Source organism: Physeter macrocephalus, chromosome 1, assembly GCF_002837175.3.
Source record: "Physeter macrocephalus isolate SW-GA chromosome 1, ASM283717v5, whole genome shotgun sequence".
In the NCBI taxonomy this organism is placed as follows: domain Eukaryota; kingdom Metazoa; phylum Chordata; class Mammalia; order Artiodactyla; family Physeteridae; genus Physeter; species Physeter macrocephalus.
This window is the reverse complement of record NC_041214.2, coordinates 92,408,784-92,480,872: the sequence shown is the minus strand read 5'-3', so window position 1 is coordinate 92,480,872 and position 72,089 is coordinate 92,408,784. Positions and strand designations below refer to the sequence as shown.

The window sequence follows — 72,089 nt, the reverse complement described above, 5'->3', positions numbered from 1 at the left end:
AAAATGAAACATGGCTTATTATAGCAATTTCAAGTAATGTAGAAAAGAACAAATATTAAAAGATTTTTATAAACACTTGAAAGTTCATCATTAATATTTGGTGAACATTATTACAGGCATTTCTCTGTGTTTCCCATTCTTTTGAATATCTTCAGTTTTGGCAAAGTTTCCACCTTTGAAGGAGGATTTGATTTTCAGAAATAGGTCCAAGTTGCCAGGAGCCAGCTAAGTCTGGTGAAGGTAATGATTAAGCTAAGTAACAAGATTTTGTTGCCAAGTCAGGTGTAATTGATTTTCTTGGACAACTCAGAAACTGGCTCTAAGAGGGGCACTCATATCAGAAGTGTTCTGAGCATCAACCAGAGCTGCTCTCTGAGGGGCTGTCTCTGAAGGACATGTGCATGGGGTGGCAGAAGCCTAGGGAACCATAAACTCTGGAACCGAGCCAGGCTTGGGCCCTAACTTGAGGGCTGTGGCTTCGATCAGGTCCTTACCCTCGCAGAGCTCATGTTTGCTCATATTTAATGGGATGTTCATAATGTCCACTTTTCATGAGCTGTTATGAGAATCAAATTAGGTCATGGACATGAAAGCTCTTTTGCAAACTGTCAAGCCCTATACAAATGTAAGGCACTATTATTTAAGTATGTTTGTCAAATTAATCTTGTTTCTTCGTAGGTGCACCTCCTACAAACACAGTCACTCCATGGCCACATCATCAAAGCATAAGTGGGTAGGACCATTCTCTTACCTTTTGCTCTCCTCGGGCTGCAGGTTTATTATCCCTTCGAGGCTGCTTTGCCCTTGACCTTATGATCATTTTACCTGATTTTTCCAATACCCAAGCGTGGGCAAGGGAAATCAGAGAAGGCCAGTGGGACACAGTTTGACTCATCACCACTGGCATTTCTAGCTTTCAGCAGCCTGGGGTGGGGGTCAGGTGTGAATATCTCAGTTTGGGGTGTCTATCTTGGAATTTTAAAAGGATCTGATCGATTTACTATTTACCTGAAAGTTCTTTTGACATTTGAAACTCATCAAATCATCTTTCAGAGAACAAGGGAATCTGAGTTCCCATGATGCATTTAAAAAGGGAAGAAAGATTTAAAACTACAGTTATCTCATCTAGAAAAATGGGAGTAAAACTGTACCATCCTAATAGGTGGTTGGGTGGGCTAAATTTCAGGTACTAGTACAGTCTGGCACATAAAGAGTGTTCAATAGGGCTTCGCTGGTGGCGCAGTGATTGAGAATCCGCCTGCCGATGCAGGGGACACGGGTTCGTGCCCCGGTCCGGGAAGATCCCACATGCGCTGAGCGGCTGGGCCCGTGAGCCATGGCCTCTGAGCCTGCGCGTCCGGAGCCCGTGCCCCGCAACAGGAGAGGCCACAACAGTGAGAGGCCCACGTACCACAAAAAAAAAAAAAAAAAAAAAAAAAAAAGAGTGCTCAATAAATGTTAGCTATTATTTTTGGTGTTATTATTAACACGAAGATTGGAATCTGTAAGTTAGAAAGATGTCAGTGTATATGTTATCAGTGACTTTTGACGCATGAAAGAGTACCTCAGCAATAATGAGCTACTACTATTCATACATAATTTATAGATATAATTTCACCATTTGGAATGTCTGCTTTTTAATTTTTATTCATCATATATTTATTGAGTGTTTACTACATCTAAGGCATTGTGTGTCCACTGGAGATACAACAGAGAACCAAACAGCCCTCATCCCCATGAAGCTTACTGTATAGTGAAGGAGACAAGCAGCAAACAATTATGGAAATGAATATTCTATTAGAACTTAAGTGCAATGATGGGAAAGTATAATTCTATGATGTCATGTAGCTGAGTAGACCCAATCTTGTGTGGATGAATGGGGAATGGGTAGGGAAGATTCAGGGGAATTTTCCTTAAGTACATGACAGGTGTGCTGAGATCCAAATAATGAGCAGGACAAATGTAGCAGAGAGTGAGGAGAAGCAGATTCCCAGTGAAAGGAATGACAGATGCAAAGGCCCAGAGGCTGGAAAGAACAGGACATAGTCACATCTTGGAGTAGTGAGAATGATGGGTGTGGAGCAGAAAATGAGGTTGGGGGCAGGCGGTGAACGAAAAAGGCAGGGCTTTGTAGTCCATGATAACAATTGTGGTCTTGACCCTCACAGCAAAGGAAGCCATTGAAGCGACTTAAGCAAGAACATGAAATGACCAAATTCCTGTATTCAAAGATCACTCCCACTGCAAAAAGAAGCATGGATTGGAGGGGAGGGGAGCCCAAGTTAATGCACGGAGACAGTGTGAGAGGCCATCACAGCATGCCACATGAGGGCTGATGGTAGCTTGACCTAGGTGATAGTGGTGAAGCTGGAAAGAAGTGGGAAGAATCAAGCATTATTTAAGAAGCAAAAGTCTATAGGATCTCCTGATGAATTGGATGGTAGGAAAGGGGAGGGTGAATAGTCTGTTCATTCAGCAAATATTTATTGCACCCGTATTAAATTCCAACATAGACTAAGTACTGAAGATTCAGCTATGAACAAGACAGGCAGGTCCCTGCCCCCAGGGGGTTACAATCTAGGTTTGGAGCTTAGAGAGTTGATAATAAGTAAGTAAACAGATAAACAATTACATGCTTGCCTTTGCAAATTACAATTCCGTGTTATGGAGTGTGTGACTATAGATAAGTGCTACAAATTTAAAATATACAGGAATGTCAGAGACTAGGTGAGGGCAACTTTTGATATATTAGTCAGGAAAGACATTTGAGGTCAGACCTGAAGGATGAGAAGGAGGCAGACAGAAGAAGAGCATTTCAGGTAGAGGTAACAGCAAGGCCAAAGAGCTTGGTGTGTTCCAGGAACAGGTAAGAATCTAGGATGGCTGAATATAATAAGCAAAGGGAGAATTGTACAAAATGGAGCTGGAGAAGCAGATCATTTAGATTTAGATCATTTAGGAGAGGCAGATCAGTCGGTATTTAAAAGATGACTCTAATTGCTATGTGAAAAATGGGGGGTGAGGTGGGGAATGGATTACTTAGAAGGAAGCGTGAGAGTAGGGATACCAGTTAGGAACCTGTCATTCAGGAGATGGAAGATGATGGCTTGGACTAGGTGGGGTGTTGGTGAATCAGAGAGAGGTAGACAGATATGAGCTGGATATCTGTGTTTCGTAGATAAATCTAACTGGCTTCACTTAAGATCCAAATGGCCCCTAAAGCAGTGGTGACATGATTCATTTGCAGATTTGCAGAGGTTGACAGCCTGGTGTAACCTACCTATAGAAACAATATAGGGCTCATTTCCTGAGTCCAGGAAAGGATGAGGCTGCCACAGTCCAAGCTCCAGAAGAGCAGGTTGTTGGCATTAGGGAAACCCAGCCTGGATCAGGGATCAGAGACTCAAACCTGGCACCAGGGTTACTGGGGTCAGAGTTCACCAAGACTGGGGTCGCCAAAGTCACAGAGTGAAGGGGAAATCTGTTGAGCTAGGTCTCAACAGGAAGAGCTGCCTTCCTGGCACTAGAAGTGGGAACTGGTTCAAAACCTGGGTCAGGGCTGGGCCAACCATGGAGGTTAGAGTGGCAAAGCTGCCAGTTAAAGGTTAGAAGGATGGAGACGTGCCGCCTATCACACCAGTTTGATGAGACATTTGGAGGATGAGTCAGACATTTGAGATCTATTGTAGAATAGCAACTAGTGTGATCTCAATGTTGTTTATTTCTTTGCGATTTAGACAGGAGGAGTCCCTGCCTCCCAGTCTTGGTTTGATCTAGAGCATAAGGCCTTTTGGTACCCTTGCTGGGAACATGATTGGCTTCATGATTCCATTCTGTTTCTCTGCCATTTCAACAGCATTTTGCACATAAGGTAAAATATTCAGAATTCTGTGACAAGTTTCATTCCAGTGCTCCCATGCTGGTATATCTGCACGCACATAGGTGTATACACACATTGTGTCAACCATGATGAACACATGTGGCAGCTGGGGTGTGAGTAATGGCTACACTAAGGTGCATTAACCTGCAGGGTAACAAGCATCGCCATGCTCTGAGTTACATATGAAGTTAAAGATAAGCAAAACTAATCTCAAGTAACAGAAATCAGAACAGTAATTGGGGGTGTAATTGACTAGGAGGGGGGATGAGGGAGTCTTCCTGGGCTGCTGGGAATGCTCTATGTCTTAATCTGATTGGCGGTTACATGGATGTTATACATTTGTAAAAGTTCATCAAGTTGTACTTCTGTGATTTGTGAACTTTGTTGTATGTTAGTTTTACTTCAGTAAAAATGCTTTTATAAAAGCGAGAAAGAAAAGTGACACCTGATTCCAAGGCAGACGACAAATAAGGATGGTCCCTTCTGATGTCAATCACAAGGAGCAGCAATTTACCTCCTCCCAGAGCTTGCCAGCATCTGACCACTCCTTCCTGTTCTTCTCCCAATCTCAATCCCAGCCGATGCTAAATACCAAACAACACACAGACAGTTTGGCAACTTATGACAATAAGCCAGAAGCCAGTGTCAGATAGTACTGATTATTTCCAACTAATCCAGTGTGACATAGACTGAAAATTTCTAGAGAAACACAGGGCAGCATCCCTGTTCATCATCATCAGGGAATCACAGTTAACCCCAAATGAATTAAATAAATCATAGAACATCAAGGACTTACAGCACTTTGAACTTGAGATCCAGGGAAGAGAAAAAATAAGAAGAAAATTAACAAAATGACATTATTTTGTCTTAACTTTCAACTTTATTTACTATGTCCTTTTCTTGGAAATTATACGATGCACATTAGACTGTGTATAAATCCTGCAGTCAAGAGACATGTTTACTTTTATTTGACACTGTGTTTCTATATATATTTGACCAAGAACACTTTGTGAAATTCCACCTTAAGGCTATTATTCATTTTCTTTTCCCCTTACTGCCTTCCTTGGAGAATCATCACTCCTCACCATTTGGTGCTAAAGTCTTTCATGTCCCAGCCCCAGCCCCAGCCTCTCCCTGCCCATAGCAGATCTTCACCTGGATGGTCCACAATGGGGTAGAGTAAGGATCTACAGAGCTTTGGAGGAAGCTCTGAATTTATTAATCTTTCATTCAACAGATATTAAGAATGAACCTAATTGGTATGGAAGAGGCTCTAATTCTGCAGTTTTTATTAAGCCATTTAAACTCAAATCTTTTATTAAAGATGTAGACTCTTTACTGATCTATTACAGCTAGAAAGACTGTAACAATAAAAACAACAACAAAAATCTCCAGTACACCAGTGAAGTCTTCTGGGAACAATCCACCCTAGGTTTAAATTCTTTCTCCATCATTTATTACAGTGTGACTTGGCCACATTGCTTCACATTTCTGAGTGTCACAAAATTCATCCTGTGAGCGGGGAGAACATCTGTGGAGATCGTTGGGAGGGTTTAATGAACAGCTATGGCAGATACCTTTTACCTTTTACTCACGTCTCTCTTATTTGTCTATTAACTCTCATCTTCTCCTACTTCCTTTGAGATCCCATTAAGCTAGCACATTCTCCACACGAAATACCTTCATCCACATCTATTAAGCCCCTTCCTCCTGACCCAGGCACATCAACTAAGAATTCTACCAGAAAAGGAGAACTGCCGGCCCCTTTCTTTCAGGTTTTAGGTGGGGTTGGTCTTCTTCTGGGATAGCCTCTAAAAGACAACAGCATTATTTCAGAGTAGATTCTACAAAGTGAAATAATGGGGACTGGAAGAGGCCCTTAGGAGTGTCCATTCCCAGCTGGGCATAAAGACAATTCACTTTGTCTTGACCCTTCATTTTCTCATTTGCTAAGTATTTCCCAGGGTCCCCTCCAGCTCTGATAGCGTAGGTGCAGAGAGTGTGTGCATAAAGTGCCTGGCAGCTTGCCCACACGACTTGCCGATGAGATTCAGGAAGCAGGGAGGATGTCTTTCTAAAGGCATCTAAATGACCCTGTGGCCATGTCAGTATGGCTACGTTAAAGTAACATGTCCTTCCTGAAATGTTATACCTATGAGGGACACCAGCAATCTGGAGAAGGAGTGGCTTAAAATGGTCCAGTGGAAGAACATTGAATCAGGAATGTGAAATCTGGTTCCAGCTGAGGCTTTGTCAGTTACCAGTTATATAATATTGGGCAAGTAAGTTGCTTAATCCCCGTGAATCTCAAGTAATTTTGTTTTTGCTGTTGTTTGTTTTCAGCATCATGGGACTAACACTAGTAACCTCTTCCCTATTTAGCTCACAAGGATGTTAACATGCCCCCATCTTTTCTTCCTTTGTCTATTCATATTTTCAGAACAAATTAGTTTCACTGTACATTCTGTTCTGTAAATTTGTTTTTTAAATTTATTTAACAGCATATCATAAGTATTGTTCCACGTCTTTAGGTAGTTTTACTGTGTGTTTTTTAGGACTGCACAGTCTTCTGTTGTGAGACTGTACCATCTTTGCATGCCAGTCCTCACCTGTTGGGCATGGAATTCCATTATTTGCTGTTATGAATAGTGTTGCCAGATGCAGAGAAAAGGAAGGAATCTGAGCTCCTCAGATTGAGGTCACACCTCTTGTGCTCTACTTACATAGGACCCATCTGTCTCTGGCTGGAATCAAGACCCTGAAAACCCGAGGGACTGAAGGGCTGGTAACTTTGAAGAGGGGAAGGGTCTGAGTAGAACAGAGCCAGAGCTGTGTCTGTTTGTTGAGGACTAACACTTTTACATGTGCTAAAACAACAACACTGTGAGGTAAAGGTTATCCCCTAAGAACAGAACCACCACTGTGCCACCCCCTCCTGTGCCTCCTGTCCCCACCTTCTATCCCCCAACACCCCACTCCTTTCAAATACATCCCTCAGATACTCGCTGATTTATCTTTTCTGCGATTCTCAACCGCATATTTAGCATTTTCTTATGAATGACTTAACCCTCAGATTCTTAGGGTTACCACAATTGATTTACACAGCCCTGCCTGTGTGCAATCACGTCCCTACAAGATAGACAAACTCCTTGAGCTTAAATTTTAGTGATCCCACAACACTATAAAGACACTCTATACTAAGTGTATATTTTATGGTAAACAGTCTTAAATTTTAAGTGTACATTTTTAAGTCTGCTAAACACTTTTTACCAGCCTCCATATTTTTCCCTCCCACTCCACCCTACCCTCAAAATCAGGACACACACTAGAAGCAAAATTTTTTACTTTCTTACTGGATTGTGTGTACGGATTTTATTTGCATTTCTATTAAGGTGAGTTTCCTTATTTAATAACAGCTGGAGCAGTGGCAGGGTCTGTGGGAGTCTCTGCTCTTCTCTGCCACTAAGCAGTCCATGACTGAAGTGAGGGAGTGAGCCAGAAGATCTCTAATATCCTTTCCAAATTTAAAATTCCGTATCATTTGGACATAATATGTAAATGTTACAGTGGGATGGATCTTTCTGTTGACAAAAACAAATTAGCCAATAGTCAATCTAAGAAAGAAATAGAAAATTTTATTCAAGCCAAACTGAGGATTATAACCTGGGAGTCAGTCTCTCAGAGAGCTCTGAGAACTGTTCTGAAGAAGTAAGGGGGGAGGTCAGAATATATGTGCTTTTGATGAAGAGGGTATGTGCAACCAAGCATACATCTTGGTAGAAGGTTGCTGCCGGTCATGAGGAAAAGACATCTTAGTTAGCGGTTTTAGTGCTTTTCTAAGTATGGGAAGATGCAAGAATCCAGAGTCATAAAAAATTTCTCCTGAAAATACCTATCTGAGGGCCAGTTCTGTCAGTTTTCCCAGGGCAGAGTCCCTCATCCTGATCTTTTGCTCTGAGTTCCTTTTAGGATGTATTGTAGGTCAGCGACTGCAGTGGCGAATGACTTGATTCATATAGAACAAGAGGTCAGGCAACATTATTTTATAATCCCTTCCCTTTCAGTCTTAATTTCGACCAAGATTTGGGAGGCATTTCGCGACCAATTTGTTCCAGGACACTAGGAATGCTCATTCCCAGGTCAGGTGAGGATTTTGTTGATAGGCCACTCAATGTGCTGTTATTGGACTAGGCCCTGTTAACAGTAGCCAAAAGCCTCTGGATTGCCTGTCTTACTAGTCTCTTATGGTCCAGGAAATGCTTCCCTCTTATTGCTTCTTCCCATATCGGGAGTTACACTGTTAAAATCATTGATCTTATAGGACTGTATATTTGGTCAGTTGTTTCAAGTCACCTAGTTGTTAATTTTATTGGAGGCTCAGTCACACATTTGGTAATGCAAGAAACAGTAATCTTATAAAATAGGCAGAATACAAGTAATATAGCTAGTAACATTAATAAGGTCATAACTAAGTATTTAAGCTAAGAACTTCCATTAGGTGCGGCCCAGTATCTTCCCAGGTCAGCTGACCAGTCTGCACCAATTGATATCTTTAAGGAGATAATATGTTGGCATTTGTACATAACGTTCACCAAAGATGTCTGCACATGCAAGTCATTGTGACATTACATTGTGACCTGTAAGGTCATCCTTACGGGATTGAGAAAGGAATGTTATCTTCTGGGGAGCTACAGGGCTGGCACCAGGAGAAGAAAACTTAACTTTTATAGCTGAGCAGGTATTTCTGCCATTGGGGAGGTCTAATTAAGACATAATGCACATAGCACAGGGAGATCACCTCTGTGCTTTGTGACCATGAGAGGGGTGGGATAGGGAGGGTGGGAGGGAGGGAGACACAAGAGGGAAGAGATATGGGAACATATGTATATGTATAACTGATTCACTTTGTTGTAAAGGAGAAACTAACACACTATTGTAAAACAGTTATACTCCAATAAAGATGTTAAAAAAAAAAAAAAAAGACATAATGCACAATAGAGAGGAGGGGGGAGGCCAAAATGGGCAGAGAAAATTTTTATGTTTAAATTTTTCTTGTCATGCCTTAAAATATGAATTATTTCATCATTTCCATTGTTTTATTTTCTTTTGTAAAAAGTTTGTACACTAAAAAATTTTTGAAAATCTTCCGTTCCTTACCTAAGTAAGCTCTATGGAGTGAGAGACATTCACATCCTACTCCTAGCACTGCTAGAGGCTGGCCATGTGACCTTGGCAAGCTGCTTCCTCTCTCTGAGCCTCAGTTTACCCTTTTGTAAATGGGAGATTTAAGCTAAAAGTATTCCAAGATGCCTTCTGGCCCAGGCATTACTGGATTCTAATTACATATTCATTCTGCTTAGAGTATGTCGCTGGTCTTAAGTTATCAATAACCTCTGGAGGAGCTAGGACCCTGGGCCGGGATGCTCCGAGCCCAGCAGAGGCGCGCAGGAGCGGCCCTTCGGAGGAATGGCCCGCCTGGACCAGGAAGGCTCAAAGGCAGCATCCCCGCGCCGTGGAGCCGGCGCCCAAGGCCAGAGGGCCCCTCCTCTAGCCCCATGCATCACAAGTCAAAACAATCTCTCTTCCCTGCTGACGCCACGGCCGGTTGGGGCTGAAAATCGATCTTCAATCTTTCTGCTCCAGCACAGCCAGCCCCGCGGCGGATGTGGGCATGGACACGCAAGCGGAAAGGCCGGCTGGCTGCTGACGGCGGAGAAAGGAGACCGCGTCCGGGGAGACCCCTTCTCTCCCCGCACGGCGCCCCTGGCCGCAGGACGATGGCTGAGCCCCCAGGAGACGGGCGGTGGCTAGGAAGGAGGAAGGAGACCCTCTCACCCACGAGCCGAGGGGAGGGGACAGAAAGAGTGACCACTTCTAAGCCCAGCAGTCACTGAGGCTCCACCTGCATAGATAGGTCCTCGCAGGACCCAGGAAACACGCGCTGCTCAACTCCGGCCCACTTACAGATGAAACGACCAACGCCCAGAAAAGTGCAGCAGCTGGTCCCAAGGGGCAGTGGCAAAGCCAAGCCTAGAACCATGGTCTCCTCCACCAGGTTTCTTCAGCCTGAGGGCTTTCTCTTGGTTTCTTCACTAGCAGGCTTCCAAGTTGTTGCATTGACCTGTCAGATTGTTGGGTTTGCACATTTGGAGCCTGAAACCCATCCCTCCCTGTGGAATCTACAGCAGAATTTCCTTGCTTGTTCTGCTTGCCATCAGTTCAGACTTTTTGCAGCTTTCTGAATGTCACCATCTGGCCTGTGTCACCTTAGAGATATCAGCAAATGTTTTGATCATGATCCCATGTAAGTGTCACACAGCTAATCTCATCCACCCTGTGGACAGGATGCTAACTGCATCTGGGAGGGTTCCATTTCTCTAATCTAGCTGTCGGGTGACTTGCCTGGCTTTCTGAAGCAGTCCTGTCTCATCATCATACACTTGCTGTTTGAAGGCAGCCATGCTGCAGGTGAACTAAACCAGGTGTGTTCTAGGACCAGAGGGAGATGGCAAACTGACAGTTCTGCTCAATTCAAGTGGGGCGTCACTAGCCTCATCATATTAAGAACTAAGTTTCTTGAGCATTTACTATGTGCTAGGCTCTATGCCAAGTTCTTACAAGTAGTTTAATATAAGCAAACCTGCTATTGTTATTCCTGTATTGTTATACAGATGAGGAAACAGTCACAGAAATTAAACAACTTGCCCCAAGTCACCAACTAGTGGTTGTCGAAGCAGAGATTTGAGCCCCAGGTTCATCCAGAGCCTGTACCTTCAAAGGTTATGCCCTGTTGTCGCTCATGATGGAATAAACATTTTGTTGTAAGGGAAAGGATACTACATGAGGAATGAGGAAACAAGCCTTCTATTCTAGCTCTACCTCTGTGGGCAAGTCACATAACCTTGTTTTTCAGGTACATGAAACCCCTGAGACATTTAGAATCATGTGCAGATGTGCATTTTTCTGAGACGAGCAGCCATAGTTTTCATCAGCTGAATCTCAGCTAGATTCATATACCCTCTCTGCCTGCCCCCCGCCCCAGAATACTATATATGTATAAGAACTCTCTGAACTATCTTAGCTTTATACACTTTTTCATGTCAGTCTTCTCTATATTCTCTTCTAACATTTTAGATAATGATGCAATAGCAGCTTCAGACTCCAGGACCTTTCTCTGGTTTAAGGGTGTGAAGGGCTCCTGGCTGCACGCTGCCCTTTCAAGCACACCCGCATGTCCAGATAGCGATCGCAGGAAAGACGACGTTGGAATAAGATCATCAAATTAATCCTCCACCTCCTTGCAACACCTCAGCATTTTTACTTTAGCCCGTTGTACTCTTTACTTGCAATCAGACTGTACGTTTATATAGAGGCCCCAAGATTTCAGAATCCTTTTTTTACTCTACTATAAAAAAATTCTAGTGGTAGAGCCTCCAGCAGGCATGGGATAAAGCGTCCATTCATTAGTGAGCATCTGCTGTGTCCTGAGCATACATCAGTGAACAAGATAGACCAGACCTCTGACTGCATGGAGACTCAGAGGGACTCTGGCAGGGAAGTGTTAGAAAGATGCACAGAGCACAGGAGAGTGGGGCCTGGGGAATCAGGAGGGGTCTGCTTAAGAACTGGTGTTTAAGCCAATCCCTAAGGATGAGGAGGAATGGATTGAGCAAGAGGTGGAGATCCTAGGGGTGGAAGAGCATTCCAAGCAGAGGGAACAGCTTGTGGGAAGGGCCTAAAACAATAAAGAACCTGACCTGTTGGAGGAACTGAAGGAATGGGCAGGCTGGAGCACAGAAAGAGGGAGAGCAAGGGAGGCTCTCCCTGCACCTATGGATGAGGCTGCTGAGGAGGTAGAGCCAGTGTATGCAGGGCTTTCAGAGTCAAGAAACATGGGTCCTAGTGCCAGCTGTGACATGCCACCTGTGATGCTTACTGGCTGTGTGATATTGGCAAGGCAGGTAACATCTCTGAGCTTTCATCTCCTAAACTTAAACATGAGAGCTTTGAACTAGGTGGTTTTTAAAGTCCTCTCTGTTTCCACTATCCTGTGATTTTGTGACTTTGAAAAAAGTGAAGTGGTTAGTGAAAAAGAGAAAAATGTCCCCTGATAGCCAGGAGCAGGGTTGTACTGTCATTGAGGCCCTGATGTTCTCCTGTTGAACATAAGCAATTTCATAGAATATCACTATCAAACATGGCCACTCTTTGACCATGATAAATAAAGACAAAAATAAGGCCACTCCACAATCACATCCGAACATGGACAAAAACACATTAACATTGTCACCACTCCACAGTCACACCTGAACACACACACACACACACACACACAAAATTAACACTGTCCAAACCTCAAAAATGACCAAACATCCCCTTATCCTGGGTCAGATGACTGCTGCTTCTTTACCAATTACAGCTTCTGCATCACTCTAGTCTTCCTTCCTTCTAGACAAGATTTACTAAGATACCCAATCATAGAATGACCCCTGCTTCCTGACAGCATGCAAAGCTCTGCTTCCTTAAACTCTCCCCAGAATCACCGTGCACAAGCCCCAACCCCGTAAGTCCTTTCTAACAGTCTACTTCTCTGCAGTGAGTAACAAACCCTCTTGTCCAATCACAGGGGTGTTCCTCAAGCAGGGTGGGACTAGGGCCACTATAGCAAGCAGCGCCTTTTGCATTTTGCACCCTCGCTGTCTGTCTCTCCTTCCTCACCCTAGTTCCAGCCCCGTGCTAGTGTTCCTTGGCCAAAGGGCATCCGCTGCTGATGTTCACCCAGCTCTGGGCCTCAGGGTATTAGGGAGTGGATCCTTGAAGTGGTGGGGCGGGGAGTGAGGAAGGGAAATGCAAGATGACGACTTCACGAGGGAATTTGCTCCCATCCATCGATGAGGGAGCGGAATTAAGACTACCTCCAGAGTGAACGTTTCTCCCCTCACTTGAAGCCCTGGGCTTTTTCCTTCAGGCCTACACCCCACCCAGATTATGCCTGGGCTACTTGGGAGGTAGCCGTACTTCTGTTTCCCAACCACAGCACATCAATCATACCCTCCCTCAGAGTCGTCTTCACAGGAAGGTAACTGGCTCCCAGAGAACTGACTCATTTGCCAGTGTTGAATGGGCAGAAAGTGCTGCTGCTGGTGATTCAGCTTCTCAGCTTGGACTTCCCATTCTTAGCTACAGTTTATTCACTGGCGGGAGAGTCTCACCCGCCAGTGAATAAACTGTATTTTGTTCATGTGAACAAATGGTAAACAGACACCACGCCTGGTGCCTTCTGAATCAGATGGCAACCAAGGGGAAGAAGTGACCTGTTTGGCCACAAAACAGACTGTTGGACTTACTCCTCTGAGAAAGCTAGTGGAGTCAGCTCCTTCTTACCTGCAGAAACCAGTGCTCTCACCGGCACATAACTACTTCCAAAGCTGTCAGTATACAGTCATGGCAAAAGCAGAGTTTTCTCTGTGTTCGGTTTAATGCAGGGGTCAACAAACTTTCTCTGTAAAGGACCAAACAGTTAACATTTTAGGCTTTGTGGGCCAAACAGTCTCTGTTATCACTACTCAAATCTGCCCTTCTAGCCTGAAAGTAACCATAGATAATATGCAAATAAATAGGCATGCCTGTATTTCAGTAAAACTATCTACAGAAACAGGTGGACCAGATTCAGCCCACTGGCTTGGTTTGCTGACCCCTGGTCAAATGTAATCCACACATGGGCACAGCTGAATAAGAAAGGAATAGTGTATCCTTACATGTAACTTTTTTTTTTTTTTTAATTTTTTTTTTTTGTGTGTGTGTGGTACGTGGGCCTCTCACTGTTGTGGCCTCTCCCATTGCGGAGCACAGGCTCCGGACACGCAGGCTCAGCGGCCATGGCTCACGGGCCCAGCCGCTCCGTGGCATGTGGGATCTTCCCGGACCGGGGCACGAACCCGTGTCCCCTGCATCGGCAGGCGGATTCTCAACCACTGCGCCACCAGGGAAGCCCTACATGTAACTTTTAAAAGAGCCTTATTTTTCATCAGAAAGATTGGAAGAAGACTTTTTTTTAAGTTTAGAAACTTCCAGAAGACAAAGGAAAGAAAAGAGGGAGAGAAGCAAAAATAAGAGAATAGGATTTTATTTCAAAAAAGGAATGGGGACCTGAGATGGGGAAAGCTTTGTAAGGACTCTGGTGGCTGCTTCTTAACCCCGGCCAGCTCTGCAGGAGCCCCTCACTGGCTCAGGGGCAGGCAGAGAGGCACTGAGAATGCACTGGATGGCCAGGGATTGCAGAGTATTCAGGACTGTTCCAGCTCCTGAGGAAGAGGCCTTTCTGAGCCCTTGGAAGGACTCCCAGAGAGCAGAAGAGACTGGTGGTGCTGAACAGAGGGGATTCGTGAAGGTGACTTCTAATGGCCCCATGTAAACAGGGTCCCGGACCTTCCCGGGCTTCTGGGGCTAACTCACTGGCTGTGAGGAATATTCCCTCAAATTTTGCAAATCTGAAAATGGTTAATAATGAAAGATTTAAGTTTAAAAGTAGAGGTCCCAAGATTCTGCCAGGGAGAGGTAGAAGAGAATGGTAACCAGATAGGTAAATCCCCTCCATTTCTCTGGGAGAAAAGGCAAGAAGTGGCTGGTCTATGGTAAATGGGCATTTTCTGTAGTTCACAGAACATGCATACTGATTATAGATTCAGAAAGTTACCCTAGCAATGGAGCAATGATTTCTGAACTGTGTTTCCTGGAAAACTAGTGTCATAAAATGTTAGCAATTATTGCATGAGAAAAATTTCAAGGAATCTGAAGAATGAATTGACATTGACAGGAAACTGTTGTGTTCCTGTGCATTTCTGTTTTGCTAGGTTATGCTCAGGGGTGGGGGGGAGGGAGAGTCATAGTATTAGGGAAAAAAAAAAAACACTTTCATTTTGAAGATCATTTTTAGGAAACAGATTTTTCAGGGCAAAGACCAGACTACTAACCCGAGCTAGTGGGTCTCAAAATTGAGTGTACATTAGATTCATCCAGAGGGCTTGTTAAAACACAGGTTGCTTGGTCCCACCCCCAGAATTTCTAAATCAGTAGGTTGGGGTAGGACCAAGAACTCGCATTTCTAACAAGTTCCCAGGTACTGCTGCTGATCCAGGGACCTCACTTTGCCCTGTACCCAGCCTGACAGATATGAGGCTCTTTATACCGTCACATTTCTATTTGCCACATTACAGAAAATCAATTGGTTGGGTTTCCACCATGTGTGAGGGTGTGTTGGATAATCCAGCTTCAAAGTCAGGCTTATAGAAACATACATGGGATTTATTTGGGGAAGGCTTATTACTTTGAGACAGGCTTCCTCCAGAACAGCTGCAGATGTCATTAGCAATGGAGCATCTTCTCACAGGGGCAATGGAAGGTGGCATATTGCAGGATTTATTTTTTAAATGATGGCTCACGATTCTCCTGTGCCAAGCTGGAGAGGCCAGTTGATAAATCCTTAAATTTTTTACTGACATTTTCTGACAGGGAGACATGGTCCTTCAAAAATGGGAAAAAAATCCAAATGAATTTAACAGGGGGCTATAGTTCTTCAGTAATAAAATGCAAATTCAACAATTGTACTGTGATATATTGGGGGATTTAAAAAATACAAATATAAGTTCGGATAGGACTGTTAAAGCAAATGTATATTAGAGAAATGAAGAGAACCTAAATGGCCAGAATATGGATGTGAGTCAGCCAAATTATGGAGTTATGGGCAAAAGGCAACAAAACACAGTCATGGAAGGGTTGGGACATGATGCCTCCCAACCTTAGGTCAGTCTCAAACATGGTACCAATTTTTGTTAGCATACTCTAAAAAATGACATAAAGGAGTTAGAGAAAGTCCATGGGATATTAGCGTATATCTCTAGAAAATATGAAATAGCCCTAAGCAGAAACATTTGAAAGAAATTTTGGTTGTTAAGCCTGGAAAAAAATGAAGACCACTCTATTCTACCTTTAAATGAATGAGAGTTTTCTGCCTCTGGTCTTTCATTGCAGTGGTAAAGTAAGCAAGAGGAAATGGCCCTAATTTTTAAAATATTGGGTTGGCCAAAAAGTTCATTCAGGTTTTTCTGTAAGATGTTATGGAAAAACCTGAAAGAACTTTTTGGCCAACCCAGTATATGTGATTTTTCATTAACTTTGAGGAAAAAAATCTTCTTTAAAACAGCATGATTAAAACACTGGGGCATGTCATTTTGGCCTTGCAAATGTGCAAGAAGTTAATAGCAGTTATCCATTTTAAGTGCCTTTAGAAGTTCATAGAGCTCTTGCATGATTCCCGAACAGTCCTGGAGCAAACTTGAAGGAAAGAATTGCCATGTCATTGAAACAGGCCAAATGCCCATCAGTGGGAAAGTGCATGCATAAAGTGTGATATATTCACACAGTGGACTATTATACAGCAATCAAATGATGAACTATAGTAAAACAGAGTAACATAGGCAGATCTTATTAATATAATATTAAGTGAAAAAAAGTCTCAAAAGATTACAGCATGATACACTTGTATAAAGTTTAAAACAACTAAAAATTTTTTAAATACTTTTTAGGAATACAGGTAGATATAATATATCTATATAAAAGGAAAGCAAGAGATGACTACAATCAAAAAGTCTGGCAATACCAAGGGTGGGCAAGGATGGATTAATGGAAATTCTTATATACTGCTGATGGGAAGATAAACTAGTTACAACCATGTAAAAAACTTTTTGGCAGTAGCTACTGGAGCTAAACATACACAAACTCTATGACCCAGCATTTCCACTTCGAGGTATGTACTCAACATATTTCACCAAAAGACATGTTCAAGAATGTTCATAGAAGCACCATTCATTAAAACCCCAAACAGCTCATTAACAGGGAGGTGGATAATGTTTGATATAATCATATAAAATTCTATATAACAGTGAGAAAAACAAACTATGGTTACACACAACAATACAGATGAATCTTGCAACATAATGTTGGACAAAAGAAGGTGGACACAAAAAAGTATATATTATGTAATTCCATTTATCCAAAGTTTGAAAACATGGGACACTGATTCGTAATGATAGAGTTCAGGCTGCTGGTTACCTTGGGTGAAGGGTAGTGACTGGGAGGAGTCATGAGTGAGGCCTCAGGGATTCTGGTTCTTTTCTGGATCTGGATGCTGCCTACATGGATGTGTTTACATTGTGAAAATTCTCTTATGATTTGTGCACATGTCTGATGTCTTATATGTCAATTAAAAGTTTATTTTAAGAGAGAGAGAGATAGAAAAGGTGAGGTAAAAATAAGGGGAAAAAAAGGATGGAGGATATGAAGAAGTAAGAAGCATCCATAAGCATATTTTTCAATATATATTTCAGAGTATCTATAGTATGAGTAGACAGTAATATCTTAGTAAAATCTCTTTTTTTACAATTTTTCCTTCTTGTTTAATGTTTATGTCTATTTATATTGCCATCATTTTAAATAACATTTTACAATAACATCTTCTGATTTTAAAATAATACATTTTTTTTCAAAGAACAAAACAAGGAAGAAATGCATAATTCCATCACTGAGATCTAATCACTCTTATCATTTTGATGTGTATCCTCTGAGTCTTCATTACAATTAAAAAAATTTTTTTAAGCAGGTGTTATGGGAGGTGGGGAGGAAGCAAAGAAATGATGAACATGCGGTTCAGGATGATGGCTTCTTTGGTGGGAGGGAGGCAGGAGAACAGAATGCAAGAGGGGAACATAGGGTACTACTGACGTTCTTTGTTTTGCATGATAGATGCACAGGTGCTTAATTCATTATTAAAAATAACTTAGAGAAATAAAAGTGGGCGAAGTTGGTCAAAAGTTACAATCTTCCAGTTATAAAATAAATAAGTCATGGGGATGTCATGTACAGCATGGTGACTATAGTTAATTATACTGTATTGTATATTTGAAAGTTGCTAAAAAAGTAGATCTTAAAAGTTTCATCACAAGAAAAAAAAGCTTGTGACTATGTACGGTGTTAACTAAACTTATTGTGTGATCATTTCACAATATATACAAATGTCAAATAATTATGTTGTAAACCTGAAACTAATATAATGTTATATGTCAATTATATCTCAATTAAAAAAGAAATAATATTTCTAGAAAATACTAGAGAATCAATGAACAATAAAGCTAATTTAAATGATAAAAGAACTCAGTAAGTTATCAGGATATATAATTAACATACAAAACTCAATAGCTTTCATAGACACAAACAATGACCAGCTAGAGGAGATAATGGTAAGAAAGCCCCATTTATAATAATAACAAAGGTGATTAAATACTTAGGAATAAACTTGACAAAAATGTGCAAAACCTAAAAGATGAAACACTCTTGAAAGACACAAAATTAGACTTGAACAAAAGGAAAGGCATTTCTGTTCTTAGGAAGATTCCTCATCATAAAGATGTAACACAATTCCAATAAAAATATCTAGGGACCTAGACAAGTTCATGCTCAAGTTCATAAGGAAAAAGAAACCTGCAGGAATAGCCAGGAACACACTAAGAAATAAAAGCTACAAAGGTGGACTAGTCCACCAGGTATTAAACCATACTATAAGTTCCCATAATGAAAATGGGGTACTACTGCCACAAGAATAGATGTACAGACCAGTAGAATAGAATAGAAAGACCTGAACTAGATCTGAGTAAATATGGAAATAATAAACGTGGCATCTTAAATCATGGAAGCAAAGATGGGCTTTTTAATAAACGTTGCTGGCACAACGAGGCAGCCACTTGGAAAAAAGATAAAATTAGATCCATACCTCACACCATACACAAAAATAAACTCCACACTGATTAGGAAACTAAATGTAAAAAAAAAAAAAAAGATAGAAAATAATTTAATAAACTAGAAAATATGGTGAATTCCTCTATAAACTCAGTGTAAAGAAAAGCTTTCTAACACTGACTCAAAATCCAGTGGCAATAAAAGAAATAATTCATAAATTTGACTACATAATAATGTTTTTAAAAATTGCATAGTAAGGTAAAGTCAAAGAAGAGTCGCCAAATTAGAAGAAAACGTTTACAGCATGTATCACAAAGGGCTAATCCATAATATATAAAGAACTCGTAAATTTGAGGGGAAAAGGACCAAAACTCTGATGAAAAAATGGGAAAAACATAAGAACAGAAAAAATTTAAATAATAATAATAATAAAGAAATAAAAAAGGACCAGGCATGGGCCAATGATAAGGATATGTCACCAACCAAGGATTATGATTAATCCAATTTTGTGCACCTGAGGTCCATTAAAACAACGAGCATTCCCATAATAGATTTTAGGCTATAATTGAAAGTAAGTTTAATCTTCTGAAGACCTAAAATAATACTAAAACACACTAGGGTGCTCTGACAAATCAGAAAAAAAAAGAAAAAAGAAAATGACTTCCTTTTCATCACTAAACCTCAAAGTTTTTTCAATGAGTTCTGAGTTCCAATTCCTACTATGATAAAATTGGCCACCACAGTCCAAACATCAATGTGTCAGAAGCCTTCAGTGTGAACCAGATAAACTTCCCAGGTCCCTTTTACCCCTAAAATTCTGTATTTTAAACTAATGACCTGGTGTCCCAAATGGTCTGTTTAAATCCACCCACTCAGTTAATGAGGCAAAAGTGACTTTCCCAGGCCCCTTCCTCCTAATTACACAGGGAGTTTCACGTGGGGACACAATTGTCTGCAGCAAAACTCTAGATTTATGCATATGTTTGTTTGTGTGTGTGTTTATATCCCTATCACTGTTTATAAAAATGAAAGATTTAACATGCTGAGGAAATTGGAGTGAAATAAGAGCAGTAAGAAATAAAAAGTAATACTATAAGTAATATTAGAACACAAAAATGCACACTTTTGGTTTCTATCTTAGCTAGAGCTGGGCCACAAATTTGGCTTGCAGCTTCCTAACAGTTGGAGCAGAGATGGAAACAGGAGGAGATAAAATATTCACAATGCCTATAAAGTAATTTGGGCAGTTTTTCCAAAGACCAGGATTCCACTTACTTAGAGTTGTGTCCCAGTGGTATGCTGCAATAGATTCTACCGGTTCACAAGAGCCAATGGTTAAATATCAAGGATTTTTGCAAGTTGTCTGTTAAACCATTGGTAGCTTGAAATTAGCCATGGTGGGAGTATTCAGCAAACACTACAAATCAGGGCATTTGGGGGTTTGTTTTTTCTTTTTGCCTTCAGAGAGCTGGTTTGCCAGTGCTCCACCGCATGTTCCGATGGTCCTTGTAGGGGGACACAATGCGAGGCCAGAAGAGCTGCAAGTAGGAGAGAGAAGGGCTCAGTGTGCAAACTTATTATTGAGTATAGCAGAAACTCCCTCAGGAGAAGAGAGAGGGCATAAATGCCTGAGACCAGAGAATGATGGCAGAATACATCAGCATTCACCTAACCCACCTCAGTCCTTCCTTCTTTCTGGTACTACCCTTTGGAATTTCATAGCTGGGGTTACAAAAAATGTTAGGTCCAGTGAGAGGCAGACATACCTCTCCATTCAAAAATGCATCCAGAGAGACTGGGAGAGGCTCAGGTGAAGGGTTTTATGCTTTCCACTAGGTGAGCACTTCCCAAGCCTGTATTTCACAGCATTGTAACAAGTGTCCTGCAGGGAGAAAAGTGTCCCAGGCTGAAATAAATTTGGGAATGAATGGGTTAAAGTTAAGTAGTTTTCTTTACTGCAGGACTTATAAGAGCCTTTGGGAGGTGAATGTGCCCTTTGGCACAGAGTACACATCAATTCCCAAAGTTATCTTACACGAGAATACCTTGTGGTATTCTTGGGACACCAGGTGGCACATCTTGGGACACGAGGCTGAAAAACGCCAGCCTGGGTAGTCAGGGTTCCTTGCGATTTTGAAAGGCAATACTGAGGATGTTATTCCACAGAAACATTACTTTCACGTAGGACTTGAGCTCTGGCATTTTTCTTTATAAAAACATGACTTGCATGTCTTTGCTTTTCACCTGAACTGTTTCATTAAGTCTGTGGGTATCCACATATCCATCAGCAGAGCTTACTTAAGGGAAATGTTTCAGGCCAAGGAATTTCGTAATTCGTGTCCCATGTCCCAGGAACTCACTCAGTCCTGGACCATCCTGCATTAGTAATGTTAACGCCCAAAGCCAGTGTCCACTTACTTTCAACTCACAAGATTCTGGACCGGAGAAATGAGCGAGCATTTCTTGTCATTTTTTTTTTTTTTTTTTTTTTTTTTTGGTGGTATGCGGGCCTCCCTCTGTTGCGGCCTCTCCCGTTGCGGAGCACAGGCTCCGGACGCGCAGGCTCAGCGGCCATGGCTCACGGGCCCAGCCGCTCCGCGGCATGTGGGATCTTCCCAGACCGGGGCGCGAACCCGTGTCCCCTGCATCGGCAGGCGGACTCGCAACCACTGCGCCACCAGGGAAGCCCCTTCTTGTCATTTTTTAACCTTAATTGTTCACCTCCCTCAACGCCCATTCTATTTCTTTTTTCTTCTTCTGTCACTTTCTTTCTTCTTGCAATAGTTTCATAAACTTCTAAGACAGTGTATCAGGCCATGGGCACTCCACACATATTCAGTCCTTTACGGAGCCCCTCCAGGTCCCAGGCCACGAAAGGGACAGACCAGGCCCTGCGTCAAGGAGCTCATAGTACAACATTAATGAATGTTCGTTTCCTCTCCTATTTGTCTTCTTTATTTGCTTTGCCCCCCCTTTGCTCGGCGCCGCCCGTGCTGCTCCTCCCCATTCTCGTTCATCCCTTCACCTCCCTTCCCTGATAGCTTTTTCCAATGACTAACGGGGACCCAACTCAGCTGGTTTTTATCACGCTCCTGTCCTTGCATTTTTCCGACTCAGTTAAGCCATTACCAGAGCTAAATGAGGCATGGACTCTCCAAAAGTCACACCTGTCGTCAGGGAGGTGGAGGGTAAGACCCTGTGCAGCTGGCGGGCAGGCAGCAAGCAGGGCTGGAGGGAGGCAGCCGAGTGTGACCTGGCAGTTTGTGCTCCCCCAGTGCTGAAAGGGGGCCCTCATTGTAAAACAAGATGCCCCTTGCTTTAATATAGAAAGAATGAAGTCTGACACAGAACTGAGGACGGTCCCGTTTGTGATGACAGATGAGATGTCCCTAATTCTTTGGCAAATGTGTACCAGGTGCATAGAATAACCCACGTTGTGGATGTGACCTCAGCAAGAGGTAGAGAAAGCTGTAACCAGAGCCAGCTACGCGGGGTTTTGTGATCATCGGTTGAACTTTCTCAGGTTTTTCCCTGTTCACCCTCATTAAAACATACACGTTTCACCTTTCTGCAGTGGTGGCTTCACGCCTTACTGTTAGTATTCTTTATGATCAGAGTGACGAAAGAGGGCAAAGATCATAGTACAGTAAACCAGAGACAAATCAGTGTACACACCCTACGAAGATAAATGATAAATGATCTCTACTGGAAATCAATTTTGGTTTCCACCTTTTTTCTAGGCAACCTAGAATTTTTATTTCTGCAGCCTAGGAATTGAGAAATTGTAGCTTCTGAGCTTGCTGTGCTTCTAATTTACAAGAGTGGTTTTATGTTCAGAAGATCTATGCCTCTCTTTTCTCTAGTTGAAATGTGGGCAAAATCATCTGCTCTAGAGTTACACAGTTTCCAGAAATGTTAAAGCCAAGGGGCAAGAGCCAGGGTTTTTACTTTGATGAGCATTGAAGTGTTGCTGTGTTGACCCTCACCTTGCCTTGCTATCCTGTGTTAATTTGTCCTTAACTCTGGAACTTGGATGAGCCATCCAACTTTTTGGACAAATGCAAGGTCAACAAATTCTTTTGAGCATCCATTCAGTACCAGGTTCCTTGTTCCACGCTGGGGAGGCAACTGTGATCATGATGAGGCCCCCTGCCCTTGGGAACCTTCAGTCTTGTGGGGTGACCCCTTCCCTGTTCTGTCCTAGAATTGCCCATCCAGCCCCTGGTTTTTACTGTTTATGCTTTATTAATTCATTCAGCAAATATCTGTGGAGAATCTACTAAGCTCCAGGCACTGTGCTTGGTACCAGGCTACAATGAGAAAAAGAGACAGGCCCTACCCTCCTGAAGCTTCCAGTCCCCACCTTGAGTTAATTCACTCTCCTGGCAGTCACCAGAAAGAATGTCACTCCTCCCTTTGTACTTTCTCAATGCTTAGTTCATGGCTTTTCCTAGTTTTTGTATCACTGTAATTATAACACATCTTCCTGTCTCCTTTTAAACCGTGAGCACATTGAAGGCAACAGCCTCAACTTTCTTTCCTCAGTACCTTGCACTCCCTAGTGTCTAGCAAATAGAGGAGCTCAATCAATGTTTCTTGAGTGAATAAATAGTTGCATGAATTTAGAAGTTCATGAACCTGTGGAACCATAGACCAGTCTGCTCTGACCTCCCATTCCAAGTCTCTTGGATGAGGAGCTCAATGATCAATCAATCACCTGTCAGTACTGAAACACTCCTCGTGATTTCAAGGACGTTCTAAATGTAAAACCAGCTGTTCCACGGGTCATTTCTTCTTCCAAACATATCTACCATTGAGATAAAGAACAAATACTAGCTTCAGCTTGTATTTGCGATACTTTTTGCAGGAGGGTAAACATGATTATATATGATTTAAATGAAATGAACTTACAATAAAGAGAACAAATGAGTTGATTTGTGACTCTTGGATAGATACTGTTAATATAGCTGCAGTGAGAAAAATATAACAGTGGCTTAAACAAGCTAGAAGCTTTTTTTCCCTCTGTCATGTAAAAGTCCAGGAACAGTCTGATATAGAGCTTCTGCTCTGTGAAATCCTCAGCTCATGGCACCATCCTTCCCTGGCATATGCTCATGGTTCAGTATGGGCTCCAGCTGTCACACCCACCTCCATGCAGCAGAATGGAGGAAGGCAGATGAAAGAACAAACGCTGTCTCTTAAGCAAAGTTTCCTAGAAGCTGCCTCAGGGCACTTCAGCTTACATCCCACTGGCCAAAACATAGTCGTATAACCACATATAATTATAAAAGAAGTTGGAGAAAGTAGTCTTTATTCTGGACAACCTTGTCCAGCTAAAAACTATTTTACTGTGCCATAAAAGGAGTATGGTACAAGGGATACAATTTAAAATCTCTACCATAGATCCTAAACCTGAAATGTTAGTGATTATTCAAGAACTTTTTTATTCTAATTGTTGCAAGCTGAAGTCACAATGATGAACCCAATAATTAATCCATTGTGCTAGGGTCATGCTTGGTACTGCTGTGATTGTCAATATCTAGCGGGTAGGAGGAGTGAGGTAGAAAGAAAAGAAAGCTTTTGCGATAAGGAAGTTGGTGGGGCGATGCGAGTCTGGCAAAGGCAGTGGCAACAAGAATGGAAAAGGGAAGGCAGAGTGGAGAGAGATGGTAGAATTAACAAGACAACATAATCTGAGATGGGAGGAAAGGGGCAGGGAGGATCTAGAATGAGTCTCAGCTTTGAAAGCAAATTAGACCCTGGTAATTGGACTAAAAAGGGTGGTTTGGAGACTACATTAGACTTGAGGAGTTAATTGCTACAAATTGACCTGAAATCTCTCCTTCATCTATTACTTCTTGCCATGAATTTTCTCTTGAATGGACTAATGAAGTTAATAAACTTCTCCAAGTAGTTAATCTTTCACAGGAAAAATCTAACAGGTCTCAGTGACTTCCCCTAGCCAGTTATAATGTTCCCTTTCCTAATTCAGTACACCACACAGGACTCCTTAATATTCTGAGTTCTTGAGGCCTTCTTAATTCAAGTGCCAGAATTTCTCACTTGAGTAATCCAGTCCCCCATCTCAAAAGTGGAGTTTGTATTGCCCTCTTTACCATTGTGAAGTTTAAAATACATTGGATGTTTAAAGGACCTGACACTATGCTTGGTTCAATAAATGCTAGTTTCTGTCTCCTCCCAAAGTATTTTCTTTTCTTGTGCATGCATTCAACCAGCATTTATTCAACAGTTACTATGTCAGACATTGTGCTAAGTACTGGGGAGCAAAGTTGAATTTAGTCACTGGAAACAAAGTTACTATATATATATTTTTTTCACTTCTGAATGTTGAGGTAAATTCTGCCCACTGGCTGGGGAGCTCCTGAGGGCAGGGAACATGATGTGTGTGGTACCTTTATATTTCCAGTCCTTAGCACGTGTACTTATTAAATGTATGAATGAACATATGACCAAGGTCAAGAAATGAAGCCAAAAATCTAATAGCAGGACTGGAGTTGGAGAACTAGGATGGTCATGGATGTTCAGATGTTATTTCAGACAGTTCTGTGATTGTTGAGTGTCTGCTGGGGTGCCCCTTCCATTTGGGGCTCAGCACCCCCTGCTTGTAACGCTGTTGGAGAAAGAGCCCCCTTCCTAAGGGGCAGGGGCAGCATATGACAATGGTTAAGAGCTTGGGGTCTGGAATCAGACATTTATGCATCTAATTATAACAAAGTATGATCAATCTTCCAAGAGGGGAACTCCAAAATCCAAGATATAAAAGACTATAACAGGTGGACCTACCTAATCTGAGAGTCCAGAGCAGGCCTCCTTAAGGAGTCCTCAAAGTTGCTCACTGCACAACTGAGGGGTTAGTGTGGGTAGAAATCCAACCTGTGCTCCACTCCTCAAGCTGGACATCTTGGTACAAGGTTGTATCTGGCCCACAGGAGTTCTTTTCTCCATTCACACAACGACCCCACAGTTGACCAAGCCATGCTCCCACAGTTATGGACGTCTGAAAGCTAAAAGACAAGTAGATGTTTTCCAGAGGGACCAAGGAGGTGGAACAGCATGTGTGAGGTCTGAGAATTTTTAAAAAGGCCTAACTTGAGGATCTAAAGGAAATTCAGTGTGCATGCAGTATGGAGTTCAAAGGGAAGACTAGCAAGAGTGAGGCTGGAAAGGTATTCATTACAGCTGGCATTTCCTGTGAGTTTACTAGTTACACTGTGCTAAAGGCTCTCCATGCATTATTTTATTGAGATCAGAGGTTAAGTGAATTTCCCAAAGTCATATGTTAGGAAATAGTGGAACTGTGATTCAAAGCCAGGTTTAACTCCAGAGCCTGTGCTTCAAACCACTTGTTCCATGGCATCCAAAGACTTGCAGAGGTGGGTTTCAAAGGGACAAGACTGAAGGCAGGAAGACCAGTTAGGAAATAGTTGCATAAACCCAAATAAGAAATGCCAGGGTACTTAAGATGGCCTTGAAAATGGGAAGGTGTGAATGGATTCCAAAGAGATTTAGGAAGTAGAGTCTACAGGACTTGGTGGTTGTTTGAATATGAAAGATGATGATGAAAAGAGGGAGGAGGTAAGGAGGATTCCTTATTTTGTGTCTTTGTGGATGGCATGTCGTTTGCTGAGGAAGAAGACAGTGAAGGAGGAACAAGGTTGGGAGGAAAGTGAGTTTAGAGTCTGTCAAGTTGGAAGCACCTGGGGGACATCCAGGTGGAGATGTCCAGTCGACAGTTCATTGCTTGGGCCTGAACCTCAGGAGAGGCTGTATAGTTAGTCAACGTTGGCATGTAACTGGTAATTAGTAATTGACCCACAGAGTGGGTGAGACAGTGTGTGGAGTGAGAAGAGCAGAGAGTTCCTACTAGGATAATCATGCTAAAGCAGAAGGACCATTCCCTAGATCCAGCTGTAGAGTTTGGTAGAGCATAATCCAACCCGTGGTTTATCTGCATCCTTTACAAGAACTATTCTTCAAAGGTTTATGGAGTATCGTATTATAAACGGAACCAGAAATCTGGGATGAGGAGGCCCCGAAAGGGGGGGTGAGTATGATAATAAATAAAAATAAGTGGCCTTCTCTGACATTTTTGTTTGATTTGGAGTCAGATTTAAACTTAAATATGACTCATTCTGTATTTTCCATACAAACATATATGCTGAATAAAATAGCATTAATAGTTTTATAATACAAGGAACTGCTACCACTAGGCCAATTCTGTGCATTATTCACACGGAAGAATGAAGGAATTAAAATCCAGTGGCAACATCAGTGAAGGCCTTAGCTTATCAATGGCCTCTTTAAAATGAACATGGTCCTTCTCTGATATGGGCAATTGAAATTTTCTGTATCTTACGTGAAGTGCTATAAAAAAGAGGTGCTAAGCCATGCCCTCCCCACCTGCTACCCCTCAGCCTCTCTAAATGGAAATTCTGAGCCACTTCTGTTTCAGTCATCATAACAACATGGGATTTAGGCTTAGTTGAATTCATTTTGTTTCTCTTTTGTTTTTAGAAAGTACTACAGGCGGTCTCTGCATGATGTGGCTTCTGAAGACTCAAGAACCACCCGCCTCACTAGTCTGCAATGGAGAGGGCAGAAGTGGAAATTCAAACACCACAGTTCCATTCTGTTACTAATTCTGTAGACATGTGCCTCCACCGCAGGGAGTAAGTCACACCAAGGGGGAAAGTTCTCAGGGGCCCCCAGACCACCAGCACCCTTGTCCCTCCCCCTGGAGAGAAAGCAGAACTATGGCATTTTATAGCTGCTGTTGGATCTTCTTGGCTTTTACCTGGTGTACTTCTGCCTATGGGCCTGACCAGCGAGCCCAGAAGAAAGGGGACATTATCCTCGGGGGGCTCTTTCCTATTCATTTTGGAGTAGCAGCCAAAGATCAAGATCTAAAGTCGAGGCCGGAGTCTGTGGAATGTATCAGGTAAGGTCAGGAGCCACCTTGGAGAGTCTTTTCTCCTCCTGGTGGTTGGAGAAAAGCTGTACCAAACCCGAAATAATTTTTTTCAAAGTTGGTTCTCTCTTTTCAAAAATGGTGATTGGTAACCATGCTGACGCTTATTTTCACCCCCTCCTCGTTTTTTTAAAAGAAATTTTTCCAAAAGTAAAATGTCAAAGATACTGAATAGAAAAATCCATGGCCTGTTGGAGCCGTCCTTGGTCACTTGGTAACTGAGTCATCATTGTTCACCTGGAGGCTGTGTTACTTAATGGAAGACCAAGAACCTAGAAAGAAATTTATTGTAGGTTTTGCAAACCTGAGTAGTAAAATCTCCTAATGACCTTAAGTGCCCCAGTGGTCATCATACCTGAGTGTTGGCTGCCTCACTCTTATTTTTTTTAAGGATTTTAAAGCTGAAAGAAACTTCAGTGGCTGGCATGACCTAGGAATCTTCAAAATGCAGCCCATAGCATTTGGAATCACTCCCATTAGAAATTCTTATAGAAAGCTGAAATCCCCCTGCTAACACAGAATCCATCTACATAGATAGAGAAACACAGAATCCATCTAAACTCTCTCACTGGACTCTCTCTTTGGCCATTTGAAGACAGCTAACATGCCCCCTTGAATCATTTCTTTTCTAAATAATTGTTTCATGACATGATTTTCAGACCCTCACCATTCTGGATGCCCTCTCTCTGATGTTCCCTAATTTATCATGACTCTTAGAATATGGCATCTAACACTAGGTACAATTCCTTCAAATAGTATCTGACTTCTGCAGAGTACAGAGGACTGTATATCACCTCCCTTAATCTGGACATCAGAGACCATTACTGCACCTCAAGTCTTGACCCATCTTCTGAGAGAGAAGAGCACTTTCTCTTGAGATTTGCAACTTCCAGAAGGAATCCAGCACTTTCCCTTGGTCTTCCTGATAGCTAGAAAATGAAAATGAAAACTAGAATCATTCCAACAAAACTGGATTTCTGCTCGTGTTCTAATGAGGGCTCACAAATTAGATAACATTTTCACATTTTTTTTATGAGTGCAGAAAAACTAAGTGTAGAATTTCACTGATGCTGTTTATATCCTTCACGTAACCCATGTGGACAAATATCCTTTTTGTTGTTCCCTTGCTGGACAGAGTTGTGCAGGTGCCACATACATACCTGAGATCAAGCAAGAGCTTGTTCTGAAATAATATATATATATTTTAATTGTATTAAAGAAAGATAGGGGGGGTTTCCCTGGTGGCGCAGTGGTTGCGCGTCCGCCTGCCGATGCAGGGGAACGGGGTTCGCGCCCCGGTCTGGGAGGATCCCACATGCCGCGGAGCGGCTGGGCCCGTGAGCCATGGCCGCTGAGCCTGCGCGTCCGGAGCCTGTGCTCCGCAACGGGAGAGGCCACAACAGAGGGAGGCCCGCATACCACAAAAAAAAAAAAAAAAAAAAAAAAAAAAAGAAAGATAGGAAAATCAGTTTAGCAGTATAGATGTTTTAGGTAATGAAAAATTCAGTAATAGATCTTCATAACTTTGCAGGTTTAAAAAAAATAAATAAATGAAGGAAACATGAAGAAAATGACTAAGAGAAAATGTCACATTAAAAGTTAGACCAGGACCTTTAGGAACCTAACTGATACAGTGAAGTATAACAGCTTGTATTTCTTTCCCCCTGCCTTTGAGTTCAAGTCATGAAACCCACGATACAAAGCAAGAACCTGCAGAGTTGTTAGGTTTTCTTCTCTGGGCGTTGATACACTGATTCAGAACATTTATCAAGCTCTCACTATGTGCTGTGTCCTGGACGAGTGAAAACTATGTCACTGACCCTGTTTCTCTTTGTTAATTTGCTTGATTTTTATTTAAAATAATGTTCTTTGAAAAGCAATGCGTGCTCATTTTTTAAAATAGAAAGTATAAAGACAAAAGCACACAATTTTAAAACTCATCATTCTGTCACCCAGAAGTGACCACTGTTTGTGAACAGCCTTCCTATGCATAATATTTGTTTGCTTGTTTGTTTATGAAGATGATATCACTCATTTCCCTTTCCTCTTCTACCTCCAGGAATGTCAGTTTAAATTCGTGACTGCAAATCTGAAGTTATTTTTAGCTTCTTATGTCTTCAAATCCTAATCTATTTATATTTTCCCTGGTCCTTTTTTTTTTTAATCTCTGTATTACTTTTACTAAAGTAAATCATATCAGTTATTTCAAATTCTTTGTTGGATGAGGCAGATACAAATGATTCATTCTATTACTAACCACAATCCTTGTTATTATTGGTCCCTAACTCTGTGTGAGGTGCCATGCTGAGAATTTTGCATAATTATCTCATGCTCACAGCCACCCTCTGAAGTAGGTGTTATCCGCATTTTACAGAGAGGACTTTGAGTCTCAGAAACCACAACGCATGAAACCAGAGTAATGGAACCAGGTTCATACCAGCTTTGCCCAGTCTGTACTCTAAAGAAGTTGACCAGAAAGCCTCTTGCTTTCTTCCATTTCTTTCTTCCAGGTACAATTTCCGAGGATTTCGCTGGCTACAAGCTATGATATTTGCCATAGAGGAAATAAACAGCAGCCCGGCCCTTCTTCCCAACATGACCCTGGGATACAGGATATTCGACACTTGCAACACTGTTTCTAAAGCCCTGGAAGCCACCCTGAGTTTTGTGGCCCAGAACAAAATCGATTCTTTGAACCTTGATGAGTTCTGCAACTGCTCAGAGCACATCCCCTCTACTATCGCGGTGGTGGGAGCAACTGGCTCAGGCATCTCCACAGCGGTGGCAAACCTGCTGGGGCTCTTCTACATCCCCCAGGTACCCGTGCCATCTCAGATGGGGCGATGTGGGCAGGGGCCAGGGAAGCAGGCTGGGAGGATGCCACACCCAGTGTCCATACAGTTTGCTATTTTCCCTTCTCTGTCTTTACTTTGGCACAAAAGATCTTTTAATTATCTGTATCATGACCACTGGGGATTTTTGAGACCCCAGAGTCAACAATGTCAACTGGGCCTTCACAGTTCTTCCAAAATTCTTTTAAACACACCTTGTATAAAACTTTGTCTTTTTTTCCAAAGAGTTCAGTTATTTATTTTCCACTCCATTCCTTCAGTAAATGGCCGTTCTTCTGCCTTTACTAAAAGGAATGAGACCAAATGATGTAAATCCCACCTTTCAAACCCAAAATATCTGCCCCAAATCCTAGTCCCTTAAAAGTCTCTGCCTCTCTCTCCTCTGGTTGAAAGTTTAGCTCGGAGGAAAGCAGAGCATATTTTCTCACAAAATCGGAACTTAATCATTATCTTGCACATTCTAGAAATGGAAAATATTCTATTTCATTCAACAAATACTTGTAGAGTGTATATGAATAAGCAGTTTCCACCCTGCAGGAACTCAGCCTAGACAGGGAAATAGACGTCTGTATTTTCAGATACTAAAAATTCACTGAAATAAGTGCTTTAATAAACATTTGTTCAAAGTTGCATGTGTTTTTCACCAAAACAAGACAGCAAACTCTAAATGCCATCTTATAACCTGATTTTTTTCCCATTAACACTATGGAGCAAACCTTTTTTTCATATTAATATTTATAGGGCTGTGACATCATTTTATAATAGTGAAAAATTGGAAACAACCTAAATGTCCATGGGTGTGAGAATCAGCTCAATTGTGTTGCATCTCATATATCAATTTTTAAATTTAATTATATATCACACTTAATTATTTTCTGCAGTGTCTAGTATTTAAAATTTGTAAGAATACCTTTGATAAATTCACATTTCTATGCTGGGAGGTCTCTGTTTCCTTGGTGATAGCCCATTATCCCTTTTTATACATGAGGCAACTGAAAAAGTCTTGTCATCATTTCCCGAATCCTTACTTCAGGGAATTAAAGGTGTTTCCCATGGGGAAACCCTGGCTCTGTAATCTCTGTGCCAAAATGATCTGACAAAGTCCAGAAGAGTAAATGTGTTGGGCAAGATGCAAATATGCATCTTTATATTTGGCATATTGCGCAGTAGTATTTTAAATACACAGTTAAAACAGGTTGTCATAGCCAACAGACATAAGATGTAATTGCCATCAAGTAAATAAAGAACATGAAGGGGAGGGTTTAATTCATTGTGGTTTGGATGAAATATAAGGTTAAGTTGAACTTGAATTATAAAAATGCTGGGAAGACTATAATGATTATCAGTCAAACCAATGTAAGTGTATCTGCAGCAGTGGTTCTCTGTCATGGCTGCACGTTGGAATCACTTCAAGCGCTTTAAAAATACTGATGCTTGGGACTCACTTCAAGAGCTTTAAAAATACTGATGCCTGGGACTCACCCCCCAGAGATCCTGGTTTAACTGATATGAGATGCAGCCTGGGTGTCAGGAGTTCTGAAAACTCCCTAGATGAGTCTAATGTGCAGCAGAGCTGGGAACCACTGCCCTGTTGGGTGAGGGCAGAGGCCCCAGTTGAACTTCTTATGCCACTCACACCACCAAGTGGATGGAACAAGCAGACCAGCTAGAACAAGTTGTGGTTAGAAGTTTTCTGAATCATTCATGAAACTCTCCCCTCTTACAATAAAAAAATTTTGTGTGTTTTTAAGGGGTTTTTTGGGGGGGAGTGTGTAATGAATTGGTATTTATCCCCACTTTTATAGTTTTCCTTTTAAAAAGTGGACAAATATTATAAATGCATTCTTTAAGAGAAACATATCCATGGAGGATATGTTTGTTTGTATGTAATTTTGTTTGTTTGTAATTTTTATATCTTTAAAACCCTTTTTGGCCCATTTTTCAGAAGCGTATCAAGAAGTAAGCAATAATGAATGAATTTACAAAAGGCCTGAGTAGACTTTTCATTTGCAAAAACCTGATCAAGAAGCCTGTTGTTTGGGTCTGCAAATAGAGCTCTCTAAAAACAATAACATCTCAACAATTACTTAATCTAACTACCTGCCTCATGAGGTGTCACAGTAGAGCAAGAAGGAGCTTATTTTAATAAAAGGAAAAAACTCACTTTCATATTATAACTCTCAAAATCAAAGCTCTTGTCAGAAAAATAATGCCTGCTTATTAGCAAAGTTGGACCAGGTCTTTCATGTATCAATGTCTTTTATGTTTTTGATGTAGAAACTATTCATTAATAAGAAGAAATATATAGAAAGAATTCATTTTAAAGCACTGAACATTGAAAATTAATTGTTGCAATCAGTGAGAAATATTAAAAAGGCATTTTCCCCCAAATTTCTTCAACATGGTTTTCTTAAGAAGTTTTAAATCTCTCTAGAAAACTGGAGAACAGGAGATATTAAACATTCCTTCATTACCGAGAAGAAATTCCATTCAGTGTAAAAATGCTTTGTCCTTCATAGAGAACAAACGTATGGACACCAAGTGGGGAAAGTGGCGGGGGGTGGGGGTGGGGGGATGAATTGGGAGATTGGGTTTGACATATATACACTAATATGTATAGAATGGGTAACTAATAAGAACCTGCTGTATAAAAAAATAAATAAAATCCAAAAAAAAAAGAGTTGAAAGACAAGACTGCTAATGGCAAAAAATGCTGAAAGAATACAGGGATGAAATATGAATAAACCTCAAATTAAATTAAAATAAAAATACTTTGTCCTTCAGAAGAAATGGTTCAATAACTTGGAACTCCTAACTGGTAAGCCAGGACACACAGGAGTGCTGCAGACAGGCTGAGATACTGACCCTCTCCAGGTCTGGGATGGTGGGTGGGGTCTAGGTGGTCAGAACACACCCGCCAGGGCTGGTCAGCCTCCTCCGTTCACCCCACCTTCTATGTTTGCCACAACTTGAAAAGAAATTGGGAAGCTCTGCACTAACGAATTCTTTACATGCTATTTGGATACTTCTTCAGGCAAGGATCTTTTACCACAAAAGGTAAGGCTTTCTACCCTTGGTGACCCACATCCATGCTCAAATATAGTACTGGCTATGTCCTAGAAAGTGGAAACACATCAAGGCAGCTTCTCCAGGGTTCCTCTTCAGCCTCTCTAGGTTTTGGAGACCCACATCAAAAGCCTGTCAAGAGGCCTCGACCACCACCCGAAATTGCACAGAGGAAAGGGCTGCCAGTGGTGGTTGAACTCACTGAGAAGCCAGGAGAGGAAAGGATGTTTTTCTGACTATATTTAATGATGTACATCATCATGATTGTGATGAAGGGGAATTGAGCCTAATGAACCTAAATGGCTAATTGAGCCTAAATGATAAACAGTTCTTAGAAATGACTGCAATTAAGGGTACTTTTATCTAAAGTACTGCTGGCGTGGAGGAGGTGGGGAGATAGGGGAGGGGAGAGAGGGTATAGCTGGAGACTGGAAGAGAGAAACTAGGCAGAATAAGAAAGGGGAACCCCAGAGGCTTCTCTAAAGAGCCTTAGGTTCCTAACCCAAAGGGAACCTGATTCCTTCCAGAAGTAAGTCATGGACAAAGTGTTCATTATAGTAAAGGGGAAGCTAAAATGTTCAAATGAGAACCTAGGCCCCACAGGCAGAAGATACGTACATGGATATATTGTAGCCAATGAGGCAGCACAGAGGAAGTTAGGAGAGACTATGGAACAGTGCATAAAGGGTAAGTAGATCTTATTGTTGTTGGGTTGACTTGATGATCAGACCCATTTTTGAAGGTAGCATTGTGAAGGATCACCTGCTGGGAATTAGAATGCTCCTTGACAGACTGACAGATGCTTGAGTGCTCACACTGGAGAGGAATAGATTCTGGTTGTCTTCACTCCTTCATCCTGTCTGCAGTGACCAGCGTTTGATATATTAGATCAGTGAATGCTCAGAAAGCCTCCTCCACACAGTCTGGAGGCTCACCTGGCACCTCAGTCACTCACTCATTCTGTGTTCTTTCCAGGTCAGCTATGCCTCTTCCAGCAGACTCCTCAGCAACAAAAATCAGTTCAAGTCCTTCCTCCGTACCATCCCCAATGATGAACACCAGGCCACCGCCATGGCTGACATCATCGAGTACTTCCGCTGGAACTGGGTGGGCACAATTGCAGCTGATGATGACTATGGCCGGCCAGGAATCGAGAAGTTCCGAGAGGAAGCTGAGGAGAGGGACATCTGCATCGACTTCAGCGAACTTATCTCCCAGTACTCTGATGAGGAAGAGATCCAGCAAGTGGTTGAGGTGATCCAGAATTCCACAGCCAAAGTCATCGTCGTCTTCTCCAGTGGCCCAGACCTGGAACCCCTCATCAAGGAAATCGTCCGGCGAAATATCACGGGTAGGATCTGGCTGGCCAGCGAGGCCTGGGCCAGCTCTTCCTTGATCGCCATGCCTGAATACTTCCATGTGGTCGGAGGCACCATTGGATTCGCTTTGAAGGCTGGGCAGATCCCAGGTTTCCGGGAATTCTTGCAGAAAGTCCATCCCAGGAAGTCTGTCCACAACGGTTTTGCCAAGGAGTTTTGGGAAGAAACATTTAACTGCCACCTCCAAGAAGGTGCTAAAGGACCATTACCCGTGGACACCTTCCTGAGAGGTCACGAAGAAGGTGGTGGCAGGATAAGCAACAGCTCCACTGCCTTCCAACCTCTCTGTACAGGGGATGAGAACATCAGTAGTGTCGAGACCCCTTACATGGATTATACACATTTACGGATATCCTACAATGTCTACTTAGCTGTCTACTCCATTGCTCATGCCCTGCAAGATATATACACCTGCATACCTGGGAGAGGGCTCTTCACCAACGGTTCCTGTGCAGATATCAAGAAGGTTGAAGCTTGGCAGGTACATCCTTCACTTAGATAGCAGTTCACTGTGTAATAAAGCAGAGTTAGACTGATCCAAGCAAGACAGATTAAAGTGATTACCTCAAAAAGCCAATATCAAAATGAGGTCACTAGATGTAGCCTGGGATTCAACTTGCCTTTTCAAACATCTGAGCAACTGACTTCTGCAAAATTGATAGTAATTTAATTTGATTATCTGTTTGAACCCTTGAGCTCAACTATTCTTTAGTCTAGTGGTTCAAAATATCAGGAATATGGTCCCTAAATGTTTTTAAATATCCTGGGACAGATTTAATGGAGTGTTTTTATGGTGCTTAAATTAAATATATTGTTCCCTTGTACATAACAAGTATTTCTTGAGTACCTATTCTATTCCATATACCAAGGGGCATAAAACCATAACACTAGTGTCACTATGTTTAGCCACCACTTTTGCCATTATAGTACTCAAAATATAATGCGCTGGACCCCCCCATAAGTCAACTAAGCTTAGGACACAAGCAAATCAAGGGCACAGAAAAAACTCTTCTTAAAAGGATATTGGATATTTCAAAAAGAAGCACTGAAGTAGTTATTATAAAAAATAATCAAAACTTAAGTGGAATCCCTACACTTTAGTTTAGACTTGTTTTGTATTCTTCAATTAAACGCAGGAGAGACAGCATAAACTTTTTTATTTCATAGAGCTTCTGAAGATAAAAGTCTGGCCCAACTTATATCCCATGGAGCTGTTCATGTCTTGCATACGTACCTTGATTTTTCAATAAGACCATGTTTTACGCTCCTTTTGTATTTTCCTCAGTCCCAGACTGAGCTATCAGAGAGTGCATGATGGGGGTGGGGGGCATGAGGGGAGGGTGTGAATCCCTGAATATGGGTTGAATGACTCAGCCTCCAGCTTCAGCTATGGCTCCCCCACTTACTGGCTGCATCATCTCAGGAAAGACACTGCTCTGCGCAAGTCAGTCTCCTCATCTGTAAAATCACCCTAATACCCAGCCTACTTTCCAACCAAGTTTCTTTTGAAGAGGAAATAAGATGATATATGTAAAGGCAGTTTGTAAATTTTCAAACTCTAAACAGGTGGTGATTATTTGAAGTAGGATTTCAATATGCCTCAAATTAATCAATCAACTGAGTAAAACATGATAATGAAACCAGCTTTGCATACAGAACCCAACCACCACAAACCCTTGGGAAAAGATGCCAAGAAACAAAGAACGTACATCCTATGTCAGTCACTTTAGAGATGCTCATGGGATGAGGAGTGACTGTCTAGGCTGGTAGAATGAGCCAAAAGGACCTACAAGTTCTTAGCCCTTCTAGGGCGTGGGACGTCTCACTCAGGCATCATTGTTGGCTAAAGTTTCTAATCTTTATGAGGGACTGAAAGTTTCCTTCCTCGCATTGCACCCCACACACTGCCTGGCAAAGAAAGGGAGCTCTAATGAAGGTCAAAGACCAAAAAGACTTCAGGAGCCATGATGCTATGGAGTGGAGTTTTAAGAAAGAGGAATAAAGGGAAGGGCTTTTAGTAAATACTAGTGTCTTTCTCTCTTCCCTTCCATGTCTCCCTCTCCTTCCTCTCCCTCTTGAAAAGCCTATGGGGGAAAAAAAGCCTAAAGAAAAATCCCAGGGTGGGATTGAAGGGAAAAGAGGCTTCCAGTAGGTAGTTTGACAGTTCTGCTCTTCAGGGACTCCTCTCCCAGATAAGGAAGTAAAATCCAGATGGCCAAGGTCAAAGCATGGGCATATGAGAAAAAAAGCCAAGAATTAGGCTATAGTCAAGGGTGGGACTTTCAGCTGCATGCAATAGAAAATTCAAACCAAACTAGCTTAAACAAAAGAAAGAACATTATTAGCTCACAATACTGAAAAATCTCAGAAATACCCCAGGTACAACTAGATGCTCTCATCTTCATCTCTTTGTTCCTTTTCCTTGGGCTTAGCAGTTTTCAGGCTCTGCAGCAGCTTCAGGCTCATAAAATCCTTACTGCTAGGCTCTCCTTACTTCCCAGGATTTCTTGGAAAAGTCCCAGAAACCACGTTGATTAGACAGCCTAAGATCACAAGTGCATCCCTGAAGCTAGGAGTGGAGTTCTCCCAAACTACTTAGACTGAGAGTAAGAGGGGGTTGGTTCCCCAAAGGGCAATCAGAATGCTCTTACCAAAAGGAGGAGGAAAGAGTAGCAAAGTGGCCAAAATAAAAAGTAGCCACTACACAGACACCTCAGCTGGCCCTCGGACAGGTAAATTCGTGTGCTTCTGGCTCACACACGGTCTGGCACAATTCATCCAGGAGAGGAGACAGATAGGAAAATAGGGTCAGAGCTCTGGGGAGGAGCAACATGTGGGCATTGCCCAAAGTGTCCTGTGTGCTTGCTGTAAGTCTCCTTTAAGCCTCAGGTACCCAGGCGGTTGGGTGGGCATTCTGGAATTTAAGTTCTTGGCCATGTCTCTGTCTATAAGGAGACGGACCAACAATTCTTCACTCTCATTACTAATACCTCCATGGAAACCTATCACTCATACAATCTATACAATCTAATCCAAGTATCTCAGACTGGAATTCCAGCCCCACCTTCTTTCAGTTCTCTTATAAGCCAATCTGCCTGGCACCTCCCCACAAGCACTTACTAGTTTTGGGCACAGTACTTTTACCTGAAGAGCTATCAAGTTTTGTCTCCTCTATGATTGTTCACCACGAACTTTTAACTCTTTTTCAAAATTCACTTTCTCCTGGAAGTCTTTTCAAATCATACTCCCACACACACACTTGCTGACCGTGCTTTCTTCCTCGCTTTTGCCGTTTATGTATACCCAAGTTAATCTTCCACAGCTCTTCAGTTAACCAAAATAGATTCTTATCAACTAAACTTCTGATTAAATAAGGTCAATCACAATCTTTTTCTTTTGTTGATCTTTTCTCCCCCTAAAATTTATCAATCAAGTCATATGCCTTTAAAGTAACACCAACATGTAACTTAAGAGCACACAACACCCAATTCCCTCCTGACCTCCACAGAGACCCCAAGCCCTCCTCACACCATTCCTCAGCTCTCTCTTCCCTCTGATTCCTCTGCAATACTCTGAGCTTCATACGAGCAGGAACTATGTCTGTATTGTTCAGCACTGTGTCCAGAACACCTGACACCTGAATATGCGTACAATAAGTGAATGAATGAATGAATGAGTAGCAATCTAGTTGATTTGACCTGACAACACGACACAGAGTCCTTTGCAGAGAATTATTCTACCCAATAACCCAGCCTTGAATCAAATGACTCTGGCCAGGGTATTCTAGACTCTGATTAGATGAGCCTGGGTCACATGCCTAATGATCAAATTTGAATGGAACATCATGTAAATAAGTAGGTAAGGAACCACCTGCTTCCTTCTCTCAGGACAATTGTGCACAAGGCATGCTTCCTACTTTCCCCCACCTTGCACCAACCACTCACTAGTCAAAAGATAGGCATGCATGGGAATTCCCTGGTGGTCCACTGGTTAGGACTTGGTTAGGACTTGACGCTTTCACTGCCGGGGCCCAGGTTCAATTCCTGGTTGGGGAACTACGATCCTGCAAGCTGTGCAGCACAGCGCCCCCACCTCCAAAAAAAAGGCATGCATGATGAAAGAATCATGGTGATAACAGAAGTCAAATGGAATTGATCTGTCCAGGAAGTTTGGGGGAAAGGGATGAATTGAGGTGAGAGCCAGAGGAGATGGAGGGGAGATAAGAAAATATGACTGAGGTTAGAGAAAGCAATTGGTCCTGGACTTCCCTACACTTAGCACAGGAAGTAGCCAAGAAGCAATAGGCTCCTTATCTCTGTGAACTGTCCCTCATTATCTATGTGAATGGGGTGCTTCGTGCATTCCATCCCATTTTCCCTCTGTGCTAAAAAGTGATGCCATATGTAAGCTCTGGAAATTCTAGTTTCTAGTCTTTGGCTTAATTCAATTGACCTTTAGAGTACATACCAGGAGGTGATTCACATTTATGCTTATAATGAGCAATAATTTGACTTTAAAATCCTTTAGAGGAAATACCCTAAAAGGCCACAAGATGGAAATATTACCACATGATAGATAATACATGACCATCTAAGTGACGCGTGTTACGCGCATCTGTCCCTCTTTTAGCATGTCTTTCTCCGTGGTTCGTGTTTGGTTTTCTTTTTGAGCCAGTCAGTCTCTGTATGTTATATTCTATGTTTAAGTCTTTCTTTTAGCTTTTTTCCTTTCTCTTCCCCTTCATTTATTTTTTCTTTCTTCTCATATTTCTCCCCAAATAAAATAATTTAGAAGTATATTATACAGAATTATAATCTCAAGTATCGACAAAATTGTTTATTTTCTTTTTTTTTATATATAAATTTATTTATTTATTTATTTATGGCTGTGTTGGGTCTTCGTTTCTGTGCGTGGGCTTTCTCCAGTTGCGGCGAGCAGGGGCCACTCTTCATCACGGTGCGCGGGCCTCTCACTGTCGCGGCCTCTCCCGTTGCGGAGCACAGGCTCCAGACGCGCAGGCTCAGTAGTTGTGACACACTGGCCTAGCCGCTCCGCGGCATGTGGGATCTTCCCAGACCAGGGCTCGAACCCATGCCCCCTGAATTGGCAGGCAGAGTCTTAACCACTGCGCCACCAGGGAAGCCCTATTTTCTTTTTTAATGGAACTAATAGTTCCTTCTTTTAAATTTCTCAAAAAAAAAAAGGCAAAAAAAAAAAAAAGGGGGAGTTCCTTGGCAGTCCAGTGGTTAGGACTCTGCACTTTCACTGCTGAGGGCCCAGGTTCAATCCCTGGTTGGGGAACTAAGATCCCACAAGCCGCACAGTGCAGCCAAAAATAAAAAAATAAAAATAAATAAAATTCTAAAAGAAGAGTGCTTTTCTCTGGGGGAAATATCTAAATTACTTTTTAGCTTATGTTGCTTTTTTGTGGTTCACTGGTTATCAATTTAAAGATTCTCTATCATTGCTTTTAAGGGTGAAATTGTTCCCATCTCCACCTTCCCTGTTATGCAAGGTATGATGCAGAAAATTAGGTGCTTGAGTGCAAAACATGCAAGTCAACGTGCCAAAAGAAATATTAAAGATGCCTAAAGAGATGACTTAAAGACATGACTTAGTAAACAGATAATTGATTATTAATGGACGAGGTGCAAATTTTGACTAGAAAAATGCAACACTCGTGTGATCTTACTTGCATACCTGCTGTGAGGATGAAACACTACGATACTATGCGGGTTAGGATTTGAAATAAGGAAGAAAGTAAAAGATATCATCTGACTAGGCCTTTAAGGATGAATAAGATGTGTGAAAATGATCTATTCCTTGAAGGAAATGTCAAATGCAAAGGCAATTACACATAACAACACAGGTAAATCACAAAAACATCATGCTGAGTGAAAAAATCTGGACTGAAAAAAAAAGTACAAACAGTATTGTGCAATTTATATGATATTCTGTCTCTAATGGTAGAAAACAAGCAGTGGCCTAGGGCTGCAAATGGGGTGAGGATTGACTTGAAGGGGACATTAGGGAACCTTTTGGGGTGACAGTAATGGTGGTTACACAGGCAAATACATTTGCCAAGACTCAGAACTACACTCTTAAAGTGGGTGCATTTTATCCTATGTAAACTGTACCTCAATAAAACTGATTAAAAATGGAAAACAATGGAAAGCCCCCAGGGAAGGGGGCTTGCACGTGGATCTGAATGCCATTCAGTTTGGACCACTTTTCCTATTACTGCCTCCTGGGTTGCCACAAGCATTATATATGTCTCTACCATCCCATTTTTAAAATATGTCCATCTTCTCAACCTAAATTTTACGCTGGTCAACCTGTTGTAACTAGAGATAGACAACCTAGTAGATGGGCTGTATAATCTAAGTATACAGTGTAATGGTTGAGAGTTTGGACTCTAGAGCTAACTGGATTTAAATCCCAGTTGCTACCTAACATAACAGCTTTATGGCCTTGAGTAGCCACTTAATGCGCTTGTGCCTCACTTTCCTCACCTGAAGAATAGATATCTCTATCTGAAACTTATGAGGTTTTTATGAGGATGACATTAGTTAATATGCATACAGTGCTTAGGATACTGCCTATACATAACAAACTATTTTTTTAAATAATATTTTGGCCTTTTTTATAAAAAAAAAAAAAAGGAAGCCTCATCCCTCATGCAATTAGTCTGAATTACTTTATCATAGCTCACTGAATAATTCTGGTTTTCTCTATATTAAGAGACTTCCAGTCCTACATTTTAGGTGTTGGTTTCTCCCTTCATCCTTCATCTGGCATCCTCCTGTCACATTCTTACATGGAACAGTTGTGTTTGGGACTTAACCTTCTCCTCAGGCAACTCCCATCTGTTACTCCAACATTATTACGCTATGGCGATTCCAACTCTCTTTTCCCTCAAGAAAGTGTTGGAGGTTTTATAATCAGTTTATTCCATGTTTTGAATGGTTACTGAGAATTAAATTATGCCTATAACCAAAAACATGACATGCAAAATATAATATTTAGCTCAAGCTTTCTAAAAAGACTACAAAGGAAATATTTCCTCAGAAAAACCCAAGATGCCTCTTTTTCCTTCGCGAAGAGAGTTATTTTATCCTGTGAAAACTGTAATTTACTTAAGTGTGATAGGATATATCTATCCTATCACACTTAAGTAAAATCTTCTAGCACATTTTAAAACAAATTCTAGTATTTCCCTGTTTGCTTGTTTGCCTGCTTGTTTGAATCTAGAAGTTTGATTTTTCTTTTTAAATCAGAAACCAAGAACTTAGGTTACATTTATACCTCAAAAGGAGAAATTGTGTTGGCCCTTAATCCCATAGTATAATTGTAAGTATTCTGCTTTTTAATATATAGGTTTAAATTGCAACCAATTATATAAAAGCCTTAATTTTTATGGTCCTCCTGCCTATTTACTCTTTAACTAATACAAATCTCACGTTGACCTTGTTTTTCTCATCTGTCCTCAGACTGGTGAAAACCTCATTCTGGGCACCATTTGACAAACCTAACAGTGTTGATTTAATGTTTACTCTATTAACCAAAACCTTTAACACATAGTTTGAGTAGCCATTAACATTCAGGCCCTCTACAAATCATTAGGAATACAGAAAGGAACAAGAAAGCATCTGCTTTAGAGGAACTTGGTCTGATAAACTGTAGGTATAAATTTTCTAGCCACAAAGATTCCAGGGTGCTTTCTTTTCTGGATAAGATGTTTGCACTACTAACTCTTACCTTCTGCCTGTCTTTATCTCCTGTCCCATTTGTGGCTAGAGTTACCAGCTCTCATTAGTAAACTCTCAGCACCAAGTATCCTAGAGGTCACCTTGGTATCAAGGCCTCTACCTGCAGCTGAACGTCAGCTCCACCAATTAAGTCATATTTGTATATTTTAAATCCCTTTCTATACTTTCTTTTTTGCAACAGCTTTACTGAGATATAATTCATATACTATATACAATTCACCCATTAAAGTGTACGATTCAATGGTTTTTATTATATTCACAGAGTTGTGCAGCCATAACCACAATCAATTTTAGAACATTTCACCATATCAAAGCTGTCACTCCCTACCACCTCATTCCCCCAATTCTTTTTTTAATTTATTTTATTTTTTTAATTGAAGCATAGTTGCTGTACAATATTATTTAAGTTACATGTGTACAATACAGTGATTCACAATTTTTAAAGGTTATATTCCCATTTATAGTTATTATAAAATATTGACTATATTCCCTGTGCTGTACAATATGTCTTTGTAGCTTATTTTATAGCTAATAGTTTGTACCTCTAAATTCCCTACCCCTATACTGCCACTCCCCCCTTCCCTCTCCCCACTGGTAACCACTAGTTCTCTATATCTGTGAATCTGTTTCTTTTTGTTATATTCACTAGTTTGTTGTATATTTTAGATTCCACATATAAGTGATATCATACAGTGTTTGTCTTTCTCTGCCATATTTCACTGAGCATAATGCCCTCCAAGTCCAACCACGTTGCTGCAAATGGCAAAATTTTGTTCTTTTTTATGGCTGCGTAGTATTCCATTGTGTGTGTATACTATATCTTCTTTATCTAATCATCTGGGTTTTTTTATTAATTTTTGCGGGAGTATAGTTGCTTTACAATGTTGTGTTAGTTTCTACTGTACAGCAAAGTGAATCAGCTATATGTATACATACATCCCCTCTTTTTTGGATTTCCTTCCCATTTAGGTCACCACAGAGCACCAAGTAGAGTTCCCTGTGCTATACAGTAGGTTCTCATTAGTTACCTGTTTTATACATAGTAGTGTATATATGTCAATCCCAATCTCCCAGTTCATTCCATCCCCCCCTTCCCCCTTGGTATCCATATGTTTGTTCTCTACGTCTGTGTCTCTATTTCTGCTTCGCAAATAAGATCATCTATACCGTTTGTCTAGAGTTCACATATAATGTGTTAATATAAGATTTTTGTTTTTCTCTTTCTGACTTACTTCACTCTGTATGACAGTCTCTAGGTCCATCCATGTCTCTACAAATGACCCAATTTCATTCCTTTTTATGGCTCAGTAATATGGTAGTTCTATTTTTAGTTTTTTAAGGAACCTCCATACTGTTCTCCATAGTGGCTGTATTGATTTACATTCCCACCAACAGTGCAGGAGGGTTCCCTTTTCTCCACACCCTCTCCAGCATTTATTGTTTGTAGATTTTTTGATGATGGCCATTCTGACGGTATGACCCAATTCATAAATAACTACAAATCTTGCTGTATCTATATATTTGGACATTTCATATAAATGGAATCATAAAGTATGTGGTCTTTTGTGACTGGATCTGTCATTTAGCATGTTTTTAAGGCTCATCCGTGTTGTAGAATGTATCTTTTTATGGCTGAATAGTGTCCCATTGTATGACACATTTTATTTATCCATTCATCCAATTGATGGGCATTTAACTTGTTTCCACTTTTTGGATATTATGAATGATGCTGCTATGAACATTCATGTACAGTTGTTGTGTGGACTTATGTTTTCATTTTTCTTGAGTATATACATAAGAGTGGAATTGCTGGGTTGAGTGGAAACTCTATGTTTAACTTTTTGAGAAAGTGCCAGACTATTTTCAAAAGTGACTGCACCATTTTACATCTCCACCAGCAGTGTATGTAAGATTCCAATTTCTCTACATTCTCATCAACACTTGCTGTTACCTGATCCTGTGCCTTTTGATATGAAATCTAGCCTCTTTGCCTTGACTGCTCTTTGCCTCTCAGCTTTATTTTCCCTTGTTCTCTAGCACTTACATAAATTTTGAGAAGTTGGTCTCTTCACTGCCTCCATAATATTGATACTTGTTTTCCCATGTTGTACCCACTGTCTTTAACACCTTTCTTCCCCTTGTCCTTTGCCACTACAAATTTTTGCCATGCCTCAAGCCTGCATTGACCATTTCAGCCCTTTTTAATGTCCATCTCCCCTGAGTTTCTCTGTACTTAGAGTTGATGCCCCATAAGTTAGGCATTAACTGTATTTTATCTTGCACTGTTGGCTGTATCATCCAATGTCTTATATCTTATCACCCTAATCCATAGGTAAACTCCATGAGAACTTTATTACTATTACATCCTATACTACTGCAGCCCAGTTCAGAACACACAGTGGATAACCTATAAATGTTGTTTGTTGATTGATTCTAACAGTATACAAATCTAACCTTGTATTTACAATGAGTTTTTTAATAGAAAAATTTTAAATGATTTTGATCGGTTCCCTTTTCTTTCAAGGTAGGTTATGGTAGAAATCGCTAGCCTGTGCCAATAACAATGCAGAAGAATTATAGCCAGTGGTGATCTTTGAGTCACTTTTCTGTCCAGTCTAATGTGGAAGATGATCATTTAATTATGAAATGATCTTATTCCAGTTCCCCTTCCAATTCACCCACTGTTGTCTGGAGAGTTTCACTACAGAGAAGCTGTAGACTGAGAAAAGGAGAGAGGGAGCTTGTTGCCTGGAGAATAAGAACCTAGGAATTGAAACCTGGATAGGAGGAAGAAAATTTATGCTAACTACTCTAGCTTTACTGCTGCATATGCTTTTTAAAGTATTCTTCAAACAAGAATTATGCTTTTTAAAAATATATTTAATGAGGAACTATTACTAACAAATACCTGCCATCAACACTCTCAACAATTTATACTGGAGGCAGGAGGGTGTAGCAAAAAGCACATGTTTATATCACAGCTGGAGAACTTTCTAGCTTATGACTTTGGCAAGTTTCTTGATCTCTCCATGCCTCAGTTTCCTCATCTATAAAATGAAGATATTAATAGTTCCTATCCATAGATTTGTTATGAGGATTAGATGAAATGGTGTGTGCAAAGCATTAGTACAATGTCTGGCACATGGAAGTGTAAATAAGAGGTAGTCCCCTACGTCTCCACTCTTCTCATCTTTTACACACATCAGGGCAAAGATAGAGTTAGCATGACATGTGGAAAGGATATGATGAGGATAAAACATTTGCACTAACAAGTAGTGGTAGTTACATGGGACCAAAATATGGAAGGCTTGGCAAGCTACCTAGAGAAGTTTGAAGCATACTTCATCTGAACCATGGTAGGTCCCCAGTAGGAAGTAGGAGGGGCATGGTTATGGAATGGAGAAGGGTGGATTGTTCATGTCAGAAAAGTTCCAGAGTAGGTGGGAAGAATGAGGTTCTGAGTACTACAAGAGGGGTCAGCCTTATACAGCAGAAGGAACGTGTGTTCCTCTAAGAGAAGGAGATGTATCAGGACAGGGATGTGTTAGGGTAGAGACAAAAGGATGTACCCCACTGCATAGGAGGAGATCATCCCAAGAGCAAGGGGACAAAAGGAGGAGAGTTGGAGGTATAAGAAAGGAGTATGTCAGTGGCACCACCTCTCTGAGGAATGTTTTAAGGGCTCAGTAAAAATGAAGGGAAAAAAGTAAGATTGATGACCACTGAGGAAGGCTTGGGAGAACATAGGTGGCAATGAATCCTTGGTAGGATTCATTCTCCATCTTTTTTGAGGATGACTCAGCAGCTCTGGTTGCAGAACAGAAGAACCAGGCAGCAGGGAGTAAGGGGTCCCCTTCCCCCCGCAGGCCTGGGACAAAAATCAGGGCAGCCAGCGTCTGCCAGGGCAGCAGTGAGAGCACTAAAGGAGTAACCACACACAGCAGTAATCACACAGGTGCCCAGGGTGCTGTGCCCGTGCACACATGTGGCCAGCCACGGACTCTATCCCCAAACTCATCCCAGGGCTGTTTATGAGCAAATTCAGGTGACTCCTCTTCTTCATTTGATTTTCCTTACAATAAATGCTTACTTTAAAATAAAGTCAATACGGATATAAATTGTTTAAAAGCTGTGTCATCTCTGGAGTGGAGTGGAACATGAAAGGTGCCTCCCTTTGTCACACATGTGGATAATAGGTGCTGGGCCCAAAGTTTTCCCAGTGTCAGATCAGATGCTGTTTTTTTAGGTACCTTAAAAGTTATGCTAGGGAATTCCCTGGAGGTCCAGTGGTTAGGACTCTGCACTTCCACTGCAGGGGGCACAGGTTCGATCCGTGGTTGGGGAAGTAAGATCCCACGTAGCGTGGCCAAAAAAGAAAAAGCTACGCTAAAAGGGAGAGGGACCTCTAAATGTACTCCTGGGGTACGCCAAACCATAGAACAGAGAGAAGTTCATACTAGAACCTGGAGATTCCTGCAGCCTCTCTGGCCCAGCCCTCTCATCCTGCAGGTGAGGAAACGCACTCAGAGCCAGAGAGTGAGAAAGCCCTATGAGTCATGAGGTACAGTGGAAGTGAGCACCGCTACTCTCACAGTCTGGACTGTGTGTGTTTCACTCTCTCTTGGTGCCTCAATGACTCCCTGGCCCTGAGCAGGTCCCACATGAAAGATAAGTGGCAAAGTGCCCACTACTCCCTCTTGACCAAAGTCAGGGGCACACAGGAAGCAGAGGCAGGAGCCTAATGATGCTGCAGTGGAGCAGAGCCACTACAAACGCAGGCTTGGCACCACTTGCTAGCTGTGTGACCCTGGACTAGATACTTCTATTTTCTGTGCCTCAGTTTCTCCATCAATAAAGTGGGGGTAATAGTACTATTTGTTGTGAAGATTAGATAACGAATATAAAGTATTTAGCATTGTGCCTCAAAGGTAATAAAATGACTAGTAAGGTTTAGGAATTATTATCATTACTTTTTTTGTACAAGGGCTTTGTGATCCATAAAACCCTGTAAAAAGTAAAGGATTGGCCATGATTATTACAACAATGATAGCCAAGACTCCACTCACAGCCTTGTTTCTTTCTTCCTTCCACCCTCTCTCTGTGATCTTTGGCAACAAGACACTTCTACAGAAGCAGTAGCATAGGGAAAGATGGTGCAGAGCGTAAGAGTACTTACTCTTTCCAAAGCCCATCTCAGAAGACACCAGGGATGGCTCTGGCTTACAAACCCTGCCCCCCTCCTGGACACCGCCAGGTGAGGTGCACCTGCAAAAGTCTTGATTTGGCCTGTGGCCATGGTGAGATATATTCCTTTTCATTTCCTGACTTCAAGAAAGTGTTTCCTACCCCAGTTACAATTTGAGTATCAAATAAAGTTGAGTATCAAATAAAGTTCATGGGTTACCAGGGCTGCCATTACACATATAAGTACCTTATTGTGAATTGCAAAAGGGCCTCTCTTCTTCAAGTCATGTTCCTTCCACTTTGTGTGAACAAGATAGTTTACTGTCCTGTGTAGCGCTCAACCTACATAACCATACATGGCAGCCTGTGGCTTATATTCAGAATATTCATCTCTGTTCTTTAGGTCCTGAAGCACCTGCGGCACCTAAACTTTACCAACAATATGGGGGAGCAGGTAACTTTCGATGAATGTGGAGACCTGGCAGGGAACTATTCCATCATCAATTGGCACCTCTCCCCAGAGGATGGCTCCATAGTGTTTGAGGAAGTTGGATATTACAATGTCTATGCCAAGAAAGGAGAAAGGCTCTTCATCAATGAGGAGAAAATCCTGTGGAGTGGATTCTCAAGGGAGGTACGTGTTGTCCATCAGGATACCAGATGCCTCTACCACAGAAACTGTGCTGGGCTTTGGGAGGGCCTTGGACTTCACCACTGGACTTCCAGAATCATGAGTCCACTTCCCTCAACTCACTAACTGCATTGCCAGGGCTCCCTGTGAAATCCATGAGTGTTTAGTGTACAGAAGAGAATCTTCAGAACCTGAGCCCCATACTTATTATATTGAAACAATTTTGTTCTTTACAAATCTGACTCCTTGGCTAATAATATTTTCCTTGGCTAAAACTTTCCCCAACCAGAGCAAAACATCACTCAAGGCAGGGCATGGACAATTCACACAAGAGGTAGTTCCCTGTCATCCAGATAGCTCAGGACTGACGTATAAGTCAAAAGGACAATTTATTCTCCTGCTATGAGAGACCTGTAACAAATAGGAGGATGCTTGTGACCATGATCAGGACCCCCTTCCATGAGTATCACTGCATCTAGAAGCTTGATTCATAACCAGAAGCACATTATCCAATGAATATGCACTTAAGGAAAAGACACATGATATGCTGAAATAGTAACTATTCTATGATGGTTGTGTCCTAGAATATAGTAGGCTGCTGAGGACCCGGATCCTCTGTAGAAACAGACCCTGGACAGGGCATCCTCTTTAACTCTTCCAAGAAGCCTGGATGAGACCCACTACATTTCTCTTTGCATTTGCCTTTCTATTATCACATTTGAGTGTCTTGAACCACTTTTTATAACATGACCAAAAATTCAACTTAATCTTTTTACCAAATGCTTCTTAGGTTGATGGGTTTCTGATGAAATACTACAATTTCACTGTTTCCCAATATATAGGATAAGTTACCCACGAGAAGTTCTCCTATAGATAGCGAATATCATCCACAGTGTGCAAGTCTTTTTTAGCTTCTACCTCAGAGGGTGGATTCTCAATTATAAACATGTCATAACCTTTTCCAGACAGAACTTTTGGGGTTCCAGAGGTTATATCACTCTGTCCATCCCTCTTGTCTAAATTATCACAAGTTTCAACTGACTGAAGTCTAAATTGATCAGCTATATTATCAAGTCTTCCCTGCTATTAACTCATCCAGGTCATATTTTACCTCCATTGATGCCCATAATTGATTGTCTCTAATTAGTGTAGATTGAACCATTTTTATTTTGTTACTTTACTTTGAGGTTTTTGCCACTCACAGCCTAACAGAAGCCAAGAGGGAAAGCTACTAAACTCATCTATGAGGCTGATATAATCTTAACACCAGAAACAGACAATAACAGTACAAGAAAAGACAATTATAGGCCAATTTATAAACATAGATGTGCTCACATCCTAAATAAAATGTCAACAAACTTGGACCACCAATGTATAAAATGTATAATATATCGTGATCCAGTAGAATTTGCAGTGAATTTACAGGAACATAATGATAGCCAAACATTACAACGTTGTGATGTTTGTAGATGTAGTTTATCCTTTCCTTTCCTTTCCTTTCCTTCGAACCAGGGTCCTGAGAGTCTTAGCAATCATCAGGTCTGATACTGCCATTTCTATTCCTCTTTCATTAGAAAATAGTGACAATCATCTTCTGTTCAAGTGTTTTGAAATTCCTTGTTAAGCCAGTTATTTCTTTTTTGCTGGAAGCAATGATAATTATTTTATTGCTTTCCATGTGTTTAACTTTGTAAGATGTCTCCAGTTCAAGCAGTCGTGGGAACGGGGACAGTCTTATTAAAGAGATATTTTGGAAATAGTATGAGCCCTACCACATATCAACCATTATTCAAGGCTTTGTAAACTGGGGCTACAAAAGAGGAAGACTTGCTCCCTACCTTCAAGAAACATATGCTTTTGCAAAGTATACTTCATTCTTATGATACATCTATTATCTCTGATACACGTAGACTGTTAGGTAGTAAATACCTAATAAATTTCTAGAGTAAGTACTCAGTTACCTGGCATGATCAGAGAATGAGATAGAAGCAGGACTTCTGAAATGGTGAAGCAATGGTAAATTGGGCAAAACTGTCAAAAACAACCATTTAAGAACCTAGAAATCAACCAATAGCATACATCAAAAGGTGAAGGGTTTTTTTTTTAAGAAAAACTAATGAAACTCAGGTAAGAACAGTGGCAGTCTGGGCATTTTAGCCTGGGGCTGCTCTCCAATTGTTTCTAATGTGGACAATCATATCATCTGCAGTTTTATTAAAAATAAGTTTTATTGAACCTTTTCCAATATGTTTGCCCTTATTTTTCTTGTTTTATTCCACCAGCTAGGAACTCCAGTGCAATATATAATAATAGTGGTGATACTGAGCACCCTTGTTTTAAAGTAAATGCTTTTAATATTGTGTATTAGAATAGAATGATTTTTAAGAATTTTGGGGTTTTTTTTTCAAGGTAAAGGTATTTCTTCCTACTCTCTTTCATTGTTTTTATCACTAGTTTGTGTTAAACGTCATCAAATACTTTTCATCCATTGATGATCATATTTTTCTGTGTTAATTTATTATTGCAGTGAATGACACAGATTTTTCTAATATTAAACTTGTTTGCATTCTGGCATAAACTCAGCATGATCATGGTGTATCTTCTTTTTCATATCCTTTGAGTTTTAGTATTTTTCATCTATTTTCAAGTAGTAGACAGTAGTTGTACTCTTTCCAGATCCTTTCAGATTCCTTACGCTTTGCATGTATATCCAGGACTTCTGTACATTTTTACTTCCAATAACCAGAACTTGATGCTCTTTTTCAGAAGACTGCCTGCAGGCTAATGGAACCCATTTTGCTCACAGGCTCAGAGAGGCAAAGGAGAACCTCAGAAGAGCCTAGGAATTTACATTTCCCTTAACCTATGAGTGGTGTGGAAGTGTGAAAGCCCTAGCCCTTTTCTTCAGATCAGGACAGCTCTGGGGTATAACCTACAGTCCAGAGCTCCCCTGGGGGATCAGGCAGAAGTCTGAGGGACTTTGCTCGGGATCACACCTTTGCTTGTTCTCCTCCCTTCTATGTCCTACTTCCTCTAGTCTCTTCCTGGTTCCCTTGGGAGAACTTTCTTTATAAATCACTTGGACACAAATCCTCAACTCAGCTCTGCTTCTGAAGACAACTTAATAAGTGAGATGGGCCTGTAATTTTTCTTTCTTTCTTTTTCATGCTGTCCTTGTCTTGTTTTGGAATCAGGGTTATTATACTGGCCTTACACAACTGAGTTGGAGGGTACTCCTTTTTAAAAAAAAAAAAAATTATTTTCCTGATCTCTGATCGAGTTTGTACAAAATGAGGTTGCTCTGTTCCCTGAGAGTTTAGTACTACTTGCCTGTGGTGAACACAGGATGATGGCCATCTCAGGTATGACTCTGTGGTGAGAAGGAAGTAAGTGGAAAGGGGAGTGTATAGTTACATGTAGGTTATTGTTCCAGTCCTAGTTTTCGTCTTGGATGGTAGTCATTAAAAATGACTAACCAGGGCTTCCCTGGTGGCGCAGTGGTTGGGAGTCCGCCTGCCGATGCAGGGAGCGCGGGTTTGTGCCCCGGTCCGGGGGGATCCCGCGTGCCGCGGAGCGGCTGGGCCCGTGAGCCATGGCCGCTGAGCCTGCGCGTCCGGAGCCTGTGCTCCGCTGCGGGAGGGGCCGCGGCGGTGAGAGGCGCGTACCGCAAAAAAAAAAAAAAAAAAAAAAAAAAAAAAGCTAAGAAAAAATGACTAACCAAAGTGGTTCAAACATGAACAAGTAATGATGGAAAGAAACAAGGATTATGATTAATCAAATTCTGTGCACCTGAAGTCCACTACAGAAATAAATTAATGAAATAAAATCTATGTTATCTGAAGTTAATGTAGCTACTGAAGCTTTCTTTTGGTTAGTAATTACCTGATATATTTTTCTGATCCATTTACTTCCAACTCCCCCATGCCTGTCCTGCCTGCCTTACTGAGCTGTTGCAAGGATCTCAGAAATCACCGTATAAAGCCTAAAAGAAAATTGCAGGAATTGCAATTCACTACAAAGTTTAAAGTCTCATTTTCAAATAAATTTCCCTTCATCTCAGCAACTCCCCTTGTGACTCTCCCTCTGTGTGTAGGTCCATGTCCCTGTGTCTTTTAGTTTGTTTCAAACTTTTACTTCTATGGAAAGTAAACAGATGTCTCATTATGGGACTTGGAGACGATGGAAGGGAAGACTGTTTAAGGAGGATTTTGTCACGGCGTAGACTCCCAACAATTAATCTTTCTAGAATCCCACTGAGGTGTGTGTGTGCGCATGTGCGTGCGCATGCCTGCACTTGCCCATAGGCATCCCTCCCTTTCATAGATAACAGGAACAAAGACCTCTGGACCTTCCTATGCCTGCATTGGGCCTGAGTCTGCCACACTGGTCCTAGTGCCCAGCCCCTCCGTCTTACACGTGTCAGTGGAGCTGGAAGACTGATCCTGCGGCTGCAGCCCCTCACTGTTGTGATCTCTGTCCTCCAGGTGCCTTTCTCCAACTGCAGCCGAGACTGCCTGGCAGGGACCAGGAAAGGAATCATTGAGGGGGAACCCACCTGCTGCTTTGAGTGCGTGGAGTGTCCTGATGGGGAGTATAGTGATGAGACAGGTAAAGGAGCAGCCCCTCGTGGACACCATGCAGAGCTCAGTTCACTTTGGGGCCCTGGGATCAGCGAAGTCCCTGGAAGGGCTGGGCTGTGATGGTGCTTAGCATGGTTTCTCATTTAACAAGGTGTCTGAGCATCACGCTGGGCTGGGCACTGAGGGGGTAAGAAGAGGAATGTTAGTCTCTGTAATACCATAAAAGCTTACAAACACACCTGTTACACATCTTTCTCTTACTTCGATACTGCTCTCCAATATTGTTTTCTTTTTCTTTTAGCTCAATGATCCTGAATCGACAAAGTTCTGTCTGTTCCAGTCTCCAGAGTTAATAGGCCATGATACATTGCCTGCTGAGTGACTGGCACTGTACTTACTGTCTTACTTATGTTTTTCCTGTGCCTCAGTTTCTTCATCTATAAAGTAGGAATAATAAACCTATCTTATAGAGTTTGGGGGATTAATTGAGTTCGTATTGGTAAAGCCCATGGTAAATTATAGATAAATATTTGTTAAATAAAAACCTTGATTAGCATATTGGAAGCACTCTATAAATATTAACTATTATTATTTTATCATTGTTTTTAACTCATTTCATCCTCACCACAATAATGGGGTTATTATTGCCTCCATTTCACAGATGATGAAACTGAGGCTCAGAATGTTTAAGTAGCCTGATGAAAGTCACACAGCTAATAAATGGCAGGGCCAGGATTCCCATCCAGATCTCTGACTGCAAAGCCCATGCTCAAAAAAAAGCCCATGCTCCTTTCACTCCCCAAAACTGCACACTTGCACACTGCGTGAGACATAGCAGAGACTTAATAAACATTTGTTGGTCAAATGAGTCTGTAGACTCCCTCACTAGAAAGCCGTGGATGAGGAAGGCACAGGTCACATGCGTGGAATACTTTGCCTTGATCTAAGAAGAAGTCTGCTCTGGCATGTCTACAAAGCCCATCCTTATGTCCAAAATGAGTCAGGCTGAGCATGAAGCACTGTAAAATTTGGTGGACAGTGCCAGACCCTTAGCGCGCAGGGCAGCCACCTACCCAGCAAGCCTAATCATTCTCTGCTACAAACCATTAGTAAGGAGTGTTAAAGGAAACAAGTAGCCCCCTTATGTACAAAGGAAAAAAAATAATAGAACCATCAAATACACATGAAATTAAGTATATTATTAAGCATAAGTCAGGGTTCAATACATTATCTGATAACGTAAAAATCACAATTATTTCATCAATAAAGAAAATTTAAAGTGCCCTCACCACCACATTCACACTCACAAATTTCAGTCTTTGCCACACAGTACTAACCCTTTACTGGGACATTTTACAGACGCGAGTGCCTGTGACAAGTGCCCTGATGACTTCTGGTCCAATGAGAACCACACTTCCTGCATTGCCAAGGAGATTGAGTTTCTGTCCTGGACTGAGCCCTTTGGGATCGCACTCACCCTCTTTGCTGTGCTGGGCATTTTCCTCACTGCCTTCGTGCTGGGCGTCTTCATCAAGTTCCGCAACACGCCCATTGTCAAGGCCACCAACCGAGAGCTCTCCTACCTCCTCCTCTTCTCCCTGCTCTGCTGTTTCTCCAGCTCCCTGTTCTTCATTGGGGAGCCCCAGGACTGGACCTGTCGCCTGCGCCAGCCGGCCTTTGGTATCAGCTTCGTGCTCTGCATCTCGTGCATCCTGGTGAAAACCAACCGCGTCCTCCTGGTGTTTGAGGCCAAGATTCCCACCAGCTTCCACCGCAAGTGGTGGGGGCTCAACCTGCAGTTCCTGCTGGTCTTCCTCTGCACCTTCATGCAGATCGTCATCTGTGCCATCTGGCTCAACACCGCGCCCCCCTCGAGCTACCGCAACCACGAGCTGGAGGATGAGATCATCTTCATCACCTGCCACGAGGGCTCGCTCATGGCACTGGGCTTCCTGATCGGCTACACCTGCCTGCTGGCTGCCATCTGCTTCTTCTTCGCCTTCAAGTCCCGGAAGCTGCCGGAGAACTTCAACGAAGCCAAGTTCATCACCTTCAGCATGCTCATCTTCTTCATCGTCTGGATCTCGTTCATTCCCGCCTACGCCAGCACCTACGGCAAGTTTGTCTCTGCCGTGGAGGTGATTGCTATCCTGGCAGCCAGCTTTGGCTTGCTGGCCTGCATCTTCTTCAACAAGGTCTACATCATCCTCTTCAAGCCATCCCGTAACACCATCGAGGAGGTGCGCTGCAGCACCGCGGCTCACGCCTTCAAGGTGGCGGCCCGCGCCACGCTGCGCCGCAGCAATGTCTCCCGACAGCGGTCCAGCAGCGTTGGGGCCTCCACGGGATCCACCCCCTCCTCCTCCATCAGCAGCCAGAGCAACAGCGAGGACCCCTTCCCGCAGCCCGAGAGGCAGAAGCAGCAACAGCCGCTGGCCCTGACCCAGTGCGCGCAGCAGCCGCAGCCGCGGCCGCCCTCGACCCTGCGGCCGCAGCAGCAATCGCAGCAGCAACCCAGATGCAAGCAGAAGGTCATTTTTGGCAGCGGCACAGTCACCTTCTCGCTGAGCTTTGACGAGCCTCAGAAGAGCGCCATGGCTCACAGGAATTCCACGCACCAGAACTCCCTGGAGGCCCAGAAAAACAACGACGCCCTGACCAGACACCAGGCGTTACTCCCGCTGCAGTGCGGGGAGACAGACTCGGAACTGACTGCCCAGGAGACAGGCCTGCAGGGGCCTGTCGGTGGGGACCACCAGCCAGAGATGGAGGACCCGGAAGAGATGTCCCCAGCACTTGTAGTGTCTAATTCACGGAGCTTTGTCATCAGCGGTGGAGGCAGCACTGTCACAGAAAACATGCTGCGTTCCTAAAACGGAAGGAGAAGGCCAGTCCAGGCGGAATTCCAGAGAGGTTTCCTGGGATCACGATCTCCGACAGGGATGAGGAATGGCCCCAGACTCCTTTCCTCCAGGAAGGAGGAATAAGACACCCCAAATGCGTAGAACTTAGTTGCACTGCCACAAACGACAGTGAATTGACTAATGTTCCCTTTAAAAGTAAAAAGAGGAGAGCTGTGTGCTTCTGTGGTTGGATTTGTCAGAGCGCTGAGATCCCCGTAGTCAGGTTTGCTGTTCACGTCTCTGCCTCTGTTCTCCTCCTCTGTTCTATCCCGCTCAACAGCCCGGAGATGAAACCAAGGCTTTAAACTACCCACCTACTCCCCCTGGTTTTTGGGTTTTGGTTTTTGGTTTTAATATTGAAGTGTCTGCCCTGAACTTTGCAGACAGCTGGTCCAGAGACCAAAGTGTGCAGAGTGACAGAACATCAGATCTGACCACCACTAGAGTTGAGTCTGAAAGACAGAATGTCACCAGTACTGCCCAACACCTTGACGATGGAAAGAACTTGAAATGTCCAAAACTGTAAGGTGAATGTGTCCCCTCCTATTTATGAAAACCATAAAATATTTAGACTCTTACTTGCTGCTGCTATCATGTGACATCGAGAAGGTTAGCATCCCTCCTGTACCAGGACATCTGGTTTTGTCCAGAATGTATTAGTGATGTCATGTTTAGATTCCATGATCACAAGAATCACCTCAGATTGTTGGGAAGGGACTGCATGAATCCAATGAGCTGTATCTGTAATTAATATTGCCATATGTAGCTTTATCCTTAAGAAAATGCTTCTGTTATAATAGTCCGTGGACAATATAAACTGGGAAAAAATGCCCCAGTCTGGTTTATATAAGGCAGTATTATTGAGCTCCATTTTCTTTGCCCATCCCACCACCCGCACCCCCATGAGCTGAGCCCTATGTGAGTCCTTTCAGGGCCCCAGGGATCCAGAAACTCCCCGCTTCCCTGCCCCAGAGGCTTCCTGAAGCCAAATCCATGCCTTCCCCTGTGAAGAATAAGCTCCCAGTCACTGGCCTCCTACCAGTTGCTGGGGTAAGAAAATGTGATTCTGAGAGAGCTCTCATGGGGTATTACCCTGGCACTCTACCCCCCAAATGCTGTACCTACGTTCCCTCCAGCAGTGGGAGTCTGCCCATGGGTAGTTACAGGATTGAATGTTGAACGGCATGCTGCTCAACAGTCGGGCTCTGGAGCTAGAGAGACCTGGGTTCAAGCACTGGGTTGGTCACTGACAAGCTGCGTGACCACAGGCAGGGAACCTTGACCTCACTCGGCCCCAGCTTCTTTATGTCTAAAATGGGGGTAATAATCATTCTTTTCCCTCAGAGCTCTTATGTGGATTAAATGAGATAAATGTATGTAAAGTACTTTAGCATGGTGCCTAGCCCATAGTAAGCAGTCAATAAATATTAGTTAATATTATTCCTGATATTGTAATTTTTTTCACGTGTTTAAAATACAAAACAACACATTTATTTACCATTCAGATTTTAACAACAAGCTCACTGAGCACAATGACTTTCTCCATAATAAGCCCAAGAACTCTAGGGCCCCAGTTCCAGGGGTCCTGAGCAACAGTGCTCATGGCGAAGCCAGAAGGTCACTCCCCCAAGCGCCCCATGCTCCCTCAACCTCTGTGGTGCCAGAACCCAGATCTCTAGCACCAAGGGGAGACCATTCCATTCTGGCATTAGTTTCCCAGATCACTCTAAATGCTGCCCTTAAGCCAAGGTCAGGTAGCGCAATCAAACCTGTGTGAGGCCACAAAGTGTACAGGTCCTGATGACTTCTTCCTCTGACCATTTTTCTCCAAAGGGCCACCTTTCCACGATTTTTAAAGTGACTTGTGGAAATGATGGTTGTCAATCTGGATGAAAAGGCATTAGAGGGCGCCCTGTGGGAGCATCGCTGTGAGAAACGGAGAAGGTGTCACACAGGAAGACCTGGTGAGGCACCTGCTCCCTGAAGCCAGGCCCAGCCTGCCGCTCCCACCCTGGTTACGCCTCTGAGCAAGGCCCAGAGCTGAGTGAAGATTTATATTTAACATTTTACTTGGACTTTTTAAGAAATGGCTGAAAATTTGATGGCTGGGTTTTTGTTATATTGGTCAAAACAACTATATGGAAACAGCTACTTTGCTATGCAGAGTGCCACACACTCAAGTTCACACTTCCCAGGTCTGACAAACAGCTCACCCTCGTGGCTGAGCTACAGGAAGAGGCTCGTCGGGGAAAACACACACCATTTACAATGAGCCTCACTTCACCAAGTGCTTGCAGATAAAGTCATCTCTCCCCACGTCCTTGTCAGAAAGGGAGACGGCATCACTGTCCTCAGTCATACGTAGCAGGCACAACTCTCAGCACACAACCAGGGGTGTCAAATATGAGCCTTCATTATTTTTCTGTAACAACCTAGTTTCTTTCTCAAATTCCCATTCAGCCTAATGACAGAAACTTCATCTTAGTCAAACTGGGTTTTTCTCAGTAACTTCAGAGCTTTCTGAACCAATTTAGATTTCTGGGGATCTGTTCAGAGGTTTCTTCCTTCCCGCTTACAGGAAGGTTTTTGTAGCGTGAGGAGGTGGTGTTCCCCAAACATTTGCAGCTCCTGTTGACATCTCTGAGAACATTCTTATCTGACCCTCAGTAATTGTTATGCCTCCACACTGGCATCCTCTGAGGCATCTCATCCCCATGTATCCCGAGTCATGGGATCCACAGTGATTTTCACTGCTGCATCACTTTGTCCCAACTACGAGGCCCCTCCCAGGCCTGCAAGATCTCTCATGAGACAGCCCTGGGACCTGGGAATGAACAGGCAGCTCTCAGGCCCCTCCCTCCTGGCCCATCCACTGCCATGTCTGCTTGACGGCGGCCTCCCCATGACAATATGGAGAAGTCACAGAGGCTAACAAGCTTCCAAAGGGCCAGAGGAGGAATAGGGCACTTATCGCCAAACCTATACAAGCCTTTGTGGAAGGGTGAATAATTGCCCCCCAAAGATGCCCATGCCCTAATCCCTAGAACCTACCTATGGTTGTGTTAAGTTACATAGCAAGGTGAATTAAGGTTGCTAATCAGCTGACCTTGAGATAGAGAGATTATTTTGAATTATCCAGGAGGGCCCAATGTAACTACATCTCCATAAAAGAGGGAAGCAGAAGCAGCACGTCAGAGTGATACCATGTAAGAAAGACTCCACTGACTATTGCTGCCTTTGAATATGGAAGGGAGCCATAAGCCAAGGAATGCAGGTGGCTTCTAGAAGCCAGAAAAGGCCAGAAAACCGGCTCTCCCCAACAGCTTCCAGAAGGAACCAGCCCTGCCAACACCTTGATTTTAGCCCAGTGAGACCTTTTCTGGACTTCTGATCTCCAGAACTGTAATAAACCTAGATACATAAATAAATAAAACCTAAGAAATAGATGTTGTTTTGAGCCACTAAGTTTGTGGTAATTTTTTACAGGAGCAACAGGAAACTAATATATACAGCGTTTTTACTGTCATCTACCTTCCTGAGCTTCAGCAGCTCCGGGCAACAGGCCACGGCCTTTCTCAGAGAGCAACACCTGCTCCTGCTGTAGTGCTCTCCCCTCCAGCTAGCTCCCTCTCTCTCCTCCACAGTTCCCTTCCTCCTCTCTGCTTGGGGAAGTATAAACCTTGTGTTCCGAGTCTTTCTGGGCTTTGGTTTTAGACAACTAATGGCCGTGTTCTCCCAATCGATTTTCTGTTAGTAGCAGAAACCTGAAAAATAATAGCTTCAAAAAAGCAGTTTGTTTTTCTCTTGTATAAAATAAGTCAGAAGTTTTTGGAGGGACTTCCCTGGTGGTCCAGTGGTTAGAAATCCGCCTTCCGATGCAGGGGATGAGGGTTCGATCCCTCTTCGGGGAACTAAGAGCCCACATGCCACGGGGCAACTAAGCCCGCACGCCATATCTACTAAGCTCGTGCGCCTCAACTAGAGAGGCTGCCTGCCACAAACTACAGAGCCCACATGCTCTGGAACCCATGCACAACAACTAGAGAAGAGGAAAAAGACCCGCACACCACAACTAGAGAGAAGTCCACACTGCAACGAAAGATCCCACATGCCACAAGGAAGATCCCGCGTGCCGCAATGAAGACTCAACGCAGCCAAATAAATAAATTAAATAAATATTAAAGGAAAAGTTTTTGGAAAGATTCTTTAGAGTCCGTTGGCAATGGAAGACAATCTTTCTTTTGAAAATAAAAATGAATTATAGGGGCTTCCCTGGTGGCGCAGTGGTTGAGAGTCCGCCTGCCGACGCAGGGGACATGGGTTCGTGCCCCGGCCCAGAAAGATCCCAGATGCCGCGGAGCGGCTGGGCCCGTGAGCCATGGCCGCTGAGCCTGCACGTCCGGAGCCTGTGCTCCGCAACGGGAGAGGCCACAACAGTGAGAGGCCCGCATACCGCAAAAGAAAAAAACAAAGAATTATATAGTTATGAAGGATTTTCACTCAAATGAGTTTCTTAGCAGATTCTAAGAATTTACATTGGAACTTAGGGGTAATGATTAGTATATAACATTTTACCCTGAAAGTCCCTATGATCATCAAATCTTGTTGAATTGTGTTAGTTTCAATTTGGGGGAAATTAGGCCTGCCCTACCTCTGTCTCCAAAAGTTGCATTTCAGGACAATATTATTTCTCCTCTTGGTCTGGCTAAAGCCATATAAGCTGTAGGCTGGCTCTGCATGGAGCCAGAACTTCCCCCTGCTCATCTCCTGCATTTGAACTCATTAGCGCTGGAAGAGCAAGGGAACATCAGTAAGGGGAGCTGGTTAATCACTGGAGGAGGTTGCCTGCATTGCTCTCAGCCTGGCTAGTCATTTCAGGAGTCCGCTGGAGACAAAGGCATCTCCCAAAGTTGGGTGGAATTGGGGTAAGTGGAAAGAAGTTGTTATAGTGAGATCACTCATCTCCAGGAGACCCTGTATTTCCTGTCACTAATCATGGAAAAATACTAGGGATTGGTCAAGAACTTTTTTTAATATATATATCTTTATTGGACTATAATTGCTTTACAATATTGTGTTAGTTTCTGCTGTACAGCAAAGTGAATCAGCTCTATGTGTACATATATCCCCATATCCCCTCCCTCTTGCGTCTCCCTCCCGCCCTCCCTGTCCCACCCCTCTAGGTCATCACAAAGCATCGAGCTGATCTCCCTGTGCTATGCAGCAACTTCCACTAGCCATCCATTTTATATTTGGTAGTGTATATATGTCAGTGCTACTCTCACTTTGTCCCAGCTTCCCCTTCCCCCCACACCCATGTCCTCAAGTCCGTTCTCTACGTCTGTGTCTTTATTCCTGCCCTGCAGCAAGGTTCATCAGTACTGCTTTTTTAGATTCCATATATATGCATTAACATAAGGTCTTTGTTTTTCTCTGACTTTTACTTCACTCTGTATGACAGACTCTAGGTCCATCCACTTCATTACATATAACTCAGTTTTGCTCCTTTTTATGGCTGAGTAATATTGCATTGTATATATGTGTCACATCTTCTTTATCCATTCATCTGTCAATGGACCTTTAGGTGTCCCTGGATGAGAACTTTGAATGAATTTTGCTGTTATGCAAGAAGTGAGGCAGCAGCTTCCCTGGTGGTGCAGTGGTTAAGAATCTGCCTGCCAGAGCAGGGGACATGGGTTCAAGCCCTGGGCCAGGAAGATCCCACATGCCATGGAGCAACTAAGCCCGTAAGACACAACTACTGAGCCTGTGCTCTGAAGCCCGTGACCCACAACTACTGAAGCCTGCGTGCCACAACTACTGAAGCCCATGCACCTAGAGCCCGTGCTCCACAATAAGAGAAGCTACCGCAATGAGAAACCTGCGCACCGCAACTAAGTGTAGGCCCCGCTCACCGCAACTAGAGAGAGCCCGCACGCAGCAATGAAGACCCAACACAGCCAAAATAAATTAAAGAAAGAAAGAAAGGAAGAAAGAAAGAGAGGTAGGGATCAGAGATATACATACAGGGTAGGACCAGCCATGGAAATAAAGGTGCATTCCGAGGATACGGAGAATTTTAGCCTTGATGGGAACAGCTCAGCCAGTGGTATAAGAAGTGAACTACTCAAAGAAGGCCAAGCAGGGGCAGGAAACTAGGAAGAACCATCATGAAAGTGCATCTAGGAACTGGAGGGACAACTGTGACCCAAGCGTCAAGTGGGGCTAAGAGCACCTTCTTTTCTGTTAGAATGACCACCACATCCCTCCCTCCCCCAAGTCCCGCACTGGAGTGGAGGGAGTTTGGATTGGAGGTAGGGGTACCTGTTTATATAGTAAGAGCTGGATTGGAGGAAGGGAGTAGAAATAGAAATATATCACAAGCTGCCTCCCTCTGAAATTTGGATACTGGCTGTCTGAGTAACTAGCTAGTGTAGGAGGCTAGAACTAATATAAGCAATTAACTCTAGGACTGAGTTCCCAGGGCATGGAGGGCAAATGCCTGAGAGTATAGTGAAAATAGGTAAGAGATCAAAGCCAGAGAATAATTCTCAGGGTTGGTACAGGATTTGATTCCTGACAAAAGCATCAGGAAATGTTTTTTGAAGAATGTGGCTGTTCTCCTTGACACCAGCCCAAAGATATGGCTATTGCTCAAAACTTCCCGATTTTCTTTAAATGTTTTGTTTCTGTCTCTGAAAATATTCAAATTATAAGCAGAGATTTCATGGAAAAAGGTATTCCATGCAAGTGGAAATCGAAAGAAAGCTGGAATAACAATACTTATACCATGTAATGAAGTTTTAAACAGATGAGCATACCCTATCAAATAAGAATCATCCTATTAGGTCAGTGGTCATGCCTATAAAGTTTTGCTAGAGCTCTAATTGGTCCCAGGACTTCTACGGAAATATTTTTTGTTTTATTTACTCACGTTTTATTTATTCCACTATATGGAATAGTGTAAAACCAGGAGTGGGATTCTAAGCAGCATAGCAGATAGACTATATGTCCTTGGATGAGCTGCTTAATCTTTCTTTTTCTCGGTTTCTTATATAAAGTGGATATAATATTACCTGTCATAATTACCAATTATTGTTACTTTCCAAGTAAAATAATTGATGTAAAGTCACTTTCAGGAACATGGGAAAGCTATGGAAAATCATTAACACTACAAGTGACTGAAGTTAAGAGGGTTTGCTTTTGAATACTCAAAAAAAAAAAAAAGAAGTACCATGGAATTCAATGGTTTCATCTATCAAGTTTCTTAGTTAGAGACAATGGAATCCACTCTAGGTACTTTAAGCAGAGGGGGATTTGTTATAGGGTATAAGAAAGCTTATAAACATTTTTTTTTTTTTGGCCTTGCCACACGGCTTGCAGGATCTTAGTTCCCCAACCAGGGATTGAACCCAGGCCCCTGCAGTAGAAGCACGGAGTCCTAACCACTGGACTGCTAGGGAATTCCCAGGAAGCTTATAAACTTCTAATGATCCAAGTCTGGATGCTACACAACCAGGAACAATACAACCAGAAGAAATGCTTAATTCCTCCATGGGGTCGTTTTGGCAAAAACCTTACTACCTCCCATGCCTTGCACTCAGCACCTGTGACCCACAGAACCAGACACTAGAACCTTCATTGCAGCTGGAGGAACCAAAGTCCTCTGCCATTGTTCTTGGCCCCATTAATATCAACTTTCCAAGACTCCCATCAGTCACATGCAGAACTCTATGTGCAAGAGAGTCTGGAAAAGTGGCCTTTGCTGTCCAGCCTCTGGAGTACAGGAAAACATGCTGGAAGAAGGTGGATGATGAATGAGCCAGTCTGCAGTATCCACTGCCCACAAACAAAGCATGTTTAAGATCAAACACAGGGACTTCCCTGGTGGCGCAGTGGATAAGAATCCGCCTGCCAATGCAGGGGACACAGGTTCCATCCCTGGTCCGGGAAGATCCCACATGCTGCGGAGCAACTAAGCCTGTGTGCCACAGCTACTGAAGCCCTCACGCCTAGATCCCACGCTCCACAAGAGAAGCCAGCACAATGAGAAGCCCACGCACCACAACAAAGAGTAGCCCCTGCTCACAGCAGCTAGAGAAAGCCAGCGTGCAGCAACAAAGACCCAACACAGCCAAAAATAAATAAAATTAAATCTTTTAAAAATAAATAAATAAAGGTTAAACACAAAATGAAAAACACACTCTGCTGAGAAAAAATAAGCAAAATTTGATTCGATTCCCTTTCATCTTAACAGCTGTGGTAGGTAGAACAGAAAGATACTGTGCTGAAGACAGAACTGCAGCCGGCATTTTGCCATGAAAGAGAGGCTGCTGGCAGGTAAGAGAGAGCAAGCAGGGACAAGCACTGCAGGGGGTGGGACTGGAGGAGTGGGAGGATGGGAATTTGATGATAAGCTCATTAGCACTATTGGACTTTTTAAATGATATGCACAAGTTTGTGTGTCTGTCTGTCTGTGTTTGTTGAATAGCCTGGAGAAAGATACATAATCGTTTAATAGTGATTATGTCGGGTTAGAATTATGAGTGATTCTTATTTCCTTTTTTTTTTTTTTTTTTTTTGCGGTACACGGGCCTCTCACTGTTGTGGCCTCTCCCGTTGCGGAGCACAGGCTCCGGACACGCAGGCTCAGTGGCCATGGCTCACGGGCCCAGACAATCTGCGGCATGTGGGATCTTCCCGGACGGGGGCACGAACCCATGTCCCCTGCCTCGGCAGGCGGACTCTCAACCACTGCGCCACCAGGGAAGCCCCTTATTTCCTTTTTAATATTTTTTCTGGGTTTTTTCCAGGAGTGTGACTTATAGTAAAACAAGAAAAATCTGTTTCTTGGATTATCAAATGTGATGATATTATGGTCATGTGTTTTGTTTGCTCTTTCTTTTTTTTTTTACTTTTTATTTAGAAATCATTTCAAACTTACTTCTACCTAGACTTACTTACTATTAACATTTTACCACATTTGCTTTGTTGCCAACACTGTGATCATTTAACAAAATATGATGCACACTGAAGTATTTATGGTTGCGATCATACGATGCCTGGAATTTGTTTTAAATACCACAATGGGGGAGGAAATAAGGATGTAGGGAGAAAGATAAGAAAGAACAGCAGAAAGTTAGTTAATGGTTGTTGAAACTGGGCGCTCCGCGGCATGTGGGATCCTCCCAGACCGGGGCGCGAACCCGGTTCCCCTGCATCGGCAGGCGGACTCCCAACCACTGCGCCACCAGGAAGCCCCTTATTTCCTTTTTAATATTTTTTTCTGGGTTTTTTCCAGGAGTGTGACTTATAGTAAAACAAGAAAAATCTGTTTCTTGGATTATCAAATGTGATGATATTATGGTCATGTGTTTTGTTTGCTCTTTCTTTTTTTTTTTACTTTTTATTTAGAAATCATTTCAAACTTACTTCTACCTAGACTTACTTACTATTAACATTTTACCACATTTGCTTTGTTGCCAACACTGTGATCATTTAACAAAATATGATGCACACTGAAGTATTTATGGTTGCGATCATACGATGCCTGGAATTTGTTTTAAATACCACAATGGGGGAGGAAATAAGGATGTAGGGAGAAAGATAAGAAAGAACAGCAGAAAGTTAGTTAATGGTTGTTGAAACTGGGTGATAGGTACATAGAACTTCATTTTTCTACTCCTGTTTTTTTAATTTTTTTCAAATTTCCATTAAAAAATTAATGCTAAAAACCAGCCAAAGGATAAAAAAGGATTCACGAGTCAAAAAAATCACACAAAAGATTTCAGTGATTTGAATGGCCCTATTCATCACAAGAGAAGTTAGTCCATCAAACACACAAACAAAAAGAACCTGAAAGTCTGCCAAGCAGCTAAAATTTTAGTTGAAAAGCAAAAAAATTTTAATGTAAGACCTTTACAACAAGGTTCAAAAAGCAATTCTCTGGAGTATATCAGAAAGGTCTTGTTGGAGCTTGATGAAAGACAAGTCTTCCTGGATCTTCACATGATCTATTATGATCCTACCCTTAAATGAACCAGCTGTGGGCTGGTTCAAGTTTTCTTGATTGTCCTCAGGCAATAGGTTTAACAGATCCCTCTTAGCTTTAGTGCCAGTAATTTTTCTTTTATGAATATACTCCCAGGGAAATAAGCCAACAGGAAGCAAAATTAATTAGTACCTATGTGTTACAACTATATGAGCCCCCACTGGGGCCACATGCCGGGAGGCCTGAACCCAGGGGAGCACAGACACACTGCTGAGGTCCCGAGATGCAGATAAGAAAGAGTCCAGACACCCAACACCCAGGGGATGGCTGAGGAAATTATGCTATGATCCCATTGCAGGAGAGCCCAGCCACAAACATCAGATGTGACAGGCATGTGCACTAAGTCAAAGCAGGTAATCAAGCTTAGAAATAATAGTAAGGGGGAGGGCAGGACACAGAATAGTATGTCCACACAGAATAACATGAATAAAGTTTCATTGAAAAGAAGAGGAGGGAATACAGGGGAGGAAAATAGTTTATTGTTTGCTTCTTTCTTTTGTAAAGTTACATAACTTCATTGAAATGAGGGAGGCAGGAAGAGAAGAGGAACAAACACAGCCTTACCTGAAGTACTTTAGCTATGATTTAAGGACTAATAAAGCCAAGATACAATGGACAGTAGATTAGAAGAAATCACTTGCAGGCTCAATCCACCAGAATTCTTGATTGGATAGGCTATGGAGAGCATTAACCCATTTCCCAACACCCTGGCCAATATTAAGTGACCTTAGATAAGGTAGAAGATAAAACATTCAAAGAAAAATTTTAAAAATCACTTCGTTAAACAGATGTGGTAAGTAAACTTTAAACCAAATATGAAACAAAGAAAAAGTTATTGGCATTCCTCAGCGTCTCCTCTATTTTCAGTCTCTTGACCCTCCTCCCCTCCCCCACGCTAATGAAGGCACCAGACATCTCTGTCCTGGACTTTCTCAACTGTAACCATCATATTGAACAAGCAAGGCTCCAGAACCTCAACTCTTAGTAAAGTGTTACGCCGTGACACTATACGAGTCTGGGTGTCAACAGCATGACCCACCTCAGATCTGACTTTAACAGATAACCCAGGAGGAGTTGCGTGTGACCCACCCCCGCCCCAAACCTACGGTTTTGGACTCTTACTGTACCTCGAAGCGATAGAAGAAGATAACTAGAATTTAAGATGTTGAGTTGAAGCAAATTATAGGATTTATGCCACTTGGATTCTCTTACTTATAGTCAAAGAAAACACAACTTCCTTGTCAAAATCAAACAAAACTAGCAAGTGAAACTATCTCACTTCAGATAAATCAGATACACAAACCAGCACTATCCTCCAGAACCAAATTATGGCTCCACCTGGTTATGAGAATGTAATTTTGTGATAAAACCTTCTAATGCCTCTTATATTAAATTCTCTTGCATAGGGTTCAACACAGGATCATCTTTTACTAAATTCCAGTGCAAAACAAACAAACATATAAGGTTTCAGTGGGACTCCTGTGAGTAAGTAATGAATCTTTATCAAGCCACTTCCTGTCATAGGCAGAATAAAGGCCCCCGATGATGTCTATGACCTAATCCACAGAACCTGTGAATATGTTATGTTACATGGCAAGGGAGAATTAGGTTGTATATGCAATTTAAATTGCTAATCAGATGATCTTGATATAGGGAGAGTATTCTGGATTATTCAGGTGGGCCCAATGTAATCACGAGTCCTTATAAATGGAAGAGAGAAGCAGGAAAGTCAGGGTCAGACTCAGAGATTTGAAGATACTACTATGTATAACATAGATAAGCTATGAGGACATATTGTACAGCACAGGGAATAAAGGCATTATTTTATAATAACTTTAAATGGAGTATAATCTCTAAAGGTATTGAATCACTATGTTGTATACCTGAAACTAATATAATATTGTAAGTCAACTATATGCTTCAATTTTTTAAAACTATACATATATTTTTTAAAGAGAGATTTGAAGATGTTATGCTGCTGGCCATGAAGATATAGGAAGAGACCATAAGCCAAGGAATGTAAGTGGCCTCTAGTAAGCTGGGAAAAGCAAGAACAGAGTTTCCCCTAGGGTCTCCAGAAAGGAATGCAACACCTTGATTTTAGCCCTTTTTGGACTTTTTGGACTTCTGACCTCCAGAATTGGAAGATAACAAATTTGTGTTGTTTGAAGCCACTATACTTGGAGTAACTTGTTACAGCAGCAATAGGAAACTATTACACTTACCTTTTCTACCACGTCAGTGGCGGGTGGGCTTTCTGGCTTCAACATTCTATGGCTGCAAATCTTCAGGAGCCATGAAAGAATGAGTCAGACCAAAAGATTTTGTGGCTTCAAACCACTGCAGCTTCTGAAAACTTTCACATGGTAATAGGATTTGGTTGCCATAAAATTAGTTTGACAATCCACTTTTAGAGTTAAATGACACTGCGAGGAAAAGTCTGACAAATGTCCTGGTCTCTTCGAAAAGTCAGTATCATTTTTAAAGGCCTTTGTAGATTATAAAATTCTAAATAGCAACCAAAAGTAATGTGTGAAATTTGAATTTGAGTGAAATTTGGGAAATGAGAATATGGGCTGGTTATTAGATGAAATTAAGGAGGTATTGTTAATTTTTTTAGGGGTGATGATACAGTTATGTAAGAGAATGTCCTTATTTTTAGGGGATGCTGGCTGAACTGTTTAGGGGTAAATGATCACAGTATTTGCAACTTACTTTTAAATGTTTCATTAAAAATATAGATACATATTGAAATATATGGTAGAATATTAATAATTGTTTAATCTGAGTGGTGCTGTGGGGTGTTTATTGCACTATTTTTCTGAATGTGTAGAAATTTTATAATAAAAGTTAGGAATTTATTTTTTAAAACTTTATAAATGTTTGTCAAGCTACTGCTCAGAAACTTTACATTTTAGCTTAAAGTGCCCTCTATGCATAGAACTTTCTTTCTAAAATTATTTGTAGCAATTCAGATTTGTGGTTAGAATGTGGCAAGATAAGTACCATCATATGTAAAATAGTTTAAATGAGTTTCCAGTTAGAAAGCTGATGGGAAAGAAGTAATGTCATCCTATGAATCAGTGGAAAGTTACTGCTCGCTAATTGAAGAAAGTAACCTGGTGGAATGGGGATTTTGGTCTCAGCAGGTCAGAGATTTTCATTTCTTGATTTTGTCAATAGAAGGAATAAAAGTGAAACCCTGAAAATAAGAAATGGAAACAATAGACAAGTAAAAGATGGCAGGCACAAAAATTATTCCCTGAGCCTCCACAGCCTGGAACCAGAAGCAGAAGGAAATTGCAAGAAATATGTGTTACCTAGTTTCCTATGGACATATTACTACAAGAGAACATCAGAAGGAATTAAAGAATAGCATTCTTGTCAGTCCATAGATAAGAATAGAATTAGTTAGACTTCCAGAACTTATGCTGCCAGTGTCCTTGTCCCCGCGGTGAGCCACAGCCACCCCTACCGCCTCTGCAGGAGACCCTCCAACACTAGCAGTTTCAGGCTCTGGACCAGCTTCTCCAGTGAAAGAAGGCATTGCTTCAGGCTGATCTGGCACCCCGTCTATAACCAGAAAGGAAAAAGTTTTGCCTCTTCCAAAATGTCATTCTAATGGAATCATACAGGGCTTCCCTGGTGGCGCAGTGGTTAAGAATCCGCCTGCCAATGCAGGGGACACGAGTTCGAGCCCTGATCTGGGGAGATCCCACATGCCACGGAGCAACTAAGCCTGTGTGCCACAGCTACTGAGCCTGAGCTCTAGAGCCCGCGAGCCACAACTACTGAGCCCACGAGCCACAACTACTGAAGCCCACGTGCCTACAGCCCATGCTCCACAACAAGAGAAGCCACCACAATGAGACACCCACACACCACAACGAAGAGTAGCCCCCACTCGCCGCAACTAGAGAAAGCCTGCGCACAGCAACGAAGACCCAACGCAGCCAAAAATAAATAAAATTTAAAATAAATAAAAATTTCTGGGGCAAATAAATATATGATGGGAGGACAACCAGATAACCATTCCAAAAAAGATCAAATTGGATTATACCTCAAACCATACACAAGACTAACTTCCAAATGCATCCGAAGTTCTAAATGTAAAAAATAAAATTATAAAAATACTAGAAGAAATACATGGTGAATTCTTTTTTTAACCTGAATGTGGGGGAAGGCTTTCTATCTATGACTTGAAATCTAGATTCAGTAAAATACTGATAAAGTTGACTATGTAAAAATAAAAAATTGTCACATCACAAAAAAGAATACCAAAAGTAAAGTCATATTGGTAAATCACTAACTGAGGGGAAAATATTTGCAACATATATCACAGATAATGGGCAGTATTCTAATATATAAATTATTTTTAGAAATCATAGAAAACAAAGACCAAAAACCCAATATAAAAATAGGCAAAAGATATGAACACACAATTCACCTAATGTGAGAGAAGGAAAAGGTTGTAAAGATGAGCAGGCTCCTCTCCTGATGGTTTATAAGCGAGTTAGAGGCCACCAACTTCTCTTTTAATAAAACAATAAATACCACCTAGCTGCAATGGCTTTTAAAGAATATCAGGTGTTTCAAACACCTCTGAGTGGTACTTAAGTGAAAACAAGCTAATGAGTTAGAAAGCTGTGGTACAGTCTAACAACAGGGTCAGTTTTATCAATGATTAATGACAAAATAGCAACAAATTGTATGTGTGATTTTGCATTTCTTTACATCTGGCTTTAAAAGTGAGTAAGGGGGCTTCCCTGGTGGCGCAGCGGTTGAGAGTCCGCCTGCCGATTCAGGAGACACGGGTTTGTGCCCCGGTCCGGGAAGATCCCACATGCCGCGGAGCGGCTAGGCCCGTGAGCCATGGCCGCTGAGCCTGCGCGTCCGGAGCCTGTGCTCCGCAACGGCAGAGGCCACAACAGTGAGAGGCCCGCGTACCACAAAAAAAAAGGTGAGTAAGGAAGGACTAAGGACTATGCTTTTCTAAAACACAAAACAAAACAGAAAAAAAAACCCTCTATTTTTATTTCTAACACTTGACTAGACAGCATTATGAACTCTTTAATCAATGTTCACTATTAAGGGGCTGGAATTTAAGGTTGGCTCCAACGATGAAACCTTGTGATACTATGATAATTCTCTGATAGCTCAGCTGGGCAAGCATAACCAAGGTGCCACTGGCCACTTGGTGGCAATAGATCCTAATTGTCTTAAAGTCCTTAATGGGTGGATTTGGAAACTAATTTATAAAGACATTTCATGCAGGTCACAAGGTTCTTTAGTTGGAAAGGTTAGCACAATCCCAAATATCCTTTAAAAGGGCATTAGAAGGAAAGAAAACATATCCTGTCTCTGTTAAAAACAGTTATGGATACATTCTAGAACATTCCATTAGGAAAGATCTTTGAAGCTAGAAAAGGTTCAAAGGGAGGAGAGAACTGCTGACATAGTAATGATAACTAAAAAGATATAGACTGAAGAGACGTCATGAATAATATTAAGAGCCCACTTACTGTTTAGCCATCTGAGCTAGCCAGTTACCCTATCAGGGTCTCATTTTCTTCACCTGAACCCTGAGCTAGATCGGCGGTCAGCAAATTTCCTCTAAAGTGTCAGTTAATAAATGTTTTAGGCTTTGTGGGCCACACATTGTCACAACCGCTCAACCATGTCATGGTCGCGCAAAAGCAGCAATAGACATTACATTAAAAAATAAGCAGGGCTGTGTCCCCGTAAAACTTTAGTTATGGACAGTCGGAAATCTGAATTTTACATAGTTTTCACATGTCATGAAATATTATTCTTCTTTTGATTTTTTCTTTTTTTACAACTGTAGTTTGCTGACCCTGGGCTGGATGGTCTCTGAGCTCCCTTCCAGCCCCGTGTCTCTGTTGATTGAACTGCTGTAGATTCCCTACTTAACTAGCACTGGGGTTACACTTCTTTTACACCTTCTTTTACAACCTAAAGCAGTTTCTCAAGCTTTATTTACTCACATCCCATTAG

General features: G+C 42.1%; 1 protein-coding gene across 1 annotated transcript; it reads left to right on the top strand.

Moving 5' to 3' along the window:
- The first annotated feature begins 27,210 nt into the window (after positions 1-27,210).
- On the top strand, positions 27,211-55,993 carry CASR (calcium sensing receptor). The gene is made up of 6 exons (XM_007112170.3): positions 27,211-27,629; positions 30,170-30,476; positions 34,553-35,437; positions 48,313-48,543; positions 52,995-53,148; positions 54,480-55,993. The coding sequence occupies exons 1-6, from the start codon at positions 27,445-27,447 to the stop codon at positions 55,991-55,993; spliced, it is 3,276 nt and encodes a 1,091-aa protein (XP_007112232.1). The 5' UTR covers positions 27,211-27,444.
- The last annotated feature ends 16,096 nt before the right edge of the window (positions 55,994-72,089 follow it).

Excerpts from the sequence above, each read along its gene's own strand:
- CASR (XM_007112170.3), top strand. The coding sequence starts at position 27,445 with ATGGCATTTTATAGCTGCTGTTGGATCTTCTTGGCTTTTACCTGGTGT. Across the intron at positions 35,438-48,312 it reads AGAAGGTTGAAGCTTGGCAG|GTCCTGAAGCACCTGCGGCA; the intron begins GTACATCCTTCA and ends TCTGTTCTTTAG. Across the intron at positions 53,149-54,479 it reads GGAGTATAGTGATGAGACAG|ACGCGAGTGCCTGTGACAAG; the intron begins GTAAAGGAGCAG and ends GACATTTTACAG.